The sequence below is a fragment of the Chenopodium quinoa genome, unplaced genomic scaffold (genome assembly GCF_001683475.1).
Source record: "Chenopodium quinoa cultivar QQ74 unplaced genomic scaffold, ASM168347v1, whole genome shotgun sequence".
NCBI lineage: Eukaryota > Viridiplantae > Streptophyta > Magnoliopsida > Caryophyllales > Amaranthaceae > Chenopodium > Chenopodium quinoa.
In genome coordinates this window covers 3,089,539-3,161,627 of record NW_018742390.1, presented here as the reverse complement: position 1 = coordinate 3,161,627, position 72,089 = coordinate 3,089,539, and the positions used below count along the sequence as shown (strand labels likewise).

The following is a 72,089-nucleotide window of genomic DNA, read 5'->3' as shown; positions in this document are numbered from 1 at the left end:
CAACGAACCACCTCACGCGCCACCAAGGTGGCCGGCCGTACGGAAGAGGGGAAGAGAGAGAAAGTCGTGAGTTAGAGAGAGGAATTAGGGTCTTTGGGATTGGTTGCCTTGATGTCAAAATACACTGTGTGTGAATTATGACTGCTTGCCAGCAACCCTAGGCAAGGATCTTATTTATAGATCTCATCTCTACATAAGAGCCCATGTCAAAAGCCCAAAACCTAATTCTCATCTAACTATGCTAGCCCAATCCATTTCATGATTAGTTAGTTGCTCATGAGGCCCATTAATGGGCCTCTTACTTGCTTAATCCAATACCCTTGTTGTGTGACCTCATAGGATCCATTATAGTAGGCTGTGGACTATTTGACTAGAAAAAAGATCATTAATCATAGTCTAACAACAAATAATGACGACCCAAAAGAACGAACTTATTATCTCCATAATAGTGATCCTTGATATATCTAGTAATTGCACTTATCGAAGACACAATTCCTTCAATCTCCCACTTGTCTGAGACAAGCGCGCAATATTCAAATTCCTTAAGTCAATGTGTGTCGATTTGATAATATGATTGCATTTCATGTCGTGATCATATTAGTCTACAAATCTTTTCTTGAAAACTGAGTGAGAATTACAAAACAAATGGTTACTATGTAATCCATTTGAGCACGGCCATGCATTTTCTGAATTCTCCCTCTTCAAGGGGCCAAGACACATTCCTAATTAAATAGGTAGACTCTATCCAATCTTGCGGCAACCAAGGCTCCCACTCAAATCATGAGGTAACCAGGAAACACCCTTTATAATCTCCAGTTACGGGAAGACGTTTGAATGTACACAGTTACATCAATCATTGAATGAAATCAATGTTCCACTCATGTCAAAGGAATCCACTAATATATCCGGAAGTTCTATACTTGAACTTCAAAGTAGGTCTATAGTTCGATCATGCATCATTCATGCATACCCATGTGATTGACCGAGCTTCACTACGCTTCTATAACCCATGAAACTGCACTATCCAATCAATCTTACATGCTAGTCCAATTTATGAAATCATTTATGTCCACTTTAATGATTCCGAACTAGGAACTTAAATAATGTATGAATTTAGTTCACTTGTGGGGTTTCATTCACTAGGTTATTTAAATAAATTTAACCTGATGAGCCCATCAATCCATAATTATTTTGGACATTTTATTTAATCTTGAAACCACGATTAAATAAGGTTGAAACTTTGTTTCAATTGATAAACATAATTCTGCAAATGGTTTAATAATTTCTATCATATAGAACTTTGAACCTATTTAGCAAACTCAAAACACATTAGGACTCAATGAAGCATAAAATAACATTTATTCCACGTTTTTTTTGAATCTTCGATGCTTTAGTCATTACTAACATTGAATGGTGTTTTGATAATGGCAAAATTAAATAACATTTATTTAATTCTAGCCAATTACAAGGTAAGGTGAAATATAGCTTTTACTTGTAAAGTTGCAACTTTTGCTTCTAAACTCGTAGATTCTACTTGTGAAGTAGCAACATTTGCTTCTAAACTTGTAGATTTATTTCTCCTTTAGCCATACTTCTTCATTTAGTTCAACCTCATTCTCAATAATAGAGAACTAAACAAGACATCATTCTCAATAAGAAGTAGTAATGTGCTAAATCAATTTCTATAATATACTTCTTAAATTGGAACATTTCCATTCTTTTACCTTCCAACTATATGAGGTAGTTTCTAATCAATTGGAGTTGGTCCATTTAATTTGAAACATTTGTTGTTCATAACAACTTTTAGCATATAAGTAGTTCTAGGTTTGAGAGGTAGCAACTTGTTTGCATTTCTTGGCCCATAACTTCTTAATGCAATCCTCATATATTCCTAAACCTTTCCCATTTGAGCCACTTAGAACACTTCTCTTAGGTTCAAAATGATGCTTTGCTTAACTACTTTAAGCACTTTTCATGATTTTGCTAATTCTATTCAATCATTATTTATAATAGAGTTTAATCAACTATTTAACTCTTATATAAAGTGAATGAAGAATAGCGTCATTTGATCAACTTTTGATCATAGAGATTTCCAATCACTTTCTTTATTCAATCATATTGAAGATAAGAGATTTATTGGACTTTTATACTTGTATTTTAGAGGGTTTGTACCTCCCATATCATTATATTCCTTGAAACACTTTTCAAAATGAAGATCTGTTGGCATTTTACTCAAACATTTTGAATAAAACCAACCTTAGACATGTGACATGGATTTCTAAAACTTGCCTTTTAGAACCATCTCAGCAAAATTGGAATATAGTTTTATGGATTATCTTTTAACCTTTTGAGAACATTTCTCAACTTTATTTTCAATCGGAGAGATTATATATAATAATAAAATTAGAACGACATGTTACTTATAAGTAAATGCAAAATTCAATTATGTTTAATAAAATTTAAAGTACCATAAGCGAATTAAATATTGGTAACTTTAAAGCATTTATTCAATTTTAATTTGATCCCTATTGAATAAAATGATTCCAAGATCCTTTGTTTGTGCAATAATTGACCGGACTTTAGCCCTACCATCAACCATTACATTTTCAAGGTGAGTAAACTCATTACCGATTACAACTCTTTGTAACTCTTGGTTGAATAATTAATCATCACATGTTTAATTATTACCCTTAGCTTCAAGGTTCTAAACTCTTTAGGTAACCTTGTTGAGTATAACCAATCAAAATTGTAAAATTTGTTTTACCCCCACTCCCCTAAGATATAATATGACACCCAGCTTTAGCATGACCCATCATAAATATCGAAGGTTTCATTGGGTTTTTGATTGGAAAAGCTACCTCAATATTACTGGGACCTAGAATCATTATGTTGTGATTAATAGTGAACTCTAGCGCATCATCACAAAACATCAATAAAATCTAACATGCATAATAAACTGAATGCATAAACAAGACATAGCATGACCCCCTAATCCTAAGAAAACCAATAAAGTAAATGCTCCCACTTGAATCATCATGGATCTCATCCACCTTGCTCCTTTGGGCCTTCACTTCATGGGTTTCTTGGATTAACTGCAACCTGTAATTTTACTCTATTCTATCTACTACTTAAATAAAATGAAATAAAATTACAAAAATACTTCATCGGTACGTAGACCGTACTTAGATTACAAAAATACATCACGATGCGCAAATCGTATTTAGCAATCTACTAGGCCATACTAGTCATTATATAGCAGTAAATAATATCATATATTATAAAGTGCCACATAATAAATCACTCATCATGCTTTCCTAAAATACAACATCGAATGATCATAATTAAGGAAACATGACATCTAAATATCTCATATTTTAATTAATGCAATTAGATAATATCGTATATTATTCATGACCATCAATAAAATATCATATATTTTAAAATTAGTCATGAGATAGAATCAAATCTTATTTTAATCTTAAAAGATAAATCATATTTATCCTCAAAGATTATCCTAACAATGTTAGGAAATTCTATCCTAATTACTAGCCAATCACAAAATTTTAAATCAATTATATCCAAAATTAATTATGGGATAATCACATGATTTAAATCAATTATTATCCTTTTGGAATATGCTCAAAATATCCTAACAAATCTTATCCAAAATTAACCACTTTAACTATGAATAATTACCAATTTAATTGGCTTTATATATGGATAATATCAAATATAACAACTTTTGATATTTGATTTTATCCTAAAATAAAAGATTTTATCCAAATAAAACCGAATTTATCTTTCAAAATTAAAGATCATATTTTCAAAATATTTTATCTTATCCAAAATAAATCATATTTATCTTGCAATATTTTTAAAATAAAATAATTTTTTTTTGAAAAACGTGCACCAGTCACCGTGGTGTGGCCAGCCAAAGCCGGCCACGGTGGCTGTACACCGTGAGGTGTACGCTGCTCTGCGGCGGTGCATAGCAGCAGCAGTGCCGCGCAACCCTTGCACGGTGCTACTGTTGCTGCCTTTGCTGACCCATCCTTTTGCCCCACCTCGCCCCTCCCTCCGGACCACCAACAGCAGCAGCCGCCGTGGCTGCGCCACCCAGCCGCGGTTGCCGCTGCTAAAAACCCTTTTTTTTATTTAAATAAAACAAAACATATTTTGTAAAATTAAATTAATGTTAAAGTGGTCCAATTAATTTCAAAATTAAATCACATTCAATCTTGAAATTAGGGTTTTTCATGAAATTAATCCCCAATTTAATTTAACACTTAAATTAAATAATTTGATCATGAAAAATTCATAATTTATCATGAAATCAAATGGATTAAAATCATTAATTACATAGTAAACGAATTAAATCAAAACCAAAACACAAAATTCATAATTTAGGGTTAGGGTTAGGGTTTCGAAATTTTCGGAAAAAATAGGGTGGGGGTTCGAAATTTTCGAGTGATTAGGGGCAAAATTCAGAATTCAAACATTATAGGTCTCAAACATTCAAAATTCAGATCTCTTCACGGCTATTTTGAGCATTATTAAGTCATATTTAATCAATTCCAAGAGTGAAATCACATTTAATATAATAATTGACCCATAATTAAATTATTCTCCCTCCTAATTGAATTAAAATTGTGGACTATCAAAGAATTATAGTCAATATGCGTAAATGCAATAGGCTAATTGATACCACTGTAGGGAATTATAGATACTACAGTGGAAAAACATGAATCATATTCATACAGTACCTAATCCCAAGATCTAATGCATAACACATAAAGAACATATAATCTGACCTTTGAAGCGTGATTCCACGTGCGATCGAGCAAGAACATTGGGAGATAAAGAACCTCAAGCGTGATTCCTCTACTTGGTCCACGGGCACAGATTAAGACCTCCACTAATGGTAGTTAGTTGCAATTGAACCCTTCAATTGACCTTCTATGGAGAAGTGCGAGCAACGAACCACCATGAACCACCACGAACCACCACACGCGCCACCAAGGTGGTCGGTCGTACGGACGAGGGGAGGAGAGAGAAAGCCGTGAGTTAGAGAGAGGAATTAGGGTCTTTGGGATTGGTTGCGTTGATATCAAAATACACTGTGTGTGAATTATGACTGCTTGCCAGCAACCCTAGGCAAGGATCTTATTTATAGATCTCATCTCTAAATAAGAGCCCATGTCAAAAGCCCAAAACCTAATTCTCATCTAACTATGCTAGCCCAATCAATTTCATGATTAGTTAGTTGCTGATGAGGCCCATTAATGGGCCTCTTACTTGCTTAACCCAATACCCTTGTTGTGTGACCTCATAGGATCCATTCTAGTAGGCTTTGGACTATTTGACTAGCAAAAAGATCATTAATCATAGTCTAGCAACAGATAATGACGACCCAAAAGAACGAACTTATTATCTCCATAATAGTGATCCTTGATATATCTAGTAATTGCACTTATCGAAGACACAATTCCTTCACTAAGGTTTCTATGTTGGTTGATTTAAGTGAACTTGATTAATCATCACAACATTCGAAATCCTAAACATGCATCTAACATATAATTCATATACATAAACATATATATTTATCGAAAAACATAAATATAGATGCATTTGGCAACTAGCATGACCCCTTGAGATCTTCAAATCTTCAAAAGGTCCTTATTTGCAACTTCATGGCTACGTCTTCCAAGAACCTCCATCTTCAAGACTTGACTATAATTAAATACAACTACTAGTATCTACGATTAGGACTAATCTAAATATTAAGGTACAAAAATACTCAATGGTACGCAGACCGTATTTAGATTTACAAAAATAAATCACGGATCGCAGTCCGTATTTTCTATCCTAATCGGGCCCCACTAGTTCCATTTCATTAAACCTGTGAGAGAATATACATTCCATTCATCCATTCAGTATCTGTGAATGGCCCATGCATTTTACAACGATAAACAAGTAACAATGCATGAACACGCGTGAACTAGTAACTAATCTAGGTGGTAAATCCAATTAACACGCCTAATTAAAACTAGTCAAAGTTGTTTTAACCGGTTATGTAAATAAGCGCAATTAACATTTAAAGCTCCCACTAAATTCCGCATCCAACTCAATTAATTTAATTAATTAAGTCGGTAAAACCCAAAGTTTATCAAAATAAATTTTTCCAATGCCGCTCAAAACCGAGGCCTAGCCTCCAAAATTTATTAAAGTAATTAAAACCAAATTAGATAAATAAAATAATTTAAACGACAATTTAAGCAAAAAATTATGTAGTCCAAAATGTCTAAGTGCCTAGCAATAAGACATAGAGTGCTCACATTTCGCACAATCGTTTGATGCTCAATGAACGTGGGAGTGGGCTCGATGTCGCTAAGCATTACACCGCCCACATCAGCGAACTTTCACACATCAATAACGTGGCCCTTGATGGCCATGTTGTACAAACTCATTGCACTACATTGCTTCGCAAGCAACGTCTACGCATATTCCCTTTTACACGACGCATGCACCAAGTCCAAGTACACCATGCTCGTGCCATCACACCCGCGCCATAGCATCCCCATGCACCACACAACACAACACGCACACACGCACACACAAGGCAGCGTGCTGCCGCTGTGATGCTGCTGCTGTGCTGCTACTTGCGGTCGTTGCACCCGCCACGACTTGGCTACACGCACACACATGGAAGCCCCTTGGAAGCCACATGTGGGCTGCTATGCAGCCCGGCTAGCCAAGGGTGCTTATGCCTTGATTTGCGTGCCATAGCCTCGGGACTTTGATCCTAAATTTTCCGTCACATTTTTAATTAATTCTAAATTAATTTTATAACTAATTTATTGAGCAAAATGAAAAATTTCAACAAGTCTAAATTAAAATAAAATTTTCAAAGTGCAACTAACCAAAATAATTCCCAAGAACCATTCTTGAATTAAAATGGTTTAACTTGGTGCAACAAAAATAAGAGGGCAATTACTCACTATTAATTTAATTATTTTAAATTAATCTTGAATTTTTGACAAAATAAGAGGGAGTTGGAAAAAAATGAACATAAGTTCAATAAAGATTCCAACTTTAATACTTGTGAATCCTTGAAAAATTATATCTTCCAATGTGAAGATAAACAATTTTCTATCACAAAGTTTCAAACTTTATGATTCCAATCAACCCAAAAATGATTAAATCAACAAAGTTTAACAAAAATTCATGGAATTTAGTAACTTAAAGTTTCAATCACTTACATAATTAAAGATTGAATCTTTGGTACTTGGAAGCCTCAAAGAACAACAATTTCACACTTAATGCAATTAGTTTGCAATTATGTGAAAAACAAAACCAAGCTTTCAAGCACAAATTACCACCAAGTAAACATGCCTAATGAGGTTTAAAATTGCATATAAAATATGTATTGAACCAATTACATAACCACAATAAATATGAAATTAATTTTCAAGGTTATAAAGACTTAAAATTTTCGTAAAAACAAAAAATCCCTCAAAAAGTGCATTTCTGGTCGTTTTTTGGCTAAAAACCGTCCCTGGAAGAATAAAACATTTCCTTAACACATTTTCCACCCAAAATTCACGATTTTTGGGTTGAAATCTGGGTTCGGGGCAGATGATAGCATTAATTCGAGGTTAAAATAAATTAAACAAGCTACTAATCTAATTAGCACTTCAAGACCAGAAAAATTAAGCCATAAAAAACACCTTTAAAAATATTATGATTTTAAAATTAAACGAGCGAGGCTCTGATACCGCTGTTGGGGTTTGGTAAGTCCAACTTACCGTCGAAACAACCCCGACCCAAAGTACCACTCGCAATTAATAAAACCATAAAGCATAACAAATAAACATAAAAGGATAATATCGAAATTTCCCTTTGTAGCGTGCTTCGCCCTCAAAGTTGGGCTCTTACTTGAAATCTTTAAGCTCCGAAAATACGCAAGCCTCCTACGGAAGTCCACCCGCAAAAACTTCTAGCGACTTTTAGGTCCGTTACCTCGAGGTTAGCGAGGTCCGACCAAAACCCGAGTATTATATGAGTTTAAGAATTTTAGCTAATGCAATGCTCTATTGAACTACTACTCAAACACTCTTCCCAAAAACCTAAGATGGGTATTTATAGGCAAGAGGGAGAGTGAGAATTTCTATCCCATCAATGTGGGAGTCATGAAATTCCACAATTTATATTAAAGCTAAATTAAAATAAATAAACAAACTAATAATAAATCTACAAGTGGCACTATCATATGTAAAGGGTGGTGAGGACCACATGGAGAGTAGGGGACCATACTTGCTCCCCACTAAATACTCTCCTTGTGCCACATGTCCATCACCCCACTTGCTTCCATATGCTCCCACTTGCTTCCCCTAGTACTCGGCCCTATGGCCCAGCCACAGCCCAGCCGAGAGCCTAGCCCCTTACGTGCGCTGCTAGCTGCTGCTAGCACGCATGGCTTGCGGCTGCTAGCATGCGTTGCTTGCGGTTGCTAGCTATGGTGCGCTAGCACGCACCAGCCGGCCATGCATGACTCGGCTTGGTGCGCTTGCTAGCCACCTATGCTAAGACATTTTTGCCCCTAGCACTCGGATTCTCGGGGTACTCCGATGCTAGGGGTATTTTTGGAAATATTGGAGATTTTTTATTATTTGCGCGTCTTGTCATTTACTATTTTTGACTCTAATTCTGACGTTCGGTTTCGACACTCTAAGCTCGAATTTCTGACGTCTATATATATTCGGGCGCCGAATTAATTTCTTCCGAATTAATTCGTCGAGTCAGTTCGTTTACTGCTAAGGGTGTGACCCGAAGGGTTCAGTCAAGATTAAGCTGTAATATTAATTATGCATTAATATTACTGATCGGAAGCGGCCTCCACCTATGCATTCCGATCACTTGACCTTACCGAATATATTAGCTTTCTAATAATTCTGAACCCACTAACGGAATAGTACACTTGTTTGTAGGACACCATTCCTTTCATGCATGACACAACAATTGACATACAGTGAATTGTCATACAAGAAACCAAGATTCTGAAAACCTTAACTCTCTCTCTCTACTCATCTCTCTCTCTCTCTCCTCCCTCTCCTCCCTGTTCGTACGGCCCTCCTCCTTGGGTGGCGCGTGTGGTGGCGCGTGGGTGGTGTTATGGTGTGTTCGTGGCTCAAATCTCCATTCTCTGTAGATGGTTGATTGAAGTGTTCAGTCACAACTAACTAGCATTAGTGGAGGTTTAATCCGTGCTCGTGGACTTAGTAGAGGAATCACACGTGGGGTTCTTGTTCTCCTTATTGTTCTTGCTCTATCACTTGTAGAATCACGCTTTAAAGGTATAATGCTTACTTCTTTATGTGTTATGCATGAGATCCTTGGTTTAGGTTCTTTATGAATGTCATTCATGTCTATTCCGCAATTTAGTACCTATAATCTCCTACAGTGGTATCAGTTAGCCTCTTCCAATTACATATAATGAGTATTAATTCTTTGATAATCCAGAATTATAATTTAATTAGGAGGGAGAATAATTTAATTATGGGTCAATTATTATATTAAATGTGATTTAACAATATAGAATCATTAAATAATTTGCTCCATATTAGCCTTAATTTGATCTTAAAATTACCTTAATTAATTCGAAAAATTCGAACCCCCACCCTAATATTTCAAAAATTTCAAAATCATAAACCCTAATTTTGGTTTTGATTCATGTTAAAATTATGAATTTTTCATGATCAAATTATTTAATTTAAAAGTTAAATTTAATTGGGGAATAAATTCATGGAGAACCCTAATTTTGAAATTGAATATGATTTAATTTTAAAATTAGAAGGACCACATTAATTTAATTTTAATAAAATATTTTGTTTTAAATAAAAAAAAGGGGGGTTTTAGGTGCGGCAGCCGCGGCTGAGTGGCGTAGCCACGGCGACTGTCGCACCGGTAGTGGTCCAGGAGGAAGGGCGGGCCGGGCAGGGTCGATCTGGAGCAGCGCAGCAGTGCACCACCATGTTGCGTGTGCTGCTACTACTGTTCTTGCATCGCTGCCGGGCAGCGTACACGGCAAGGTGTACGGCCACCTTGACCGGCTTTGGCTGGGCACACCACGGTGGCTGGCGCGGATTTCAAAAAAATTTTATTTTATTTTATTTTGGATAAAAATCAGTTTTCAAAATTAATTATTAAAAGATAAGTTTTGATTTTGAAAAGATAATTGACAAAGTTAAAGTTGTTAATTTTGTTAATATTGGATAATTATGGAACAAAATATTCTATTTGGATAATAATTGATTAAATAATGTGATTATCCCATAATTATTTTAGGATATAAATTGTTTTAAAATATGTGATTGGAAAGTAATTAGGATAGAATCTCCTAAATTAATTAGGATAATCATGGAAAATAAATATGATTTATCTTCCATAATTTAAATAAGATTTGATTCTATCTCATACCTAAATTAAAATATATGATATTTTATAATTGGTTATGAATAATATTTGATATTATCTGATTACAGTTTTTAATTAAAATATGAGATATTTAGGAGCCATGTTTCCTTAATTATTAACATTCGATGTTGTAGTATAGGAAAGCATGATGAGTGATTTATTATCTGACATTTTATAATATATGGTGTTATTTATTTCTATATAGACTAGTATGGCCCATAGATTCTAAATACGATCTGCTCATCGTGATGTATTTTTGTAATCTAAATACGGTCTGTGTACCGTGAAGTATTTTTATAATTTATTTATTTTATTTAAGTTGTAGATAGAATTGAATAGTAATACAGGTTGCAATTAATCCAAGAAATCCATAGAGTAAAAGCCCAAAGGAGCAAGATGGATGAGATCCATGAAGGTTCAAGTGGGAGATTTTTGCTTTATTAGTTTTCTTAGGATTAAGGAACCATATTATGTCATGTTTAATTTATGCATTAGTAGATTATGCATGTTAGATTTTATATATTGACAGGGTAAAGTCGTATCCCCTAATCAAAAGTAATTCCTAAATCCTCTAACTAATGTAGATAGGGAAGTAGGGTCGAATCCACAGAGAAACGGGTCTTTCTATTCCAAATTAACTAATATAATCTAGATTATGAGGTAACTAATATATATATTTGAATAATAAACTAAACTACGGAGATTAAGAATAGGGAAAAAACAATGAATAAAAGGATCTAGGGCATAGGTTCACCAATAAATAATATTTCAAGGTAGAACATAATAATCAATCATTAATGCATACATTAATCAGATCATAAAGGGCTTTCGCTACGTATTATAATCACACAATTAATTTACCGATATTAAATCTCATCTTTCGAATCTCGACTTAACCATTTATAAATTAACCTGCCTATTGAAACCAGACCTAAACATAAATTCACATCTGTCGAACCTCGAATCAATATTATCAAACTCATGCATAAAAGATCAGGCCTAATCTAGTCACAGAGCATTAAATCAATCAATGGGAAATTAATCTAGGATTGACAATCAACAATAATGAATTACCCCCTTCATATTATTTATGAATCCCCTCAAACCCTACAAAGGAGACTACTCAAACATAATAGAAATTAAACTAATCAAAGAAATAAAACAAGACATGATCAAAAGAATAAAGTAAACAACTAAGATTAAGAGAAGAGAAATCGTTACCAAAATAAATCTGGAATTAAGAATCAATTTAAGAACAAATTATAAGAGAGAGAAACTAATCTAGAAGCTAAGTAGAGAGAGAAAATCTAAGAAAATAATTAAGAGAGTAAAAGAAGGTAAAAATAAAGATGCTAAACTCGTTTTACGGAAATGTATTTATACTCTGTACGAATCCTAAACTAAAACAAACTTAAACGTCAAAATTAGCTCCTAATAATAACACGCGCCTGATCGGGCGAGGCACCGCCCGATCGGGCGCGCCTTTTTGCTCATCAGTACGCTTCTCGCGCCCGGCCAGACGTGTCTTCGCGCGCCGACCTTTGCTTCCCTCGCCCGGCCGGGCGCGCCTTTGGGCGCCAGCCTTTTTGGCCAGGCGGCTCTCTAGGGCCACTAATTGGACTACGATTGGACTCCAATTCTTCAGGCCAATTTGGGTTTCCTCTTTGGGTCTTGAATACTCGGTCAAAATGCCCCGATATAAGATACACCAAGCCCTAAATCACCGGTTCGATGGCTCTAACCGGCCCTGGGCTATAAAATCTGGTTGTGCTTCTCCAGTGCTCTTGATTGCTCCATAATATCTCGGGAAAATGCTCTAAAAGTGCAATTCCCTGCAAAAGTCAACCAAATCTACGAAAACACTAGAAAACACCAATTAGTAATAAAAGTGGCTCTAAAGAGCCAAAAACAATACTAATTATGACCAAGGGACGGGGGTAAAATACTATATAAAATACACATCAAACTCCCCCAAGCCAAACCTTTGCTTGTCCCTAACCAAAAATCTCATCAATGAATAAATAAATATGCTTCACCTCAAAAAGTAAAAATCAAGCAATAACGATTCAGGGTAAATCAAACAAACATGCTTCAAAATCAACCAATCAAATCAATCTAATTACCTTTCTTCCCTAACAATTGTCAAATAGAGCAAACCACAAGAGCATATAGAATTCAAGACTAGTGCTCACACACTCAACTCTCATTTATGTGGCGAGTAAAAGATGTACTCGATCGCTCTCTAACCAAACCCCTTTAATTGAACAATGCCCTCCTAACTCACACTCTCGTGTGTATAAAACAATGAACGCTCAACCTACTAGTCGACTCGAAATATGTCAAATCATAACTTGCATTGATAAACAACACTTTCACATTCATACGACTCTATGCACAAAGGTCAGAAGGTCTTTAAAGCTTGTAATGTAAGGCTAGGGTAAAGGGTAGGAATCATTTGGGAATAAATGAGAGAAAATCTATGCTTAAAGGGAGAAAATCCTAATAAAACCCATGATCAAAATAAATAATGATCAACATCTCCTACATAACCAACTCTAACATCAATCCACCAAATATACTCCAATCATAATAAACAATCCCAACTCTTACAATTTCACTAAAAAGATATAATAATGAAGAAGTGGAGTGAATAAACAAACTTTATTTTCAAACTTGAATTTTTCATTGAAGCTCAATTTTTTTTTCTTTTGATCAACTTCCAACTAGAACATTTGAACAATGAAAATTTATTTTTTTTTTGATTTTTTTCTCTATGTAAGTTCCTTATTTTTTCACACTTTTTCTTCTTGAACTTCTCTCTTATTTTTTTTCATAACATCATGCTTTATTTTTTTTCAAGAAAATGTAACTCTCAAACTCATCAAAAATAAACATGATAAAAAACAAAACAACTTCTCAAATCCACCTAAATTATGCAAATAATAAGCATACTACAAACTCCCTCACCTCACTCACTAATAGCTCCACCAAGCCAAGCTTGGGACTAGTAACCAATGGGGAAAAATAGGCTTGTAATGTGGCTAATAAACAACAAAAAGTAAAGGCAACAACATGGGTAGCAAGAAGGGAACAAATGTATCTACAATCATCTGGAGGCTACCTAAAAGAATGAACGCCTTCGTCCTCCTCAATGTGCATAATATTGAATCATATAAACATTACTTATAGTTGCAAACCAATACTCAAATTCATTGACTTACCAGGAACTAACACACATTCCTAACCAAATCAACTAGTCAAGCACTATATTCACAACTAGTTGGGCAAAATTGACGCATGTTAAAGTTTCAAGGCAATAAAATATCAAATCATGATCAACTAATCCACAATATTGATCATCATATGCCAAGAATCAAAACAATTTTCTCAAGTATGGGGCACAGGGAAGCATGATTTATAATTCATTGGAACGTATTTTTGGATTTTTTTATTTTTCAATATTTATTGTATTTTTCATATATAAGAAAGCAATAAAACTAACCTAGAAAGAAATAAATCTAAACTAAGAAAACTCACCAAAAAAATGAAAAGAGAAAAAGAAAGATACCAAATCAAAAATCTCCCCCAAGCCAGAATCAGACAATGTCCTCATTGGCTCGGGAACTAGCCCAGCATAGCTAGTCCTGATCATCCTCATCCATGGAGCCGAACCCTGCACCTCCACTGCCACCTGCACCAAAAGAGCTACCACCAAAATAATCAGCGTGAAAACTCCCCCCCCCCAATCGGTCCCCCGAAAGAAATGTCCTGGCCGTACCCATGGAAGGCAGAGTAGTCAGTGTAAATGCCATGGGCAGTGGGATCCCTATCGTATCCCTGGGGTGGAGGCTGAAACCAGTCAGGGTAAATAACATCATCGGGAATGTTGCCCCGACGAGCATAATCATCGTACATAGGGTAGAGAGCTCTATCCTGGTTCCACTCCAGGTACCCTAACCTCTGGTCTATGGAGCCTACCATCCTCCTAAGGTCAGTGTGGGAAGGTCAGTGTGGGAATGCTCAATACGTACTAAGGCCTGACCTATACTCTGAAGGTCCCAAACTGGGTCAGAGTCAACATGGGGGACAGAGTGAGACGTGCGAGGTGGAGAAAACGGCACCTCGGGCTGAGGCTGAGGCTGAGGCTGGGGTGGTGGAACTGGTGGTGGTACTGGTGGTGCTTGCCCCATAGCGTTGGCAACCAAAAGGTCATACGTGTAGGATGGTTGCCCTGGGGAAAAGGCGGTCAAGTCAGGACTAGGTAGGGGAAAGATGGGCAAAGGCTGCTTAGTCCCAGTCCTAATACACCAGTGGGGTGTCTGCTCAGTATCCGGTCGTACCCACCCCAACTCCTCAAAATACCTAGCAGTCATATAGGTATCTGGTCCATAGTTGGTCAGTTGGTGTGGTCCACCCTCAACAAAACCTACCTTTTTCATTGTATTCTAGTGATAAGGCCTCCTATACGAATTGGGGTGCGAGATTGGGTACTGGTTGTGGCATGTCTGATCAAATGGTTAATAATGTACCTACCTATGTTCAATTTCCCAAACCCATACACATAGTGTCTTATAACATCTTGTTTGTTAGTTTGGGCGTTATGGGGCTCGTTCCTACCTAAAAAACACAAACTCGCAAATCTTTGCCAAATTTTTGGGATAGGGTGATGAATAGATTTGGTACTAGAATGTTGGGGGTCGGGAGTAGGCAAACCAGTCAGAGCATAATAAATGTCACCCATTTTATATTCAGCATGCCATTGGTGTGGTAATTCAGAATTTAATTCAAACATATTACAAAATTCCACATAAGTTAAACTATTATTCTTATTGTTCAACCTAAAAATTAAATTCGGTCCATTTCTAATATTTACAACTTTTAAAGAAGACAAGAATTCACAAGTTAATTCACAGTATGTAGGATAATGCATATCAACGAATTTTCTCATGCCTATGTCATTTACAAATCGTTTCACAAAGTCATACAAACCATACGATTCTAAAGTAGGACGGTGTAACCACCGTCAAGAAATTACCTCGCGCCCGACTAGGTGTTCTAGTCGCTCCTTTTACTCCTGGCTAGCAGTACGGTTCGTCGGCCAGTATGGGAGTTGCAAATCCAGGTTATACTCCTCCCTCGAGCTAGAACTCCTACCGAAAATAGATCGAGCCCTCTTTGAAGCCATGGTAAAAATGGGTATGTAAATTTATTTGAATGGAATTCGAAAATTTTGATATAGAAATGTAGAGGATGAAGAGAGGATTAATAATATGTAAAAAGTTTTGGATTTGGGTGAGAAATGAAGAGAGAATATTAGAGAGAAGGTAGAGAGAATTTGAGTTTTAGAGAGAGAAAATTATGGAGGGAAAAGATTGAAATGAGAAAAACCGAAGAAAGAAGAAGAAGAAGAAGGAGGGGTCGGGTGCGTCGCGCCCGGTCGGGCGGGTGCTCGCCCGGTCGGGCGATCTGATTTATAATTTATACTTTACTCTCGCGCCCGGTCGGGCGGCATTCGCCCAGTCGGGCGAACTGATGTACCCGATTTCATTTACTCTCGCGCCCGATCGGGCGATCTGATGAAAGAATTTTCGTCTCTTCTCGCGCCTGATCGGGCGGCATTCGCCTGATTGAGTGGATGAATATGTCCGTATACGACGAGTTTCACGCCCGGTCGGGCAAAATACACTCGATTTTAACACATCTCTCACGCCCGGTCGGGCGATTGTCGTCCGGTCAGGCCCGAGGCTCATTGACGAAATCTCTACTTTCTTCTTTTCTTCAAATTTTGGCTAACTCCTTTCTTTCAAACCTGTATAAACACTCATAAAACCCATTAAATTCCCTCATCTCTCCTCTCATAAGAAAAAGAAAGAGATACTGGTGTAAAAAGCATTAAAATACGGGTTGCCTCCCGCAAAGCGCTGGTTTATCTAGGTCTCGCACGACCTTCTTACCAAGTACAATAACTAGGACCTTTGGCCTAGCGCTTGGTTGGGCGATTTCTCACCCGGTCGAGCGGTTTTTAGGCTACGACGCGGCTTCTGACATAACCTGTGGGACGCTAATTCACCTTATCTGGTGGATCCTCCTTGACTTGGATTGGGGACTCTTCAATGATATGCACTAAAGATCCTTCTTTGATCGAGGGTTTCTTCATATTGTCATCGCATTTAACACTCGCAACTCGATCGGGCGGAACACTTACCGTAGGCTCAATTTGCACAACTTGCTTGATTAATTCCACCTTTTCATCCTCAAAACCAAGACCGACAGTGTAGAGGGCTCTTTCTATTGCATCAACTTCCTTCTGCGATTTGTCTATCTCATCTGAAAGGGATGCAACACAAGATACCGCCTCCAAGGGATCTTTTTCAAGAGCTTGGGGCTTGTTAGAATAATTCTCAACCACATTAACACTAAAGCATTTCTCCTCTGTCATTGGGCTTTTAGGGGTATTATTAAGATTAAAAACAATTTTACCGTCCCCTACTGATAGTGTTAATTTACCACTTCTCACATCTATAATTGCTCTTGCAGTGTTAAGGAATGGTCTACCCAAAATAATCGGGGTTTGCATATCCTCAGCCATATCAAGAACAACAAAATCAACAGGTATATAAAATTTACCTACTCTAACGGGAATATCCTCTAGAACACTTAAGGGGTATTTGAAAGAATGGTCGGCCATTTGTAGAGTAATATTGGTAGCTTTTAATTTACCCATATTCAATTTGGAACACAGTGATAATGGCATGACACAAATGCTAGCACCCAAATCACACAATGCATTATCAATCATTAGATTGCCAATATAACAAGGAATAGAAAAGCTAATCGGATCTTTTAATTTAGGTGGAGATTTATTTTTACGACACTACACTCTACAGTGAAAGCTACTGTCTCTACCTCACTAATAGACCTTTTTATTGTCAATATTTATTTCATAAATTTTGCATATGAAGGAATTTGTGTGATTAATTCAGTGAAGGGAACTGTTACCTTCAAATCTTTTACCATCTCCAGGAACTTACCAAACTGCTTATACAAATTTGTCTTCAGTTGACGATTAGGGAAGGGAAGTTTGATAATTGGCTTTGGAGCATTATTACTCTTATCTGGAGTGGCCACCTTCTATGGGGTCGTAACCTGCAATGCAGAATTAGATATATTAGTACTATGCTTTAGCCTTGCAGGGCTATTAGCTACATTGTCTGGTTTAACGAAATCAAGATTAGTATTATTTATTGAAACAGGTTCATCAACTCTGGGCATAGGGGGCCTTCATAGTTTGAACCACTCCTTAGAGTAATTGCATAGGCTTGATCCATAGGCCTGGTCGGCTGTGCTGGCAGAGCTCCCTGTTGGCGAGATTGTAGAGTAGCGGAAAGTTGTGCAATTTGATTATCTATAATTTTATTATGTGCTAGAATTGAATCAATTTGAGCATCTCTACTCTCCATGTGCTTCTTCATATTAACCAGCATCGCTCTAATTTCTACCAAAGCAGGGTCGGAAGATGAGGAGGATTGTTGTGAGTGGTTCTTCTGGCCAGCATTGGGATGGTAATATTTCTGCTGTTGTTGTTGTGGCGCCTGTGGTTCTTGTGGTGGTGGATTTAGAACATTAGTACTCCGGTAGGAAAGGTACGGAAGATTCCGGTACCCAGGATTGTAGGTGTTGGGGTATGGGTTATTCGGCCTATAAGCTTGAAAGGCATTAACTTGCTCCACGGAACTCCTGCAATCTTGTTCCCAATGACCTATAATTCCACAATTTTCACATAAAGCCTCATTAGCATTATTATTAATTGCAAAAACATTAGCTATATTGGCAGTGCTAAGATTATCTAATTTCTGGCAGATAGATGTTAATTGAGCTAGCAAAAAGGATAAAAAGTCAACACTATACTTCTCCTTGTTAGCAAAGCCTCTAGGATTCCCATATTGGAAATTATGTATCGCCATATCTTCAATAACCTGACCTGCATCATCAACGTTAAGATTCATAAATCTCCCACTAGCTGCAGAATCTAAAATTATTCTAGATGAATTTCCAATGCCATTGTAAAAGGCTTGGATTAACTGCCATTGTGCCAAATTATGGTGGGGACATTCTCTTTGTCGGTCCTTGAACCTTTCCCAAGCCTCATATAAAGTTTCAGCGGCTTCTTGAGAAAAGTTCTGAATCGCACTCCGTAGTACGACAGTTCTCTTTGCAGGATAATACTTGTTATAAAAGTTCAAAACAAGAGTTTCCCATTCAGTTATACCAAGTGCAGTTCTATTTAAACCATTAAACCACAATTTAGCTTTTCCAGTTAAAGAGAAAGGAAAGAGAATCTCCCTAATTTGGTCTTGTGTGACCCCGGCTTGCCTGATGGTATTACAATATTGATAATAGTCTGCAATGAGAAGACTTGGATCTTCACCCTTAGCTCCACTAAATTGCTTCCTCTCTATCATCGTTATAAATTTAGGTTTAATTTTAAATTGTACCCCATCAAGAGCCGGAGTGGGAGTGAGATGTGGAAAATCTGTAAGCTTTGGTTGTGAATAATCACTAAGCTTCTTTGGAGTTGTCATCTCTGATTCTGGATTTGATGATACCTCTGAATCGCTAGAACCAGTTGGAGGATCGCGGTGATTATTATTATCACCAGAGTCCGCCAGAATTTTCTTGTAGAGGTTTTTCTGTCTATGGAAGGATCGTTCGATCTCAGGATCGAATGGGATGTACCTTGATCTGGAACACCTGGGCATAAACAAAAAAAACTAAAAGAAAATATGAGACTTGCCTCAAAGAACTAACGTTCTCTGAGACATAAAGAAATAACCTAGACTACAAAAAAATAATCAGAAATTAAAATAAAACCGTTTCCCCAGCAACGGCGCGAAATTTTGACAGGGTAAAGTCGTATCCCCTAATTAAAAGTAATTCCTAAATCCTCTAACTAATGTAGATAGGGAAGTAGGGTCGAATCCATAGAGAAACAGGTCTTTCTATTCCTAATTAACTATTATAATCTAGATTATGAGGTAACCAATATATATATTTGAATAATAAACTAAACCACGGAGATTAAGAATAGGGAGAAAACAATGAATAAAAGGATATAGGGAATAGGTTCACCAATAAATAATATTCCAGGGTAGAACATAATAATCAATCATCAATGCATACATTAATCATATCATAAAGAGCTTTCGCTACGTATTATAATCACACAATTAATTTACCGGTATTAAATCTCATCTTTCGAATCTCGACTTAACCATTTATAAATTAACCTGCCTATTGAAACTAGACCTAAATATCAATTCTCATCTGTCGAATCTCGAATCAATATTGTCAAACTCATGCATAAAAGATCAGGCCTAATCTAGTCACAGAGCATGAAATCAATCAATAGAAAGTTAATCTAGGATTGACAATCAACAACAATGAATTACTCGTTCATATTATTTATGGATCCCCTAGAACCCTAGAAAGGAAACTACTCAAACATAATAGAAATTAAACTAATCAAAGAAATAAAACAAGACATGATCAAAAGAATAAAGTAAACAACTAAGATTAAGAGAAGAGAAATCGTTACCAAGATAAATCTGGAATTATGAATCAAATTAAGAACAAAGTATAATAGAGAGAAACTAATCTAGAAGCTAAGTAAAGAGAGAAAATCTAAGAAAATAATTAAGAGAGTAAAAGAAGGTAAAAAGAAAGATGCTAAACTCGTTTTACGGAGATGTATTTATACTCCGTACGAATCCTAAACTAAAACAAACTTAAATGTCAAAATTAGCTACTAATAATAACACGCGCCCGATCGGGCGCGCCTTTTTGCTCATCAGTACACTTCTCGTGCCCGGCCTGGCGTGTCTTCACGCGCCGACCTTTGCTTCCCTCGCCCGGCCGGGTGCGCCTCCGGGCGCTAGCCTTTTTGGCCGGGCGGCTCTCTAGGGCCACTAATTGGACTACGATTGGACTCCAATTCTTCGGGCCAATCTGGGTTTCCTCTTCGGGTCATGAATACTCGGTCCAAATGCCCCGGTATAAGATACACCGAGCCCTAAATCAACGGTTCGATGGCTCTAACCGGCCCTGGGCTATAAAATCTGTGCTTCTCCAGTGCTCGTGATTTCTCCGTAATATCTCGGGAAAATGCTCAAAAAGTGCAAATCCCTACAACAGTCAACCAAATCTACGAAAATACTAGAAAACACCAATTAGTAATAAAAGTGGCTCTAAAGAGCCAAAAACACTACTAATTATGACCAAGAGACGGGGGTAAAATACTATATAAAATAGAGACATCATTTATGTCGCTTGATGATGCGTTAGAGTTCACTAAATAATCACAACATAATAAATCTAAGTCTCGGTAATATTGAGGTAGCTTTTCCAATCAAAAACCTGATGAAATCTTCGATATTTATGATGTGTCATGCCAAAGCAGGGTGTCATATTATATCTTAGGGGAGTGGGGGTAAAAAAAATTTTACAATTTTGATTGGTTATACTCAACAAGGTTACCTAAAGAGTTTGGAACCTTGAAGCTAAGGGTAATAATTAAACATTTGATGGGTAATTATTCAACAAAGAATTACAAAGAGTTGTAATCAGTAAAGAGTTTACTCACCTTGAAAATGTAATGGTTGATGGTAGGGCCAAAGTCCGGTTAATTATTGCACAAATAAAGGGTCTTGGAATTATTTTATTCAATAGGGATCAATTAAAATTGAATAAATGCTTTAAAGTTATCAGTTTTAAAATCGCTTATGGTACTTTAAATTTATTAAACATAATTATTGAATTTTGCCTCGTCTGTTTTTGTTTGTAGATGAATAATTTATACGACAACACTGTTTTACCAATGAAACATAATTTAAGGCTGAATCTTAGAAACTTCAGGGAATAGGAAAATGAGTTGAGAAAAGTTCTCATAAGTCATAGGCTTAAATCTCGTTTATATATACCTGTTGAGAGCGAGTACACTAAGGGTTATGAAGCTGAAATGCATGCTGAAATTGTTTCAGATGCAGAGCAAATCAGAAGACTCATTTTAGAATCTATTCCAAGTTGTTGGAAAAGAAGATTCATGCACTATGAGCTAACCAACTTGCATAAATGTCTTCGTGCTATCTGTCGAGGTGGCATTGGGGCATTAAGAAGTGGAGGCTTCAAAGATCATAATGTAAGAAAGGTCGTTAATTCGATCCCTCAGATTTACTCTACTTGGACTGACAGCATTAAGTATGAGGTGTAAAATGTTCATTGTAAGATAATGGCTAAGAAACTCATGTCTGGTCAGTTAGTAAGAGCCCATGTCAATGAACTGATTGAAAGGTTCAATTAGATGGATGTCTTTGGGAAACCAATTGATGATGATGCACATGATATTATCTTGTTCTCACTCCACGATGGTTTTGATATAGTCAAGCTCACTTATAATGATGAGGGCTCGTCGGTTACATTGATCAACCTTTTACTTAACCATGCTGAGGAGTTCCTGAAAAAGGAGAGGAAGCGAATGCTTCTTTTGTGGTAGTTCGCCATGCCATACACCAGGGTGTCCCCATCATAAACCAGTGAAAACAGTAGGTTAGGAGTTACTTGATGTTTTTGTTGTAGATATTAATCTTACTTCATCTTCCACTTGGGTATTCGATACTGGTTGTGGTGCTCACATCGTTAGTAACGTGCAGGGCTTGAGAGAAAGTAAGAAGTCAACAAAAGGGGAAGTAACGCTTCGAGTAGGAAATGGAGCATAAGTTGCTGCACTTGCTATTGGAAGTTATCACTTGAGACTTCCCTCTGGACTTATTTTGGTGCTTAATAACTGTTATTATGTACCAACAATTACTAAAAACATTATTTCAATTCCTGTTTGAAATAAGCTAAGAGACAAATGTTGTTTTATTTCTAAAGAAAATATTTTATATGCTAACGCAAAATTAATTAATGGTTTGTATATCTTAGAGTATACAACTCATGTCTACAACATTGATCATAAAAAGCAAAGAACAGATGGTTCAAACCCAACTTACCTATGGCATTGTACGCTTGGTCACATCAACCAAAGCGCATCCAGAAATTACATAAGGATGGAGTCCTTTCTTCTTTTGATTATGAATCATTTGAAAACTATGAGTCATGCTTGCTTGGAAAAATGACTAAGTCACCCTTCACGGGTATAGGTGAAAGAGCTAGTGACCTTTTGGGACTCATACATACAGATGTGTGTGGACCAATGAGTACAAAAGCAAGGGGTGGATTTAATTACTTCATTACTTTTACTGATGATTTAAGTAGATATGGTTATATTTACTTAATGAAGAACAAGTCGGAAGCTTTTGAAAAGTTCAAAGAATTCCATAATGAAGTACAAACCCAACTTGGGAAAACAATTAAAGCATTACGATCTGATCGTGGTGGTGAATATTTGACCCAAGAATTTGATGAACATCTGATTAGTTGTGCAATACTTTCACAATTAACCCCTCCAGGAACACCCCAACTAAATGGTGTGTCAGAAAGGAGGAATAAGACTTTACTAGATACGGTTCAGTTCATGATGAGCTTTAATGATCTTCACATATCATTTTGGGGATATGCATTAGAAGCAGCTGCAAGAGTACTAAATAGAAGCCCGTCCAAAGCAGTTGAGAAGACACCATATGAGTTATGGACTAGAAAAGTTCCAAAGTTGTCTTATCTCAAGATTTGGAGATGTGAAGCCTATGTAAAACGTTTACAAGGCGATAAACTATACCCTAAATCAGATAAATGTTTCTTTGTGGGTTATCCTAAAGAAACAAAGCGGTATTACTTCTACAATCGCGAAGATAACAAAGTGTTTGTTGCTCACGATGGTGTCTTTCTAGAAAAGGAATTCCTCTCTAGAAAGCCAAGTGGGAGTACATTAGTTCTCGAAGGAAATCAAGACAAGCAAAAAATGGATGTGGATAACACCACATCAGAGGCAAAGGCGCATGAGTCGATTAATCATGCGTCGGAGCAAGCTAATTTGACTAGCGAGACTCCTATCGTCCCACTTGAATCTAATTCATGCAAAATCTTCAAGGAGTTGGAGAGAATATTTTTATTGTTGCTCCTACCCCACGTAGGTCTTCTAGAATCAGAAACAAATAGTTTGTTGAGGTTCTGATAACTGAGGATTCTGAAATCTTCTTATTGGAGAATGAGGAACCTACAACCTACAAACAAGCTTTGGCGAGCCCCAACTCAGATAAATGGCTTGAGGCCGTGAAGTCCAAAATGGAATCGATGTCTGAAAATGAAGTGTGGACCCTAGTTGACTGGCCTAATGGGGTAAAACCTATTGGTTGCAAATTGGTTTACAAGATTAAGACATACATGGATGGAAATTCCTACATTTATAAAGCAAGACTGGTTGCAAAAGGGTACAGACAGATTCATGGTATTGACTATGATGAAGCCTTTTCCCCTGTAGCTATGCTTAAGTGCATTCGGATCCTTCTAGCGATTGTTGCATTTTTTTATTACGAAATTTGGCAGATGGATGTCAAAACGGCCTTCTTGAACTTGACGGAGGAAGTGTTTATGATACAACCTACGGGTTTTAAAGATCCGGAAAATCTTAGAAAGGTATGCAAACTTCAAAAATCCATTTATGGATTGAAGCAAGCATCCAGGAGTTGGAATCTTCGTTTTGATAAAGCAATCAAACAGTTTGATTTTGTCAAAAGTGAAGAGGAACCTTGTGTATACAAGAAGTCTAGTGTGAGCATCATTGTTAATTTAGTCTTGTATGTAGATGACATACTACTCATGGGGAATGACATACCAATGCTTGAGTCAGTCAAGGAATGGTTGAAGAGTTGTTTCTCCATGAAAGACTTAGGTGAGGCTGAATACATATTGGGAATAAAGACCCATCGAGACAGATATCGAAGGATGATTGAATTGAGTCAAGAGACATATATTGATAAGGTTCTTGATAGGTATTCCATGAAAGAATCTAAGAGAGGATTTCTCCCCATGTCTCATGGCACTACACTATGTAAATCTCAGTGCCCTAGTACGCCAGAAGGGATGAGACGTATGGTTGATAAACCTTATGCTTCAGTAATAAGATCAATCATGTATGCCATGATATGTACAAGGCCAGATGTTGTATATGCTCTACGTATGTGTAGCAGGTTTCAGGAAAATCCAGGAGAAGCACACTGGACAGCTGCCAAGAATAACCTTAAGTACTTGAGAAGGACTAAAGGAATGTTTCTAGTATATGGTGGCGAAGATGAGTTGGTTGTCAAAGGTTATACAGATGCGAGTTCCAAACAGATAGAGATGATTTCAGATCACAATCTGGATACATTTTCTGTCTAAATGGAGGAGCAGTGAGCTGGAAGAGTTCGAAGCAAAGCACTGTCGCAGACTCTACAACAGAATCAGAGTATTTAGCTCCTGTTGAAGCAGCTAAGGAAGCAGTTTGGATTAAGAAGTTCCTAGCTAAGCTGGATATCATACCCAGTGCTCAAAAGGGAATCGAGTTGTATTGTGATAATAATGGCACCATTGCTCAATCAAAGGATCCTAGGTCACACTTCAAATCCAAACATGTAGAGAGGAAGTATCACCTCATTCGAGAGATCTTTAACAGGGGAGATGTCAAGATGTGCAAAATTCATATGGATGAGAATATTAATGATGCACTTACTAAACCCCTTCCACTTCCAAAGCATGAGAAACATGCTAATGAATCTGGATTGAGGCAAATGATTTAATTAGAAGTTGTATTTGTTTTTGGAGAAAAATTAGATACATATGTAATACATTCATTTGCAGAATCATGTTTAATCAGAAATTTTATTATTCCTTTTATTTAATTATGCTTTCGATGTTAAATAAAATGTCCAAAATAATTATGGATTGATGGGCTCATCAGGTTGATGACCTGGTGAATGAAACTGATGAGTGTCATTTATGGCACTCATTTGGCTTCTTTTGGGATGAATTTCATGCTATTTTATAGCTCTTTTCTTTTGTTTCCCTTAGTTTTGCTCTTTATTTCTTTAGTTTGTGCTTTCCTTAGTTAGTTTTCTTTCTTTGCGCATTTCTTGTTTTATTTGGTCTTTTTCCCTTTTATTTGCTTGTTTTTGTGTATTTCTAGGTTATGATCGTGTTCTGAGGATTCCCGAGCCTTCCTCTCATATTTCTCATCATTTCGGACGCCTCTTGCTTGTCATTTGGAGCTCAAGTTTGAAGAAATGCAAGGAGCAAGCTCATGAGATTGGTGCATGCATGCGGTGGGGCATCATCTTTGGCATGAACCCACCAAAATGGCCCTTTCAAGACAGCCTACCTTCGTGTTCATCATGAACACAAAGACTAGCACACGAGGATGAGCTAGGACGAAGAAGAGGGGGGCTCCCCTGTTGCCAGGTGCGGGCGCGCACAAGGGTGGTGCGGCCGCGCACCTGGGTGGCGCGGGCGTGCCTAGTACGGGTGGAGGCGCGCCTGCTAGGGCCCCTGTTCCGTACCCTTTTTACATATTGATGGCAATCCCTATTCATTGTAGTCCAATAATATCCTTCTCGCATTATCTTATGGACTAACATTTTGCCATTTATATGAGTGCCACAGATTCCTTCGTGGACTATCCTCATTGCTCTTTGTGTATCCTTTTTTCCTACACATAAGAGAGCTCGACCCTTAGGTACCCTTTTATATATGTAGATCGTTGTCTATGAGTACATATTGGGCCAATAGTCTTAATGCTCGTTTTTCTTTTTTGTTAGCATGGAGAGGGTATTCTCCTTTGGTGAGATAATTGAGTATATCTGTGTACCACAGTTCTTCTTCTTCTTCTTCTTCTTCTTCTTCTTCTTCTTCTTCTTCTTCTTCTTCTTCTTCTTCTTCTTCTTCTTCTTCTTCTTCTTCTTCTTCTTCTTCTTCTTCTTCTTCTTCTTCTTCTTCTTCTTCTTCTTCTTCTTCTTCTTCTTCTTCTTCTTCTTCTTCTTCTTTCTTCTTCTTCTTTCTTCTTCTTCTTCTTCTTCTTCTTCTTCTTTCTTCTTCTTCTTCTTCTTCTTCTTCTTCTTCTTCTTCTTCTTCTTCTTCTTCTTCTTCTTCTTCTTCTTCTTCTTCTTCTTCTTCTTCTTCTTCTTTCTTCTTCTTCTTCTTCTTCTTCTTCTTCTTCTTCTTCTTCTTCTTCTTCTTCTTCTTTTCTTCTTCTTCTTCTTCTTCTTCTTGGACTACTTCGTCATCTTCTATAGCCTGGATGTATGCTGGTTTGTGCATTTTTTCTATAGTTAGAGGCATTTGCTCGATTTCCGTGGGAATCCTAACCATCGAGGCTAGTCTTGCAAAGGCATCAGCAAATTGATTTTCTTCTCTAGGTAGATATGTGCATTCTACCTTCTCTAACTAATCAGTATGAGTTTCCAGATAGGTTTGGTAAGGGGCTAGACTTTCACTCCTTACTTTCCACCTTTTGGATATTTGATTGATGATTAATGAAGAGTCTCCGACTATCCGTAACTTTTTTACTCCTAATGCCAAAGTTGTTTCAAGGCCTACCACGCATGCTTCGTATTCAGCAGCGTTGTTGGTAACGTCGAAATCAAGCTTTATGGAAATTGGGACGTGCTCTTCTTTAGGTGATACTAGTAATACTTTAACTCCACATCCCTTTTGGTTTAAGGCCCCGTCGAAGTACAAGGTCTAAGTATCATCTTCAGTGACCATTAAGTCTTCACCTGGAAATTCATTGTCTTGTATCGGCGTCGAGTCTTCTATTGGAATGTTCGCTAGAAAGTCTGACACCACAGATCCTTTGATAGCTTTTTGTGGCATAAACCTTACATCAAACTGGGCTAAATTGACTATCCATCTCGATATGCGTCAATTGAGTGTAGATTTTTCGAATAGATATTTGAGTGGATCTAATCGAGAGACTACAAAGACGGTATGCACTAGCATGTGATGTCTTAACTTGGTTATGGCCCACACAAAGGCGAGGCATAATTTCTCAAGTGGCGTGTAATGTGCTTCATATTCGAGCATTTTCTTGCTTAGATATTAGATCGCGTTTTCTTTGCATTCTACTTCTTGTGCTAGCATAGCTCCCATTATCTTTTTGGTAACTGTTAAGTACAACCTAAGAGGTATTCCAGGAAGTGTTGGTGCTAATACGGGAGGATTTGCGAGATAAGCTTTGATCTTTTCAAAGGCTTTTTGACACTCATCATCCCATATCACTGGTGCATTCTTCTTAAGCTTTTTGAAGATTGGTTCACATATCGTCGTCAATTTTGATATGAACCTACTTATGTATTGCAACCGGCCAATAAATCCTCGAATCTGTTTCTCGGTTTTGGGCGGTGACATTGACATGATTGCTTTGATCTTGGTTGGGTCTATCTCTATTCCTCTAGAGATTATGACATAACCCAAAAGCTTGCCTGAGGTGACTCCAAAAGCACACTTAGATGGGTTCAACCTCATATTGTATTTTCTTCACCTTTAGAAAAATTTCCTTAAGGCTACTTGATAGCCTGGACTGTCTTTTGATTTCACAATCATGTCGTTGACATATACTTCGACTTCTTTATGCATCATGTCATGGAGTAAGGCAGTTTCTGCACGTTGGTAAGTGGCACCCGCGTTTTTCAACCCGAATGGCATTACCGTGTAGCAATAAGTGCCCTATGGTGTTATAAAAGTTGTTTTCTCCATGTCTTCTTCTGCCATGAGAATCTGATTATAACCTGCATTTCCATCCATGAACGAGAGAAGTGCGTGATTTTCCGTGTTATCTACCAGAATATCGATGTGTGGTAAAGGGAAATCGTCCTTTGGACTTGCCTTATTTAGATCTAGATAGTCGACACACATTCTTACCCTTCCATCTTTTTTCGGAACTGGGACAACGTTGGCAACCCATTCGGGGTATTTAGATACCCTGATAAAACCTGCAGTTATTTGTTTTTGGACCTCTTCTTTTATTTTAAGAGCTACGTCGGGTTTCGTTCGACGTAACTTTTGTTTTACAAGTTTTATTACTGGAATTAGTGGTATAGTGTGTTGAGCAATTTCTCTATTAATGCCTGACATATCTTCGTATGACCAAGCAAATACATAGATAAATTATTTAAGTAAGTTAATTAAATCGGTTCTTTCTTGTTCGTTAAGTGTTAGTCTGATTTTAACTTCTCTTTTATTGATTGAATCATTTAAGATATCAACCGTCTTAGTTTCTTCAATTACCGGTGTTTTCTTTTCGAGTGTTTCCATTGCTTTAATAAGTTCTTTTTCTTTTTCATTGCTAGTTAAGCAATGCTCGTCATCTTGGGTTAGAGAAGAACACAAGAGATAAGGAGAAGAAGATATATTATTGTACTCTGAGATCATTACATCAAAGAGTGATATGTCCTCAGGGACTTGATCACTAACTATTTTAGGAGAAGAGATAGAGGGGGAAGGTGCTATTACTAAAGACCTAGATGACTTTATAGGGGAGACTCCGACTCATACTCTGACTCAGAAGACTCTTCAAACATTGGTCATTGCCCTGTCGTGATAGATATCTTTCTTCCACTTGGAGTAGTCACCTTGACGGTCTTGCGCCACCCTTGTAGTGATCCTTCCCCTGGAGTGATTACCTTCGAGGGATCGAAGATTTCGCTTTGTACGGCTGTTTGAATGAGCGAGGAGTTATCCTCTTTGTAATTTGGCTCATTCTTTTCTCACCCAAATAATAATCCCATGACGTTAAAGTCAAAGCATGGGGGTGCTTTCTCCTTATGGACAGGAGTTGGGATTTCATCTGTGAAATAACAATCCAAGAAAATCTCAAATCCCGGTTGCCTTATGTCGTTTACAACAAATGGCTCGGGAAATTCATGGCATGGATAGTCCTCTCCTTCCTTTATAAATTGACCATTAAGTGTAAGAGGGTACTGATCCATTGGGATTGCTTTCTTTTGAGTGCGAGCGTCTCTATGTGCCTTTGATTTTTCTTGGGCTCTCTTGAGATCTTTCCGAGTCGGTTCGAAACCAAGTCCGAAAGTGTCTAACTTAGGGAGGCCAGGTGACTCCATCGGTTTTTCTATTCCCTTCTTCTTTCCTAAGGTCATCCAAGGAAAATGTCCTTGTTTCTTCAGAATAGCATTCACAATCATGTTGGAATGGGGGTCATGGCAAAGAGGGGTCCTTTCATCCTCCTGGATTAAGGAGACCTCTTCGTTAAAGCCCCATAAATCTTCATCATCCTTGTCGTGCTCCATGTTAATTATTGAGTTTTCTATGGATTTGATCCTCATAGGTGAAGCATCGATGGTGATAGGAATTCCCCTAACTATGGCTTTTACTTGTTGGTGGAGAGATGAGGGGATTGCCTTTAGGTCATGAAGCCAAGGGCGTCCCAACAGTAGATTGAATGAAGCTTTAATGTCTGCCACTTGTAAAGTAGTAGCATGTTCTATTGCTCCCGCCGTTACATTCATGGTAATTTTACCAAGAGCTTATCGACGAGTGTTGTCGTAGGCTCTTATTCCTTGCGTAGACGGAGTTAAATCTTCATCCCTTATGCCTAGCATCCTCGCAGTTCTAAGTGGACAGACGCTGATGGCCAATCTATTGTCTACAAGAGTCATAGGTACGTTCATTCTCTTGCAAACTACCGTGAGGTTTAATGCCTTGTAATGTTTATCACCTACTGGAGGTAAATCCTTTTCAGAAAAGGTGATCAAATTAATTGGACTAGGAAGATCACTCGTGAGGAAGTTAGCCAACCCCTCAGGAGTGGTGTCAGAATCTATCCCTATTTTGTCCAAAGCATTCATTATAGCCAACCTATGTTCTCATTCCCAATAATTCGAATACATAAAATCTTGATTGATAAACAACCAAAATTCATATACTTAAAAAAACAATCAAAAATTAAAAAAAAATATCCCCATTAACTGCTACTCACAAAGGGAAGAGAGAAATGAGTAGCACTTGGAAAACAATAGAAATCATAAGGTTGTTGAACAACTCTAAAAGATTAGGTGAATAAATTCAAGAATTTTCTCCAAAATGATAGCATTGTTACCCATAATGACTCCTTGAAATAAAATAATTATCCTCATATCCCAAGTGAAAGAATAAATACTCATAACTCCTAAATAACATATGTCAATATTCTCAAGGTTGAACATGTGACAATGTATTTAAGGTCCAACATAACAAGAGTCCTCAATATTCCAACAAGATCATAACTTCTCAAAACTCCAACCATATATTAAAATATATATGCTCAATTCTCCATCCCAAATTAAATAAATTTAATCATAAGAAATGATAAGTCACTAAGCTTAAAATGTCAAACTTCAATTGATCCGCATTGAGTATCCCTCGACTCATATAATAACTTTCATCATTACTCATCTCTAATCAATTCCTATGCTCACCTCTCTTGGGCTCTTGTTCAATTTCGTTTCCAATTCAAACTCATACTCAAAGACAAAACATATTCCTCAGAATAGATAATATCCCAAATGATTTCATCCTTAAGCTCCTTAACCATATGCATTAAAATCAATCTCTTTATCCTTATAATTTGGTGTCTCCATACACAAGTGTACAAAACTCAAATTACTCATTTTTAATATCTAGAGAACGTTTCTTAACAACAAATTATCCCAAAAACAATACTCACATTCATGTGATGATGTGCATCCAAAATTTCTTCGAAAATACATCTCAAATAAGACCATTGAAGCGAACCATCCTAACATAAGCAATTGAACTCTCGAAATCCTTAACATTCCTCAAAATTCTCATCATAGAAACTCACAGGGTATAGGTTTAGGGATCCTACAAGTAAACGGGATTAACTACCAATAGCAAACCCTTCCCATAACCATATAATACAGTTCTTGCAGAAAATTAAGTTCGATGTTCAATCAAACAATCTTGATAGCTCACATATAATGATTCACATATTACATGTTGTCATCAATAAACATTTAGTCATACAACATGCTTGAACACCTCTGAAAAAAAAATATATATATACACATAGGAAAGAAATTAAATTCTAGCCTATATGCCCTTTCTTCTCCTACCCAAGCTCACCAACATGCTTATAAAAGCTTTTAACACGTATTTCTTACCTGAATCCTTGCTTTCCTGCAACATGAACAAACTAAAAATATTTTGACTCCTTTTTTTTTTTTTTTTTTTTTTAAAGAAATTCAAAAATAAGCTTTGAAAAAGACCAAAAAAAGTTTGGCTTTCTAAAAAAAATTGGACATCCTTAATAAAAAAAATTCAGATGTTCTTCATAAAAAAAAAAAAAAAAAAAAAAAAAAAAAAAAAAAATTGGTCATTCCTAAAATAAAAACAAAAATAAAATTCAAAACAATTTAGTTTAAAACCGTTGAATTAAATAAGCACTTGGCCAAGTTTTAAAAAAAACACTTTAAAATACATTTTATTTTATTTTTTTACTTTAGTGGTAATAAAATCTCAACCTGGCTTTGATACCACTTTGTAACACCCTAGAAATTCCTTTCTTTCAAAATACATGTTTTGCCCTGTTTAAAAATTTAAATAGGAATATCTAAGATATTACCGCCACCGTGAAAACGGCTCAGGCAACCATCGAAGACATACAACGGAAGACTAACTTCAAAACCGTTCAAAACAAGTCAACTTGAAAAGTTAACCAACGAAAGTAAAGTCAAAACCAAAGTCAAACAAAGTAAAATAAAACCATCCTACAACTTGGAACCATTGTAGGCCCTTATTAAAACCAAACCGACTTTAAAACTCTTACGTTAGTCATGCATGATAATAATATCATAAATAATTAAAGCGTTAAACACATCATATACTTATAGAAACTAACATGATTCGCTCTTCACCCATGCCCATTCATGAATATGCTTTATCACCTGAAAACCTCCTCTCTACTTGTCCCCACTAATCTCCATTAGAAAATGGGTCGTCGTAGGGCCAAAGTAAAGACATGGCCAAACACACACAATCAGCAAAGCTGAGTACATAAGCGTAATTAAACACACTAACATGCTTTCACCTATCAACACACACTTACCTCATTGCACCTGTTTACAAGCACACACAACAATCAACAAGACACAATGACTAGACACTAATTAATTCATTTAGCGTTGATTACGCATCGAACGGGGTTCCTCCTCCTAACCTCCCCCAAATAAATTGAGGTTAACTAACACGGGAGCTAACCGTGCCAGCGACAAAACCACTTAAAGGTGGCGGAATTCCTGCGCATAATAATAAATAAAAAGGAATGTACAACGTCCTGTACTCCATTAGAAGTTATGGTTAAATATAAAACTCCATAACTCCCCCCATTGTTCATACTCAAGGTATATACGTTCCAAGAGTTTTGGTGCGTAATCTCTTTCACTTTACGTTATTTACATGTTATTGGACTTTGTGATGACTCTCAAAGCATAATAAATCAATCAACAATAATTATTCAATCGACCAAACATACCAATTTAATTCTTGAATAATTAGTGAGCACATATTATTTACCCTTTTTAATTCTACCTCTGTGTCAAAGACACCTTAAACGCATAATGCGCCAAAAATCCTATCCCTCGGTGTTAAAAACACCTTAAGTGCACAAAGGCACCAACATACAATTTATTCCTTGTGTACATAGACACTTATATAACTCCTTCCTCATGCTTAAAGCATCAATAAAAATTATTTGAACCATAATAAAATTCCTTTTCAATATTCCAAACATAATTAAACATGTATTTTAATTAATCATGCCTTCTAACATACCATAAATAAAAATGTGGTTCAAACACAACATGCCCAAAATATAATTTTCCAATCCATAACCATCACAAATAATTCATGCTTCATAATTCAATCACAAACACCATAAATTCACAATTCCATACATAAACCTTAGCATGATACTACTTGTAATTGATTGAAATCCAACCTAAGCTAGCATGATTCTACATCATCAAAATATGCTAAGTACGCGTATGTACCTCGAATAAGCTCTTAAAATAACCGAGTACTCTACAACAATTCTCGAACCAAGTCTCCTACATAAAGGGACAATAATACTATATTAATTACCCTTGTATACACAATTTCCAGCAACTTAAACTCACTTTAAATAACTTATAATAATCTGAAAATTATTTAAAAACCCCTAAAAACTCTTTTTTAATGGATAATCACACCCTTTTATTAAAAATCACAATTATACTACTTTAAATAAAATTCCAACATTTTAAACTAATAAAAAATCCTTTAAAACTTCATCAAAATACATCTTTGTACTTAAATTATCTATAGAAACATTAAATTATCTCTTACCCCTTTTAAAATCAAAGATAAAATTTAAAGCATAAAAAAAAACTTCGTTAAAAATAAAAAAACTGCTCGAAAATCGTATTTAAATGCTGAATTTGGCCACGAAAGAGTAGTGCTCACTACCAAAGGTAGTAAGTCTTTCTTAAAACATTATTTCCACTCAAAAAACGCTACTTTTTTATCAAAATCGGAGGAGTTTAGAATCTGATCGGGATTAAAACGGGATTAATATTAACCAACGAAAATCTAATAATTAAAACATGAATTTACGTGTTCAAAATAATTTGGAATTAAGTTAAACTAATAAGTAGTTATAATCACCAAAATTTCAAAACATCATTACTATAAAAGCCCTAAATCAATTATTCATTAAAACCCTAAAATCATGATTTTCAATAATTAAAAACCCTAGATTATAAAATTTACAAAATCTGAAAATTATAAAGTTTAATCATCAAAATACAATTTGATACTAATTAAATTCATTTCAAACAATAAAATCAAAACCCATAAATCAAAAATTATAATTACACAAATTAATAAAACAAAGGAGAGAGAAAATAAGACTAACCTTTTTGTGTCGGAAATTTTTGGGGATTCATGGGGTATTTATAGAGTAGAGAGTGTAGGGTTAAATTTGGGCTTATAAAAATGTGGGCTTGAGTTATGGGATAGGGCTTAAGTTATGGGTTTTGGAATGGGTTATTCCAATAAGAGTATGTAGGAATAATTTACATTGCCCAATAATTAATAAACGTTTGGCCCAAAACATATTTTACTTTTATAAAACTTTATATTTAAAATTCTTTAACCCTTTAAAATATTTAATTATAATACTTGAGCCCTTGACAATACATTTTATTAATACTTAAATACTTTATAAAAATACATAAAAAATACGGGGTATTACAATTAAATCCTTAAATTTAAAACAGTTTTCGATGGTGTGACCCCCTGATTGATGATACTGACAGTAATATATATCTGTCCTTTTCAATGATTCAAATGGTCTCGGTTCGAGAGGTTTGATCTCGCCACTCTCGGAGAGCATTTCGAACATTTGTACATATAGGATCCCAATTGGAGTGTAGAGTCTATTACTCGTCTTAGGCTTTGCCTCATAAGTCTTTCCCATGGGTGTGAATTCTCTCTTAGGTTCATCTTTCGGGAGTGTAACCTCGTCATATTTCTTCTGAAGTTCCTTTATAGCCTTAAAAGTTTCACGTAGCAAATGCGATTCTTCCATCATAGACAATGTGAGTGATTGTATGTCCTCTTTACTTGCTGGTTCTGGAAGGCTATCCATGGTGTCGAAAAAGATCTCCTCCTCTTCTTCGATGGCATGGATTTCTTTAATAGGTTTGATGAGAGACGAGGGGTCAACCTCGTTTTCCTCATCAGAGATAGCCAAGGCATGAGCGAGAGGCGCATTATCAATAATTAGCTTCTTAATGGCAAGGGGCAATGGCAGCTTGTTGTTGTCGATTAAGTCTTGGATAGCTTCCTTAAGCTTCCAACAGTTTTCGGTGGAATGGCCTCTACCTTGGTGATACTTGCAGTGTGCATTGGGGTTCCAATTAGCCGACCTCTTTTTGACTGGTGGGTCTCCAAATGGTCCAATAGGAGTTATAAGACCTTTTGCATTTAATCGATCAAATGCGGTGTCATAACTCATGCCAATAGGAGTAAAGTTCCTCCTAAATGGTTTCTTTTGTCCTTGATTATTCATAGCAAGGACTTCCCCTAGGTTAAAAGTGCGAACGTTGTTTGAGTGGGTGGTTTTAGAAGAAGAAGGATTGTTGTTCTTCTTTCCTTTCCAGCCACTGTTGGAGTTATTGTTGGCAGCTTTCAACTTAGCTAGGTCGTCTTCAATATTGATCCCAATGTCGCAGACATCCTTGAATGTATGGAGATTATTTTGATACTTGAGATGCTTGGAATATTTTTCTTGAAGGTTTTTGATGAATAACCTTACAGACTCTTTTTCACTCGGTACCTCGATCATCTTAGCTGAGGTTTCTCTCTATTTGTTAAAGAAAGAGGTGAAGCCTTCGTTCTCTTTCTGCTTGAGGATTTCAAGTTCCCTATGGTCAGTCTCAACTTGAATGTTGCATTTGTATCTAACAACGAAAGCGTTTGTTATGGACTCCCAGGTGGAGGTCTTTTCTTTCTCGAGAGAAAAGAACCATTGTTGGCAAACGGTCTCGAGAGATAGTGAGAACAGAGAGGGGAAAAACTTCTTATCGATACCCTTAATGCTCATTATCGTCTCGAAGGCTCTTAAATGAAAATAAGGGTTATTGGTTGCTTTGAATTTTGGGATGTCGTTGGCATTGAACTTCTGCGGAAGAAGATCTTTGTCCACCGAGACCCCTTGTGAACTAATCCCTTGAAACTTGTAGTCGCTAGATAGCTTGCTTAGACTCTCTTGCATGAGGTCCATCTATTGTTGCTTCACGGGATCATCAATCTTAAGTGTTAGGAGCTTCAGTGTCTCAGTCACGGTAACCAGTTGGTTCCTAAGCTCATTGACTTCTTCTTGTGTTGCCATTATTGTCCTAGCTTTCCTCTTACGAGCTATGGGTTTGTCGAAAAGTTGGACTTGTACGAAAAGGTTGTCTTTGATTAACCGTCCTCCCTTTCTTGACCACACGCTGTAATTTAAACCATTTTGCGTTTTAATTACTTGACTTTAATCGACTTGACTTTATGGTTTTTAAAGAGGGAAAATGAAAGAAAAAAAAAGGGTGCATATTTTTTAGACAAAAATAATGTACATATTTTTTAGAACTAAGTATGGTTTTTAAATTGGAGGATTAATGTATATATTTTTTAGAACTAAGTATGGTTTTTAAATTGGAGGATTAATATCCGACTTACCCCCCTAAAAAAAATGACGGAAAAAACGCGCATACAAGACTCTCTTAAACATGGTCAAGGTGTGTATTGGTGTGTGCGTTGAGTGTAAGTGACATGTTTGGACTCTTGTGTAAGACCATGGGACATAGTGCCTAGACTTAATTAATGACTTAACAAGGTATTATTGACAGCGAAATTTAACCGAATTAATTAGCAAACTGGTTAATTAGACACTAGGTGATGACTCGGTCAATAATCCGAATTGTCGTCAAAACGACAGGACTGGCGCCTCAATTTGTAGTGTAGCGCCAGATGACAGAGTTGTCGCAAGGCGCCACACTCCACAGAGTGGCGCTACAGTTCAGATTTTGGCGCCATTGCTGGAGGTTCAATCTGCGAGTGTTTTCGGCGTTATTAATCAATAGGGTATGCCTAAAGTCGTACTAGGTCAATTCTGATTAAAATATTAGACTTTATTTACTCAATTAATTAATCGATTAATTAATTAGGCAAAGTTCTTTTAGTCATTAATTTATTTAATCTCAACAAAAGTCAAACAAACGGTTAAGAGAGCATAGTATATGCTCAACAAATAATGCACAATTAGTCAAGTAGGCACAATATGATGCAATTAGTTTGCAACCTAACCATGGCTCTAATTCTCTAAAGTTCGGGATATGGGTTAGTCAATAGAGGGTCCATGGTTAATTGTCCGGATGCACTGTGCGGAAGCCTAACCGTGAAGGGTTGGCGCGAGTGGATGGGACACCGCGAGTTTTAGGAAAAAACTCGCTTCCATGGTTTGGTGAATTCAACAATCTCGGATGTACCCTTTGTTGCTCAGAGCGTTCAATCAGGTAGATGGAGCATGAATTCCCAGAGGGTTATGTCCATATGTAGAACACATATGGGTTTCAGAAAAGTGAGAAAAGTCAATCAGGAAGTAGGATCGAGCAAACAATGCGAAAAACTTGTCGAAATTAGAATGCATATTTCTGGCTCGGTATTGGAAGAATTTGGCGCCAGCAAACAGAGATTGGCGACAGATTTTAGCTGTAGCGCCTGGCGACAGAACTGTCGTCTGGCGCTACAGTTAAAAGTATGGCGCTAATATTCTGCTAGCTGACGCTAATTCCTACATGCCTCAGCAACTTTCTGTGCTCGATAAAATTTTCCAGTTTTCGCGCAGTGTTATTTCGGTCCTAGTTGTGAAAGATATTCCTTAAATTTCCAACGTGTAAAATCCTATGTTTTAACTCATTACGGATGGTCTTTCCAATGAGATCTTTTTTATGCATATGACAATAATGTTAATCAAAATTACGCACATGAAATACTTAGAACGTTTCGAGTCTCATCCACTCATTCTAAATCATTGCAAAAATAAATTTTAGGAATTAAAATAGAAATCCTCCCCAGTGGAGTCCCCAAAAACTGTAGGGAATATTTCAAGCGTTAATCCCTAGCTTGAACCCCACTATGATTATACACTAAAGTACGGTGGCGTCCAAAGGGAAAGAAGATAGAGCAAAAGAGTCGCCAACAAGTTTTTTAAGGAACTTGTAAACCGTTCACGAGGTGAAGGATACACCCCTGAACGATCCAAGAGATCGTCAACTCCATAAGGTCTTGAACCATATAGGGTTCGGGGATGAAGGTACAAATCTAACCTAAAAGAGATTGAACCTGCCCTAATAATAGGCCTCTACTTTATTCTGATCGTATTCATGTGCGCTTTCTGACTAACATGCAATCAATAGAATTAACCCTAAACCTGTTTATCTATGTTGGTTGAATATTAATGCACAAATAAACTATTATTGGCGATCACTTGAATTATAATCATATTAACCCTAAATAAGATCATTAAATATCTTATTAAGCGTGATTACAAGTACCAATTCCCTTTACGTATACATAAAAGGCGTGATAATGCAATAACAATAAATATCAAGCAACATAATAATAATTATAATAATAATAATATAAATAACAATGAAAATAATCATAATCATGTTAAAGCATAGCAAGATCCTAGGCATGATACTAACAAGATTAATAACGAACCCTAGCATGTCACTAAACATTAAAAATCATATATTTAGCCCTAACATGATACTAACAAAAATAAATATTAGGAAGAACATAAAAGGCATCATAACAATCATACTTAGTATTAGATTTACCCTAGACATGATACTAGGAATATCATAATAACAACCTAAGCATGATTTCTACATCATATCAATAAAAACTATTAAAGCACTTACTTGGATGCCTCGTACCTCTTTCTAATAACAAAATACACACGTTCGTAACTTCAAGGAAAAATAATAAACAACAATTAAATTAAATAATGGAAAGAGAGATTTTGGACCAAACCCTCAGAAATTAAACCTTTCACGTTTAGGGCGAAGGCAACTTCGAATATGGCTAGGTGTTTCTAAGTCTAATGAATGCGAAATTTTTATATTTGATAGAAGGCTAGTTTAGAAAAGAGAGAGAGTAATCAAGAAAATCTTGATGAGAGTTGTTGAGGATTGGTGAATGAAAACGGAGTTTTTAGGAGAATATTTATAGAGAAAATCAGCCAAAAAGATAAAACATCAAAAACAGAGTTTTGACGCAAAAAGCCAGATTAGCGCCAAACGCTCACCTTAGCGTCAGGCGCTATAGCTGGCCTTTGGCGCTGACTAAGAAATCGCGCGTTTTCTTTAAATCAGATAGAAATTGCCGTACAGGAGGATAAAATCTTATTTTCCTCAAAAAAACGTTCTTTGATTCTGATTAAAAGTCTAATAAGTCAACAAAAGTCAATTAATTAATGCTAATCGAATTAGGAATGAAAAGAACTTTCTAGAAGAATCTAGAAGACTAAAACCATTCCTAATTGCATTAGGAATGATAAATCTATATTAGGCCCTCCTCTAGATCATTGGGCCACATATAAGGCTCAAACTAGGCCCAGTTCAGTAATTTGGCCATAACTTCCTCAATATTTATCGAAATTGGGCTCATAATATATCGTTGGAAAGCTCTTTTCAAGCCTTATCCAACTACACTATTATTGGAACCATATCATGTACCAACCAAACTGGATTGGCTGTTTTCTTAAAATAGGTTTTCAAAAACAAAGAGAAGAGAAAAGAAATTAAAACTATCCGCAACACTAAAATTTCCACACTTTCACTTAATTCGATTATGATTCGACGTGAAAGGTACTCATCACTGGGTTTGGTTTTGGGGAGACACAAATGGGTGTCTACACCAACCCATCTTTGACATCTCTCCACCGGACGGACACCCCTAATGTGTGGCATGTCCCCAAGAGCTTCTGTCGCCCCTTCTTTGACTCCGATGAGGAACAAGAAGACGAAAAAGATGAGGAAGAACAACATCAACAACAACAACATCATCATCAACATCAACAACAACAACATCATCATCGACAACAACAACAACAATAAGGGCAAGTGCAACAACCCTAATTTTCTTGCTCCGACTTGGAGGACCTAGGCAACCAAATGAGTGGGTTGAAAATCCTCTTAGAGGGCATGTATGACCAAGATTTTGAGGCCCTGTACTCCCAAATGCGAGGTATTTCCGATATGCAACAAGGTATGTTCATTCAACAACAACAACTCTATGATCCGGAGGTTAACCGAGGAAGCATCACTCCCCTGGTTAACTATCATTACTTTCCTACCCAGCAAGGTCCATTACCTTCGCATAGGCATCCTTATTGGCAAGGGCCTTTAGAACCCGGTATCAAGCCTCGTTCTTACCCGAACGAGCGTGGTAACTACGATTACCGTGCTCCTTGAGGGTGTGACTATAGGGGTGACCCTAATTACCCCTATGTGCACCCTAACCATCCATTTGAGCTTACCTTGCCCGAGCAATTCACACCTCTTGCCCCTTGGCAACAAGATAACTTCAAGGGGCATTATGGTTGGGTCGAGGGATTCACCGGAGGTTAGGCTCCTTACTCACCCCCAACCTTCGATGACTACATGGGCAAAAATGATTCTAATAAGGCCGGGCCAAGTGGTGGTGGTAATGATGAGTCTTAGTTCCCTCTCTTTTGTGCCTCTTACCTCCATCCCTTATGTTTATGTGCTTGATTTGTATTGTTGGGATGTTGAGATGTATTCATGTTTAGCTTGGGGGAGCTTCTTTGTATCTCGGTTGTCAATATTTGTTGTTGTTTCTTACCTTGTATTTTATTTGCCTCTTGCATGATGGTTTTCTTATCTTGGTCTCTAGTCTTGTTGATACTTGTTGCTAGTCCCATGAGTTTATTTTGCCATTGTTGTTGTGATGTTTTCCTTTTGATGATGTTGATTGATTCTTTCTCCCTTATATCCAAAACTCTTGAATCCAAATCCCTTTGAATCCAAATCTTGTAGTCTAGTGCCTTTTAGTTAGTTAGTTGTTTAGTTGTTTACTTAGTTTTTCTTTACTTTCCGTTTTAGTTTTTTTAGCCTAGTTTTGCTCAGTTGTTTAGTGTTTTTGTTAGCTTCGTTTAGTTTTACTTTTAAGTATCTTTTTCTTTTGTTTTGAAGTACTAACCTTTTTCTTTGTTTATAGCTTCTTTTAATTTTCTTGTTCTCACATGGCTTTTTGATGATGCTTACAATTTTAGAGCGCAACGAAGATGGTTCTTTCTTTCGCCTTTGTTTATTATGCTAAGCATGAATAGCCCGGTGGGACCTTTCTAATTTTTCTCTCTATTTTCTTTGGATGCATAGATTAGGTTTAGTTTAGGGGAAGTTGAACGGTTCGAGGATGATTGCTTGTTAACACGTAATGTGTTTGAGATCGTTGACGATGTTGTCATTCGATCACTTGTATGTCGATTAGGATATATGTGTTTAACTTGCTTTCTAGTTCTTTCCTCGATTTTTCCTATTCTTCCTTTATCTATGGCTTTCCTTTTCTTTTCTTTTCATTTTATTATTTTTTTCCTTTATTTTTATTTGTTCTCGTCTTGGTATGTGGTATGCTTTTGAGGCTTGTTTTTCAGCCTTTTTTTTGTTTTCCTTATGAATTGGACTTTGTACATTAGACTTTATCTTTTGAATAAGTTTCTTCCTAGGTAGCAAAGGTATGCACGGTTTGAGACTATGCTTGGTTGACTCTAGGATAGGTGTATGCTAGGGTAGTTGGTTTGAACTAGGAGGATCATGAAGTCGGATTCTACTTGTTTGTGGCATGTTGGTAGTTGCTCCCTATAGTCGATTTGACACCACTAGTGAGTTTTTGCTACATCCATGTGAGGTTCATTGTTTTTCAAGCCTTCAACCTATTTTGTATGAGCGGCGTGGATCCTGGACTATTGCGGACCTAATCTATAAAGCTTGATTTATGATTCTTCAACCCGAGACCGAGCTTTCTAGGAAGGACAAAGGCATCTTTTTGGGGTGGTATTTTTCATTTTTAGGATAGTTTGTTTCATTTTTTTGTTTTTAGGATTACATTTGCCTTCTTGCAACCATTTGAGCATGTTACCTACTTTTCAAGCCACATCTTTAGATCTTTGGCCTTTTGTTTCATTTTCTTTCTTTTCTTGTTTTTTGTGAAGCAATTTATCATTCTTGATGGATTTTGTGGTGAAAGAATTGGGATATGTGGTTCCCTTGATGCAAGCTTGTGTTATATCTGCTTTGTGAATAATGGAAAATGTGTATGAGTAAAAGCCGTCCTTAATTATAAAAGACATGGACAAATAAGTGCAGATATTGAAAAAGACGTCCGTAGTTGGAAAGAGGCAAGGACAAAGTATAGCAAACAAAACAAAACTAAATAAAAATTTGAAAAAGTGAAAAACATTCAAAAATATTTTGTTGTATTCTTTGCTGTATTCTTTTCTCCTTCTAAGCATTGAGGACAATGCTTCATTTAAGCTTGGGGGAGAAGCGTTTATGCTTTTTGTACATATTCTTGTGAGTTTAGCTTTGAATAAGCTTGGGGGTGTTGTCGTTTTTGTTTGGTGATTTCTTGATCGTGATGTTGAGGATTGATCACCCTTTTGCTTCACTATTTAGGAAAACCGCCAAATTTTAAATTTTAGCCTACCTTCATCCTTTATGCCTTACGTTACAACCTTTGGGAAAGTCCTTTCGACCTAGAAGTTGAGTCACTATTCGAGGGAGGGAATCATGGGTCATTGCCTAAGGAAAGGGGATGCATAGTCAAGATTGTCGAGTAACCTAAATAAATCTCTTTTTCCGGTTCCTTCGAGGAATCATTGGGATGCTCACTAAGGGGAGATTTGAGACTAGTGGGGAGAACGCGGTAAGATCGATTGGGATGAACGTGGATTGTGATGTCTAGTTCCTATGCTAAGCATACCTTATGTTTCAATCAACCTTGGATATCTTGGAACGTTCATACCTTGATTGCTTAAGAAAGATTTTCATTCATCTGCAATGTAGTCTCTTTGTAAGTCCATTTTGCAAAGGTTTTGTTTTCCCTTTTTCTTTTCTTTTTTATGGTTTTGCCTCTTGGATGTTGGGGGAGAGTTATGGGTAAACTCTTAGGATACTCTTACTAGAGCATTACTCGTCCTCTAGGGCGGTCTAGGGGTTTAAAATGGCTTGTTGTACCTAAAAACAACCGTGATTCCTACGACAATGAGTCTTAGTGTATATTCTAATCTTGAGTCTTTATTTTTCTTTTCTTTTTGAATAAGTCTTTCATCCTTATTCTTTCTTGCTTTGTTTTGCTCGAGGACGAGCAAAAATTTAGCTTGGGGGAATTTGATGAGTGTCATTTATGGCACTCATTTGGCTTCTTTTAGGATGAATTTCATGCTATTTTATAGCTCTTTTCTTTAGTTTCCCTTAGTTTTTCTCTTTATTTCCTTAGTTAGTGCTTTCCTTAGTTAGTTTTCTTTCTTTGCGCATTTCTTTGTTTATTTGGTCTTTTTCCCTTATTTTTGTGTATTTCCAGGTTATGATCGTGTCCCGAGGATTCCTGAGCCATCCTCTTATATTTCTCATCATTTCGGACGCCTCTTGCTTGTCATTTGGAGCTCAAGTTTGAAGGAATGCAAGGAGAAAGCTCATGAGATCGGTGCATGCATGCGGTGGGGGCATCATATTTGGCATGAACCCACCAAAATGTCCCTTTTAAGACTGCCTACCTTAGTTTTAATCATCATCACAAAGACGAGCGCACGAGGATGAGCTAGGACGAAGAAGAGGGGGGCTCCCCTGCTGCCAGGTGCGGGCACGCACGAGGGTGGTGCGGCCACGCACCTGGGTGGCGTAGGCGCGCCTAGGGCGGGTGCAGGCGCGCCTGCCAGGGCCCCTGTTCCGTACCCTTTTTACCGCGGCCGCGTCTCTCCTTTTATGCGACCGCGCCTTCCGGGGTTTCTTTTGGGACGATCTAACTAACACTTCTTTCGTATCTTTTCTATATATAGTTTTTCCTTCTATTCTTAGGGGGGAGAAGAGAATTAGAATTAGTTTTAAATCAAAATTAGAGAGATTTTTTTTAGAGAGAGAAATTCTAGATTTTTAGAGAGAGAATTTCATGGTGGATTGTTGATGATTGAAGATTTCTCCATTTCCTTTGATTTTTGATCAAGTTTGTAAGGATTCCTTTTCTTAGATGCAATCTTTAGTTTGATCTGTAGTTTGATTTGAATTGTTTGTTGAATGTTCAAGTTTGATTGAAGTTTGATTGATTTGTGTTTGATTTTAGCTTGTTTGATTTGATCATGATGAATTTGTTGCTTAGTGTTGTTTTTATTTTGATTTCATTGGCTAGTGAGTAGATTGGTTGCTAGGGTAATGGTCAAGCATGTATGAGTAATGGATTAAAGTTAATTGGGGAAAATTGATGGAGTTGACTATGTTATTAAATTGGTTGATGATCATGTGCATGTGTGTGATTAATTAAAGAGTAGCTAACTTTGATTGTTGCACTAGATTGCATTGTAAGTTCGCATTGATACGGACCACTGATTTGTGGCTTGCATTTAACGATTGAGGTGTCTTGTGACGTTCCTAGCTAGAGTTTATCGTAGTTGACGCTAGTTAGACCTCTAGGAAAATAGCTTGATATGCTCTTTTGGTTGCATGATTGGTCTTCTCTCACATTGCTTGACTTAGTCACTTTGACCTCCCAATTAGTTGAATCTGTTACGATTACATGTGGATCCTAGCCCTAGCGTTTACATACTTGATTTCAATTCGTTGTTTAGTCATCCTTGTTCTAGTTTGTATACCTACACCCTATCATTTCGGAGTATCTTGATTTAGGCAATAGATAATCGCCCACCGTTCCTTAGTGGTTCGACCCTCAACTTGCCATTATACTTGTGTAAGGGTGTGTTGAGAGATTACAAATTTTGTTTAACCTTGGGTAGGGGTTAGTTTCAATGACCTAGTCTCGACCCTCGTCAGAAACCCCACAGGTGAACAAAATCCATATATTAATTAAGTTCCTAGTTCAGAATCATTAAACTGGACATAAATGATTTCTTAAATTGGACTAGCATGTATGATTGATTGGATAGTGCAGTTTCATGGGCTATAGGAGCATAGTGATGATGCTCGGTCAATCACATGGATATGCATGAATGATGCATGATCGAACTATAAACCTACTTTGAAGTTCAAGTATAGAACTTCCGGATATATTAGTGGATTCCTTTGACATGAGTGGAATATTGATTTCATTCAATGGATGTTATGGTTGTGGTACACTCAAACGTTTGCCCGTAACTGGAGATTATAAAGGGTGTTTCCCGGTTATTTTAGTAGTTGGGTGGGAGCTTTGATTGCCACAAGATTAGATTGAGTCTACCTATTAAACAAGAATGTGTCTTGGCCCCTTGAAGAGGGAGAATTCAAAAAAATGCATTGTCGTGCTCAAATGAATTACATAGTAATCATTTGTTCTGTGAATCTCACTCAGTTTTTCAAGAAAAGATTTGTAGACTAATATGATCATGACATGAGATGCAATCATATTATCAAATCGACACACATTGACTTAAGGAATTTGAATATTGCGACTTGTCTCAAACAAGGGGAAGATTGAAGGAGTTATGTCTTCGATCAATGCAATTACTAGATCTATCAAGGATCACGGTTATGGAGATAATTAGTTAATTCTATAGGGTCGTCAATGTTTGGTGATAGATATGACAATTAATCTTTGGGCTAGCTTAATAGCCCAAAGCCTTATAGAGTGGATCCTAAAGGGTCACACATAAGAGTATTGGGTTAAACAAGTTAGAGGCCCATTATTGGGCCTCATGAGTTTATAACATACCATGTTGATAGTTGGGCTTGGATATTAAGAAAGTCTAATGGGTTTTGGACTTGACATGGTTTTATTTCTAGATATGATCCATAAATATAAACCATTCCTGGGGTTGCATGACACACCTATTAAAATACAGTGAATTGTCACACAAGCAACCAAGCTTCCCAAAACCCTAACTCTCTCTCTCTTTACTCGGCTCTTGATATGTCCAATTTATATAGTGTTTTACCCCCGTCCTGTGGTCATAATTAGTAGTGTTTTTGGCTCTTTAGGGCCACTTTTATTACTAATTTGTGTTTTCTAGTGTTTTCGTAGTTTTAGTTGAGTTTTACAGGAAATTGCACTTTTGGAGCATTTTCACGGGTTTTCATGGATCAACTACGGAAGCTAGAAGGACACGACCGTTCTTGAAGCCTAGGATCGGCGAGAGCCGGTGATTAAGGGCTCGGTATGTGATACCGGGGCTATTGGATCAAGTAATCAAGACCCGATGAGGAAATTCGGATTGGGCCGAGGAATCGAGCCCAATCGAAATCCAAGCCTCGAAGAAGAAGTCGGGCCCGATCGGGCAAGCATACGCCCAATCGGGCGAGCGCACGCAATGCAGCCTCAAGGAAGGAGCCGCGCCCAATCGGGTGAGCGTAGGCTCGATCGGGCGCAGCATACCAAGCAAGGGGCATAGTAAAAAGGCGGGCCCGATTGGGCGGCCCTTCGCCCGATCGGGCACGTGTTTTTCTTAGTAGCTAATTAGTCTTGTTTTAGTTTTTGTTTTAGGAGTGTTTAAGTACGAATTATGTACGTAATTTTTTATTACCTTCTCTTTTAGATTTTCTCTCTCTACTTAGGATATTTTCTCTCTCTTAAATTCTCTCTCAACTTTGTACTTAATTACTTTCATTAATCCAGATTTCTTTTGGTAACAATTTCTTCTCTTTTAATTTCATTTATTTTATTTACTTCTTTGATTATGTCTTGCTTTATTTATTTGATTAGTTTAGTTATGATGATGCTTGAGTAGTTTTATTTCTAGGGTTTATGGGGATCTAATAAATATTATGAAGGGGTAAATTTGTGATTGTTGATTATCAATGCTTGGTTAATTTCCTATTGATTGATTTAATGCTATGCAATTAGGTTTGGCCAGATTTAATTGTATGAGTTTAACAATATTAATTCGAGATTCGACAGATGAGAATTGATGTTTAGGCTTAGTTTCAATAGGCGGACTAATTTATAAATGGTTAAGTCGAGATTCGACAAATGAGATTTAATACCGATAAAATAACTTTGTGATTATATTACGTAGCGAAAGCCCTTTATAATCTGATTAATCAATGCTTGATGATTGCTTATTATGATTTGCCCTGGAATATTGTTTATTAGTGAACCTATACCCTAGGTCTTTTAATATTTAATTTCTCCCTATTTTATTTCCTCCGATCTTATTCTTCGTAGTATAGTCTTTATTTACAACAATATTGGTTACCTTGATAAGTTAGATTATAATAATTAATTAGGAATAGAAAGACTTGTTTCCCTGTGGATTCGACCCTACTTCCCTATCTGCATTAGTTAGAGGACTTAGGTAATACTTTTGATTAGGGGATACGACTTTACCATGTCAGCTCTCTCCTCCCTGTCCGTACGGCCCTCCTCCTTGGGTGGGACGTGGGTGGTGTTGTGGTGTGTTCGTGGCTCAAATCTCCGTAGAAGATTGATTGAAGTGTTCGGTCACAATTAACTAGCATCAGTGGAGGTTTAATCCGTGCTCGTGGACTTAGTAGAGGAATCACACGTGGGGTTCTTGTTCTCCTTATTGTTCTTGCTCGATCACTTGTGGAATCACGCTTCTAAGGTATAATTCTTACTTCTTTATGTGTTATGCATGAGATCCTTGGTTTAGGTGCTTTATGAATGTGATTCATGTCTATTCCGCAATTTAGTACTTATAATCTTCTATAGGAGGTTGGATAATTGTGGAGCTAGTGGAGTGGTGGTTGTTGTGGGGCATGTTGGGCGAATTTGGAGGTGGTGCGATGGTTGATTTATGCGGCAGCAGCTGATTGGTATAGGGTTGTTGGTGTGGCTGAGCGAAGTAGGGGAGTTAAGAGGGGTTGTGATTGGTAAGTGCGGTTTAATGGTGTTGAAGTGTGCTGATGGTTAATTCGGTGTGGATGGTGAAGGTTGTTTCCTAATGATGGTGGAGCGGTGTTGCTGCTTGATTGTTATAGCGAATCCGGGAAGACGCCATTGGCTGGGTATGGTTGTTTCGGCGAGTGGTTAGGGTAGGAAGAAGAAATGATTTTTTTTTTATTCTTTAATTTTTAAAAAAATTATATATAAAACCCAATTAAAAGGTGACCGTGTCAAATTACCTTTTAAAACAGGCTACCAATTCAATCAACCGGTCATTCAATGAAAAAGGTTCATTTTGGAAAAGATGGGGTTACAAGGTGGGATTATTTCTGGAATTCAAATAGGTGGGATTATTTTGAGCAGATGCGCGAAAGGTGGGATTATTCTTTTCAATTTTTCCTACATGTAATGTGCAATTTTGGAATATTTTATATCTCACAAATAATACCCCAAAGTTGCACATAATATTTAACGGAGATAGTATATGAAAGTATTGAGATACAAATTAGAAAAGAATGAAATTTTAATCAATCAAATTTCTTACGTGATTACATGCATAGATAAAGTATTTATATATAATTTTAAGCTATATTAGTTGTTATACTTCCATTTTGTTATGCTCCTTATGTTAGAATTAGGATTGAAACCAACTAAAGCATTTAAAGAAAACAATGTACACATTTTACAATACATTTTATGACAGATGCAGATTTTCGGATCACCATGTTTTCTCGCTCAAAAAACTGAGTTTTATTCGATAACTAATTAGGAACTGGTCCCTTAATAAATAAAAGTTTTGGGGTGTGGATTGGAAGAATTTAAGTGATGAGCTATCAATAGAAGGGGAGGCGGTTCATTCTATCTCAAACTCTTCCTCGTATTTATTCAATATAATTAATTCAAAAGAAAATATATTGTTACAGTATAGCTCCAATTCTTGATATAACGATGTAAGAAGAATAGGATTCTAAAAGGTGATTGCCCTTCTAAACTCCTGTTTTCGAAGGTTAAGGGTCGTCGAATGAAGAACTTTATCTCTTCCTTGTTGGATGACCAAGGCCTTTTACAAAGTGGTCAGAGGTTCAAAGAATTGTTGTCCATTCGCTGGGAAACTTTTAAGTGTGATGCTATTCCAAATTATGATCTGAAGATTGATATTGTCCTGCATATCTTCCTTCGCTTACTTCTGCTCGGGTTAATAAATTGGAATGACCTTTTAACACTGTGGAAATACAGAATGCTATGTTTGATTTAGGGAATTGTAAATCCACTAGTCTGGATGGTGTTAAGGTAGAGTTTTTTAAACTACATTGGCATACGGTTGGGGATTATGTTGTTTTAGCGGTTCAAAGTTTCTTTCACACTAGTTTAATTCTAAGGGAATGCAATCAATCACTCGTGATCCTGATTCTAAAGATTACTTCACTGACGCAGGTCACCCACCTTTGTCCCATTAGCCTCTGCAATACGATCTACAAATGTGCTTCTAATAGCTTTGTTGCAAGGATTCGCCCATACTTACCTTTTCTTATAGGTGATTCTCAACATGCTTTCGTCCAAGGAAAGGTTATGTCAGATAATATCCTTATGTCCTATGAGTAGCTAGAAAAAATTAACTCTGCTAAGACTGGTTCCAATTGGGTTAATGCGCTTAAAATCGATATGAGTAAGTCATACGACATAGTTCACTGGAGTTTCCTTTCACAAGTTCTTCAGGCCCATGGATTCCCTGCTTCATGGCTTCAAATGATTCAACAATGCATCTCTACCGTCTCTTATAAATCTCTCATCAATGGCAATACTTCTGATTCTTTTAGACCTAACTATGGTCTTCGTCAGGGGGACCCTTTGTCCCCTTACCTCTTCCTTTTCTCCATAGATATATTTTTCCTGAATGCTACACTTGGGACAAGATTTACATTAGTTTTAGGTATTAAAATATCCGAGGAAAGCTCGATCATCTCCTGTTTATTCTTTGTTGACAATGCGATGGTTTTCTTTAGAGCTAGTACCTCTTCCTGCACTAATATCCTCCAGATCATCAAACGCTTCACCAAAATTTCAGGAGAGGAGTTTAACCTCCACAAGTCACTAATTAAACTTAATCCTAACATTCCTCTCTGCAATATGAATTTAAGGCAATACTGCGAATGACACAGGTTTAGGGGTTTGATCGTCATCTTGGATCCCCTATTGATTTTGTGGGGAAGAAAAAGGATTGTTTCCAATTTTTGATTGACAAAATAGTGGGTTGTATTACGACGCCCAATGATGTCCGTCTTACGGAATCAAAATTTTAATTTCATTAACTCCATTTTGGTAGCTATGGCATCTCATCTTCTTTCTTGCTTTGAAATTTCGGTTTCAGTAGCAGGGAAAATTGATTCCCTGTTACTAAAATTTTTCCAGTCCCACTCGGGAAGTCAGGGTATGCATTGGGTTGGTAAAGGGGAGATGCATCTTCCCCGGGGTATGGGTGGATTGGGAATTCGTTGTATCTCGACTTTAAATAAATCTCTTCTTATGAAGCAAATTTAGAGAATTTTAACAACCCTCAGCTGCTCATATCCAAAGTCTTTACTGCTCGTGCTCAATTCTTATCCCGTACTCCATCTCCTACTCGACGCTATTTGGCTCGGAGCTCTTTCGACCTTCGAGGTGTACTTCAAGCATGACCTACTCTCTAAAGGGTGTAGCTAGAAAGTTGGTAATGTCAACTCCATACTTGCAGGACAAGCTAATTTGAGCAATGGTACTATTCTTGAATTCTAAAAAGGGATCCTCCTATATACGACAAAGGATTGGATGATAAATTACTATATTCATCCCTAAACTTTATCCTAGGATGTTGATAAGGTACAGCAGTGTTTCCGACCCTCGGATGCTTCTACAATTCTTTCTATGGAAGATCCTGATGTAAATGAAGCTGACTTCCATTTTTGGGCGCGCACTGTTTTGGGGAATTATTCGATCAAAACGGGTTATACACTACTCATACAACAGGCTTATCGCTTCTCCTTAACTGGAAAACCCTTTGGTCCCTTCATTTACAACCAAAGTGGAAACTATTCTTATGGAAGTGACTCCATAACGGTTTAGCACTTAAAAGTGAGCTTCAACACCGAGGGGTCCCAAATTAGGAAGTGACTTGTGCAGTACACATATCGAGGATTTTAACCATCTGTTTAGGGTTTGCAAAATTGCAAGGGCAGCACGAAGGGGTGAAAGTTTGGACATCCACTCACAAGCACATGGACACCTTTCTCTCTCAGATTGGATCCACGATTATATCCTACTTTTCATTAGTCAAGATGAAATTTTGAGTTCCAACATCAGCACTTTCGTTGGTACTCTTTGGGGTCTTTGGTTATTTAGGAATAACATGGTGTTCAATCCTGATACGCCTATTACGCAACTTGTTGAGTTGCACATCTTTAACATCCTACAATCCCACACTATCTTTATGGATGCGGATGATGCTGTGCAAGCTTCCCCCTCTTCTTCTATTCATGGGGGGTTCTCCCCCACTAGGATTTCATGTAGCTCATTTGGGGATATCTCGTACAGGCTCTAACTTGTTTCAGATTCATATTTATGGAGCATGGTACACAGACACAAGACACGCAGGAGTGGGATGGTGCCTTGATAATGTAGATTCTCTCGATGAAAGGATTATTGGAGGGAGTAATTTCGGGCTTTGCACTTCACCTCTCTATTCGGAAGCCTTAGCTTGTTTGTATGCTTTACAATAGGCATCAAATCATCACATCTAGTCGCCTATAATATTTAAGGATTCTTACAATGTTGTCACTCTTTTGTGAGGCGATGGTCGGGGGGTTATATCCTACTTATGGCTGGTACAACAAATACAACATCTTGGATCCACCTTTCAAACTATGATATTTAAAAGACAGACATACATCGTGTTCATAGGGCTCACCAAATTGCATCTCCCGTCCTTATTTGCTTTAGTAGTAATATGTATTAGGTTTATTTTTCCTTTTATCCTTTATCAAATATATATATATATATATATATATATATATATATATATATATATATATATAGCTGAAGATTAAAAGATAAAAAAAAATATATTATTTTTGTATGCAATAAGTAGGATAGTTCTTTAAAAAAACATGCAATAAGTAAAAAAAACAGCACCAGGAATTGACACGTGTCATTTCTATTGTCTGTGTATTATGTTAAAGTGAAAGATAACTCAATTATTAGTAAAAAAAAAAAAAAAAAAAAAAAAAAAAAAAAAGGAAAGACAACTCAATTAGAGGTCTAAAGGAAACTGCTAATTTTGAATTGAGTTGGTGCTTCTACGTACCTTGGACTTGAACTGCTAATTTTATCTTGGACAAAATCATCAATTGTGTTAGTGATATCAGATGTCTCCGAAGGTTTAAGGTAAAATCTCTATTTTAATAAGCAATTTTACTTTGAACCAATACTAGATGCACAGTTTGTTTGAATTTTTTAAAATAATTGTTTTTATATATATATTTATGTGCTAAAATTTGGTATATATTTAGATAAAATCCTAATATCAAAAGATAATATTTTATAATTAATTAATTTAAATTGGGAAATCTCATTCGTCAATTTTACTTACGTGTCATTTAAATTATTTCATTCTAAAAGAAATTAAATAATTTTGTATTTAATTGGCTACCACTAAAATTTATTATCCTACATGGCGCGCTAAAAAAAATTAAATTCTACGTGGCTTTCTAAAAACTCGGGATATATATATATATATATTAGATTTTTTTAAAAGGGGCATAGTTAGGTAAATGACATCTTCAAGCATATTATGTGAAAGTAATTTAGGGTTATTTATAGAGCTTGTAAAAGAAACAAAACAAGGGCCAGATCTCTAATATAGGCAATGGGTTTGCAACCCTAATTAGCTTCACCTGAAGTCCTGAACCATGACAGAATAAAATCTTAGCTTCCAAATTGACGCCTTCAAAGCTCCAAGTCATGGTATATATAAAAAAATAAAAATAAAAATGTATGTATTCGAAATAAAATACTAACTACATACGTCAATCAGGTTACATCCTTTGATCCTAATGTTATGTTCCGTTACTTACATCACCCCTTGTACCTCTATTCCGATCAAGCTGAACAACATCATGTGGCATCGGCCAAAACCGCAATTGGATAGCTCTAAAGGTGAAATAAGGGAGAAGAGTGGAGAAGACAACGAAAACAATAATTATCCAATATAAAGGACTGGGAGCGCAGACCTCTACTAAAATCAGATAAGCCGATTTTGAAAAGGTAGGAGGAAGAGTACCATATATGAGCAGGAAAATGTACCACAAGGCTATACTACCCCATATGACGAAATGCTGTATCCAAGTAAAGTAGTTGATGGACAGTGCCATTTGACAATTGACAGTCCAGACTACACAACTGTACATTGTAGCTGCCAACACTGAAAAATCAACCACACGGCCATCACTCCGAAATGCATGGTGCTTCAGAGAACTAGTGGTCAAAAAGAAGATAATCATTGAGCTACAGAGACCATTGAACATCCACCCAAGTATACGTGGCCAACTGTAAAGGATGTTCTCAATTCCCTCAGCATATAAGTCAGGATTCTGCAAAAGTCAATTGGAAAGTTAGGGTAATGGGAAACTCCAATTTATGTTGCTTATTGAAGGATGTTTAATGTTTACTACCTTTAAGCAAAGCCGTGCTGAAACATCTTGATCAAATACACCAAGTGCAATCACCGGAAGTGAAGTGAAAAAGACATTATAGGTCGACAAGTACCAATCATTATACGCAGGTTGAGCAGAGAAAGAAGAATGTGTTTCGAACCAAAAAAGAGTTAGCCCAAATGTAATGTTCTTATAGAAGAAGTAACATATCTGCATTCCCAAAAAAAAAAAAAAAAAAAAAAAAAAAAAAAAAAAAAAAAAAAACAAATTAGTCTATAAACACCTATCTATAGAGGATATCCACAAAATAACCATTTTAGTTATTTTAGGCTTGATGGGTCAATACCATCGTTGATATACGCCTGTAACACCAGTGACCATGCAGAAGCAATAAGCGCTCAAGAAAACGAAATTGAGCAATGTTGACATCACTTGACATAGCGGCCTGCACAAATCATTGAGTGAATCATAATCTAGGTAATGTAGTTCTGCATTTTTATAATAATAGCAATGTAGCAAATGCAGAAAAAATTTAAAAATTAAAAAAGAAAGGAAGATATAATAAACTGGGAATTGTATTAGTTAGATTTCAAGAGGTAAGAGGAGATCAAACTCTTCTTTACTCGAAAAAAATAAAAATAATGCACGTAGATGAGGTAACGAGCGAGCTTCCATGAGCCCCTTGGGCTTCTTCTGGTTAAATCACAAGAAACCAATGTGGTGGCATTCTGGCTCTGAAATGACTATTGAGATGGTACTTTTAAAAAATAGGATGGTTTCTAACAGCTTGAGACTGCACCCAAATATGGTATATGATTGAAGGAAATACAATGATTTATTGAAGCAATGATGAAAACGAGTATAAGAGCTTCATCGCTTGGGAGATTGGTTGTTTTGAAGAACCATACCTTTTTTTTCATTAAGGTTAGGCCACTTGGAAATGAAGTTTGGCTTCAAGAGCTTTTCAATGATAGATCATGCCCAAATGACAAAATGGAAGAGATTTACATGCTTTAAAATTATTTGTAAGGGCTGTCCAAGAATTGACCGAACTGTTAGGTCAAGCAACCTCCTGCAACATTTGTTTTCCAGCTTCTCCATTACTGGTGACCAACTTAATAGGTAAACTGACCCAGTCAGATAACTTATGCTGATGGCATGCAATGTAGAGTTTCTTCACTTTTACTATAATTAATCTTACCTCATAACATATACTCCCTCCGTTTTAAATATTTGCTCCCTCCGTTTTAAATATTTGCTCCATCTCTCTTGGACACGCATGCCGATGCTAATCTTTGATCACTAATATCTTTAATAATCAATAAGTATAAATTCTAACAATTGAAAATTAATAATCTACTCATTGAGATGATTCCAACAATTACCCACAAGATTATATTTTTTCTTATGTATAAATCACAAACATTAGTCAAAGTAGGATAAATGAATAGTGCAAAAAATAGAAATGGAGTAAGTATTTAAAAACGGAGGGAGTATCTTGTATGTCTAAATTAGAAGTTAACTAAGGTATCTTCATGTTATGTAGCCACACCAATAATACGGATCGATTGTCCTGTAGGATACAGAGTATGATGCAAAAAGGCTTGTTAGCTTTAGAGCCGTGTTTTTCTTCCTTGCCTTTGGGTGCTTTGAACCTTTGGGTTCTTAGTGGATTAATGATGATTTCATAAGTTCTTGGTGGATTAAGAATGATTAATACGCTTGGGAGTTTAACGAAAGATTAATCCTTTGTGGATTAATAATGATTTGATTGTGTTAATATTTTAAATTTTGATTATTTTTCTTAGTAAAAGTTTTGTTTGCTTCAAAATCTGAATTAATTGTCCGTAAAGATGAGATCATGAGGAGCATGAAGCGCACTTGCCTGCGTGACCATATCATCTTCCCTAGTATAGAAACACTCGTACTCAGAGAAGGGTGATTTAAACGATGGAAAACCCTATAGGTTCAGACGTAAGTGAGACTAGCCTCGTGAACAGAAACTGGCTGGGTGGCACTGCTAGGTGTACAGACTGTACACCCTTAACACACAAGTTGCTAATCTTTCCTCTAGTCTGCTTCATGGGTATAGAAACACAGATTTCTAAAATTCAATTACCTTTTGCTAATAAAAAAGATACTCTCAAGGTCAAGGTCAATCAACAAGGTTCCAAAGCTTGCATTTGTAGGATAAATAAAATAAAATAAAAGATTCCTAAGCTTGGCTCTGTTAAATTTCGAAACAATATGAAATGGGCCTGGGCAACCCGAACAAGGAGGAGGAGAATTTGGTCCACAAACTAGGCTTTGGAGCTTCCACACTAAAACCAATTGGCAATAGTAGGAGTAACTCCTCTACCTTATAAACTGAAACCACCTCTCCTCTTTCTCCAATGTGGGACACTCACAAGTGGGTTACAATGGGTTTCAAAAGTCTCCCTCACTTGTGAGTGTCCTTAGAACTTAGAGCACACCAGAAGGTACAATATAATCCTCATTGGGAATGAACATCCAATGGAGGCCCCTTAACCATTGACAAATACCCATTTTTTGAACGGCCCAACAAACCTAGGCTCTGATACCATGTTAAATTTCAAAACAATATGAAATGGGCCTAGGCAACCCGAACAAGGAGGAGGAGAATTTAGTCCACAAACTAGGCTTTGGAGCTTCCACACTAAAACCAATTAGCAATAATAGGAGTAACTCCTCTACCTTATAAAGTGAAACCACCTTTCCTCTTTCTCCAATGTGGGACACTCACAAGTGGGTTACAATGGGTTTCAACAGGCTCATTTAAGATTTAAATTAACAAGGGGTTAAACTGTAATTGCTCCATTCACCAACACAAAGGTTTTCATAAGACATAAGCTTCACTCACCAATTATCAAGAAGAAAACGCAAACAAATAAACAAACAAATATAAATAAATAAAATGCAAGATTAATTTTCGCATGCTACCAAACAAAACTTGAGATACAAGTCAAATAAATTCATTTAAATGAAAAAAAAATTCAGAATCAGATGAAATATAACATTAGGTTCACTTGACCAATCAAAGCCTATTCACAAATGAAAAGTAATAAACTCTTCCAAGACATAAGCATGTAGATATCCCAACCCATTATATCATGTACTTATACATAAATAATAAAAAATGAGCAACCCCCTTATACACTCCACTATATATCAATGCATTAACATTATTAAGATTGCAAATAATTTATCTCCAAGAAAGATGGAAAGGGAAGGGAAAGAAAGGGAGGGGGAGGTGAACTCCATTTTCCCTCCAAATCTCTCCAATTTTGGAGGGATTATGCTTATTAAAGAGAGAGGGAAAATGGATCCCTCCCTTCCCTCGATTCTTTATTAAAAAAAGAGAGTTTGTCTTCCTCCCTTTCCTTCCCTTCTTTTCCTTCCATTTTCTTCTATCCAAAAAAGTGTTAATTATGTTGCTGACCAAGATAACAAAAGTACCACATATTTAACGATGTAATTAGAATTGATTCTCCTTTATATTTTAGAGACACATGACATGCATCCACCACAAATTCCTACAGAAACTAAGAGTTTATTTGGTAGGACCTTTTAGAATGGGTTGGAAGGAATTATAATGCATTCTATCCATTTTAATGTTTGGCTATGCATTTTAGGTACGGAATCTAAGAGGTTTCTAATTCTATCCAATCCCGCTAGAATCTCATACCCACATATTGAAATGAAAAATCATTCTAACATATAAACCAGTCAACTTCAAATTAGTATCCCTAATATGAGATTTCGAACCAATCCATCCAAACTCAACGAATCAAACGGCCCCTAGGTAGCAGCATGACCTGCATCAATTTCTAATTATCGCTGCTGGTTTTTTCACTAGTTCTGGTCTTCTAGAAAAACAAAAGGCTATAGAGCCATCCCACGAAAAAGATGCATCTACTACTCGTTGATAAATAGCTGCATTAATGTACACCCAAAACTTCAGTCCTTCATAGCCACTTTTCAATCTAAAAGCAGTCTTCTCTCTTGGGATCTAGCATATTTAGTTACTGTCCATACATTGTAAACTATTTTAATGCCAACAACCTTGAAAACAAAGACACCAGATGCTACATTTTAGACGCATATTTCCCACCTATACTTCTAAAGGGAAGAGAAAAATATGTGTCCATGAACCCATATGATAATGTATAGATCCAAATGCAGATTCTCCCGTATCACTGTTCCCATCAAAGTGTTGTTTCAGATTAATGATTGACCTCCCTATAAGCTAACAACGGACATCTACAGGGGATGTTAATACATCATTTCTCCAGGCTTATTATCAATAAGTATTAGCAGGAAATCGTTACCTGCATTCCTTCCACACCACTGATACCAACTCCAATATTAGCCTCTTGAATCATGCCAACATCATTTGCCCCATCACCGATTGCCAATGTTGTTTTACCTGTTTGTATTTTGACCAATCTTGTCACCTGTATATTTTCTACATCTTTATTAGATTATTTGGGTCAATAGCTCTTGCAATATTTGCAACTGACTGTAAAGAGAAATTAAGTTTCTTCAAGAAAGAATCTTACAAGAGCTTTCTGTTTGGGTGAAGAACGACAGCATATAACTGAATCACAGCCAGTTGCAACATCTAGAAAAGATATTTCTAGATTTTTGTCTAGAGCGTAAGCTAGAGATTTCCCATCAATTATCAATCCAAATTCAGTGCGAGTGTCTTTTGCATCTCTATTTTGTGACTTGGCAATCCTAATTTGAGACTTGGCATCACCCAATTGCTTCCTTACACTATCCAGGGAAGCCTGTAATGAGTAAAAATTATAAGCAACTAACAAGAAAAAGTTATAATAAATTTTATACACTATACCAATTGACCTTTGCAATGGCTTCCTTGTCACCACGTCTTTCCAATGAAATTATTTCCGGTGAATCCAGCGAGATCACAATTTGCTTCATACCTTGCCTTAATAGGCTACATGCATAACTGCAATGGTTTGATTTTGAAGCATAAATATGCTACACACATAATTAGACTCATCGAATAGTCTTTTAAAACATATCATTAGAAAACACGTAAGAAAATTTGTTAGAATACAATGTCACCATACCCAATATTAATTGCTGTTTCCATCTTATCACCAGTTAGGACCCATATACTGATGCCTGCCTGGGCAAGTTTCTCAATGCATTCAGGCACCTGTTGCACAAGTAAAAAAAGAGGTCAATAGTTTTTCAACAAAGGAGAAATTATACTTCAAATCTTAGCTCTCCTTCACTGGAATTATAGCAGTAGGCATTACAATAGTTTTATAATAAAATTGAAAAAAAAAAGGCTGATTGGCGATGCCAGCTAAAAACATCAAGAAGAGGGGAATCTACAGAATGGTTGGATCATATACCCCCTTTTGCAGTTTATCCTCAAGAGCTGTAGCGCCAAGTAGAATCAACTGCTTTTCAATCTTATCAGCAGCTGCGTCAACCAATGCATCTCGGTCAGCACTTACAGAAGTTTTGGCATTCTGAAACTCCTCCTCCCACTTTGCAAACTCTTCTTCATTAAGCTCGCGATATGCAACTACCAAGGTTCTTAAACCTGCCTCAGCATATTTCTTGATATGAGCCTTAACCTCTGCTTCAAATTGCCGCCCTTCTTCAGATAGTCTCTCAAACATTACACTACAAATGCAGACAATTAAATAAAAAAGAAACCTCTAGAATAAAACTTATATACTCATAATAAACCAGAAAGAAAAAAGAAAAATAAGTTCTGTCCCAACCTGTCTGCCCCTTTGCACAGAAGGAGAAGCGTTTTTTCTTCATTTCGGACGATTACAGACATTCTTTTGCGTGAGCTACTGAATTCTAGAACATGAAGAAGTTCATACACCCTGGAAATAGAAAAAGTCCTTAAGAATCAAGACAAATAGCTTATCTTCCTTCACAGAATCTGAAAACAACTTGAATTTTTAACTACAAAAAAATTCATTTCACAGAACAGAACAAGTACTGTAAGCAAGACCAATATTAATATATAGGACGAGTGTATTCTGAGCTGGAATCCATTGATCAAAATAGATTATCACCCCCAAGCTGAATTGGCCTTAAAAATAAATTCAACAAAGCAATGTAATAGTCAAACCTAGTGTTCTGCATTCCTTATTAGCAAAGGAAGAACTTAGGATCAATAATTTAATTTTGTTTACTGAACCAAAAAATATAAACAAAGGATGAATATTTCTATTTTTGTTACAATCACTATTTCCACATAAAACATGCTGCATATATTTAATGGTTATTATAATAGGTTGATATTGTGAAAATATATTTCATGAGTTTCACTAGACCTCAATGACTGTATTTTTCCTTCATGTATAAATCACAATGTGGTTAAAGAGGAATGTGTGAATAGTGTCATAATTGCAAACCTTGCAATGTTAAAAAACAGAGCAAGTATTCTAACTTCTTAACTCTAAGATTCAGTGAATCAAGTATATGTATGGTGAGCAATTATAATAATCTGATTCACCATATTGCTTCAAAGCTGATAGTCCATGGTTCACATATTTTGACTTAACAAGAATGAGCTCATTCTCCATATATTTGTACATAAACAGTGTAACTCAGGAAAGTATTTGGATGCCAACCAATGAATATAGAAGCTCACCTATCTATCATTTGTCCAGTCTCATGGTCCAACTCATGCAAAAATATGCTCGTCTGTGTCCTTCTGAAAAACTCAAAACCAAGCTCCTTTGCAGATATGACAAGCGCTGCTTCGTCAGGTGACTCAGCCTCATAGGAAATTTGACCTGTTTCCTCATGGACATCAGGAATGGCTGTATGGCAGATTGCCAACACTCTGAAAAATTTCTGTATCATATGTGAATGAGGTTCTTTGACCCACCTTCCATTCATGAGGCGTTCATCATTAATATTAAAAGCTTTGGCTGGCTTATCAGAGGTATTGTGGTCACTTCCTGCACCCAGTACCCCAGGGGGAATTAGTTTCCCTTGTCTCTTGGCTAGAGCAGCCTCTACTTCAGTCATCCCTTGTCCGTATGATATACCAGCTATGGAACATTTGACAAATTCCATAGAGTTGCATGTTAATGTACCAGTCTTATCAGATAATATAGTATGTACTTGACCAAGCTCTTCATTCAAATTTGAAGTACGTGCATGAGCAGGCCTATCAGTTTCCTCACAATACATATGCTGATCCTGATTTATGAAAATACACTGTAGGACCTTGACAATCTCAATAGATATGTACAATGAGATGGGAACCAAGTAGCCATAGAGCATGAGGTCAGTTAGCAAATGTAGAAAGGCAGCTAAAGCTGCTCTTTTCGGGTCAAAGAGGACAGTAACCTTATCTGGTCGAAGATACCACCTTCTCAACTTTCCATCATATATATCCTTTTTAGTTGTAATACCAAAGAAAACAGACCCAGTAAAAGATATCACAATAACAAAACTGAAAAGAATATAGATGACTTTATCCAATCGTTTTTCAATCCCACTTCTCTTTGATGGTGGATTGATAGCATTCTGCATTACTTTTGTGTCATGTCCAGTGAAAACCACCACACCATAAATATGATCAGTATTCCGGAGTTTAGAGTCTCTCAGAAGAAGTTGTTGCAGAGAAAGAGGATACTGCTTTCCATTATAGTACAAGGTTCCAACAAAAGAGTACAGATTTTCATTGGGATCTTCACACTTGGTTAGTGCCTTAAATTGACACAAGGAGCTTTCATCTTGCAAGCAGGATGTGACTTCCAAAGCATGCTTCAACTTCAGATTTGTTTCTCCATCAAGATTTGAGGTCTCTACATAGCAGATTCCATCCTCATAATTTGAAGAGAGGAAGAGCAAATCAGCTGGAAAATGTTCATCCTTATACACTTTAACAACATCACCAACCCTAAGTTCTTTCCACTTAGATTCAACAAAGATTTGATTGCTACCATCAAATAACTCAACCTGCCGATTATTTGCCTCTATGTCCTGGAAAAATTGAAATAATTTAAATTGATTAACCGGACAAGATTAATATAAAGGCAAAAAGTATGAAACATCGAAAGAGCTTTAATGATTTATATGTAGTATGGATCACAGATTTCACTTGCATGATATTTCCTCAGTACACTCATTATAGAAAAATAATATCTTGGAGAAAAAGACAAAATAAATTTAAATTAAAAAAATAGTATAAAAGATCTAAATGAGCCAAGGCAAGCACTAAACAATAAGAAGATGATAATATCAAATTTTAGCAACAAATTCACATTCATGCATTTTCTTTGAGTATTGAATATTTGGAAAAATTGAAAAGAATAATCCCACCTTTAACACATCTTCTCAAAACAATACCACCTTTGTGTATTCCATAAATAGTCCCACCTTAACACCTCCATATTCTTAAAAAAAGCCTTTTTACCTTCAACCTATTTTACAAGTTTTTTTTTTTTTTTTAATCTTTTTTTTGCACCTCACCCTCAACATCCAACCACCATGACCACCCATCACCACTGAACTAACTACCTTCCCACCATCGCCACCAAAATGACCAACTGAGATGCAACCCTAGCCCCCCCTCATCACCTGAGCCACACCTTTGCCAAATCCCACAACTCTCCTAAACATCAAGCTCAGAGGTTTGAATTGGAAACCTCGGTCCCACCCATCACCATTGAATTCGTTTCGGTCAATCTCCAAGGTCAAGCTCCGAGGTTTCCTCTTTGTTGTCTTTCCATGGATCGTTGCTCTGTTTTCCAAGCATTTCAACGACGGAATTTGACAATTTTTTATGATTCCCTCCAATTTCAATTTTAAGGGAAGGGGCTGCCATGTCCAATCCCCACCCCAAATCCCCTCTTAACCTCCAAATTGAAACAGAAACCTCGTTTAGGTGTGGTGTCTGGGCCCAACAGCAAAGGGAATCAGACCTTTGTCCGGCCTAAAACTTGATCAACGGCGCCGGCTACGCGACGGAGTTTCTCGGCGGCAGAGGAAGTGGAAGGGGGAACGGAAAGGGGGAATCGGTGGAGAGGATGTGGAAGAGGGAAAGAAAGGGAATCAAGGAGGGTGGATGGGTCCGGCTTGTCGGCGAGCAGCTGGGTCCGGCGAGGGAGGGGCTCCGGCAGCGTAAGGAAGAAGGAGCTAAGGATTATTTTTTTTTTGTTTATTTCTTTGTTTTTTAAAAAAAAAAAACAAAAACCAATTAACAGACGACACGTGGAAAAAGACCTTCTAAACAGGTTACCAATTTCACTACCACGTAAAAGACCATTTTGAGAATATGTGGTACAAAGGTGGGATTATTCCTGGAATACGCAAAGGTGTGATTATTTCTGGAATACGCAAAGGTGGGATTATTTTGAGAAGATGTGCCAAAGGTGGGATTATTCTTTTCAATTTATCCTATTCTAATTTACATTTACACAACAATTAAGCTTCAACAAAAATTTAACAATCTCTGTGTGAGGAGAGATGCATTTGATAAAATAAACCTCCTAAAATATAATTTAACATTACAAATTTCTCAACACATAATAACTAGTAGAAATGAAAACTAAATCTACGAGGATCACGTTATTCACTTCTTATGAAATCTTACTCCACGTCTGTAATGGAATCGTATAATGCTTATTTGAAAAATTACATCCTCTAGCAACACTCTCCTTTATATCCTTGATCTAGCTAAAAAAATATTGTGCTTGACAAATATACATTACACTCAAACATCTTTTCATACTTGAAAGAAAAGCTCAGAATTCCCTCAAAGGTTGCATGAGATATGCCCACAGCCCTATGTATAAAAAGGCTCAAGGCGCAATCAGGCGATGAAGGTCCTGCTGCGCCTAGGCTTGCCTTTGGAAACTTTGGTGTGCCTCTTTGAATAGGCCCACTATAAAACATTCAATAACACTTCTTATGTGTGCCTCTTTGAATGTGACTTGCCTAGAGAAAGAAAGGCACTCTACCCTAATCACCAAGCACCTCAGCACAAGGCGTGCCTTCCTACAGCCTCATCCTTTTACAACTGACCACAATAGCAATATCTACTTTTCAATTTTTTATTACATCTACCCAAGCCATGATGATGTCCGACTAATGAAGACCTTAAGATATTATACTATAAAAGAATGTAACCAAAAATTGCACAAGACAACCCATGGCATTGAATTAAAAGATCAACCAACTTTGTAGCCTAAGTAATTGTAAGGAACTAAATTAAATCTACATAGATGAAGTTGAATAAAAGGGAACTTGGGTTATAGAACCAAAACTAAAATATGTACCAAGAAGAAAAAAAGACACCAAATTATCTCATGTGTGTAGAATGTAGACACCATACAATCCAAATAAACAATTTGTACATGACCTTGAATGAAATATAAAGTTACACCCGAAAGATGAGGTTAGGGCAGAGGGCCAGGGAGACCATTTAGGTAAGATCTTTGTGAAATGAGAGCAACTAATAAGACCATACAATCAGTTTATGTAGAATTGTTCCTATCAAAATTTGTAGAATGTAGACACCATACAATCCAAATTAATAATTTATACGATCAGTTTATGCAGAATTGTTACTATCGTTGGTTTATTATGGCACATAGACTGATATTTTGGTGTAAATGTGTATGTACACTGCTCACCTTAGCCCATTAGAAAGGTTATTAATACCTATAAGGCCATTGGAAGATCATGAAGATAGAGACCTTTTCCAATATGAAAAATGTAAACTAAGGATGGTGGTATTCCTATTGGCATCAAATATGTTTGACAAACTTCAAACTTATTTTACCAATAGTATTTTCAAGGGAAAAAAAAAAAAAAAAGAAGGCATTCCAAATAAGGCAGACAATAACTGTCATCATTGACACAGATATGTAAGCTGCTAATCTGACTGTGTGAAGAACTCAAGTATGCTGATGGTGATTCTATATTCTGAATCTCAGAAATGTATGTTTTACCATAGCTGCATTCTCAATTGCAATATTTTTAATGTACCTTTTGGCAATCCTAGGTTTGACACAGATTTCTTTCCTAAACAATCTTATTATGTCAGTATCCAATACTGATACACAAGTAAATACAGCCCATGGTAGAGTTAGCAGAGATAGCTCTACAACATGAAAGCCAGTGATTGGTTTTCTTAATTTACAACAGGTCCTAGGATCCAAGTAAGATATATTTGGGGGTGTTTGGTATAAACATTGTAAATGAAACGGAAAGGATTCAAATAAGGAGGGGAAAGGGTAATGATAAACGTTACCTTTAATATATGTTTGGTAACCTAAAGGAATGGAAACAATTTGAGGAGATTGTGATTGAGTAAGGAAACGTATTTTGTTTCCACTAGTTTGTCAAGGGTAACAAATAGGGGGATTTTGTTACCCTCCAGAAACGGTATTTGTTACTTTTAACCCATACCAAACAACTAGAAATGGAAACACTTAATTGAATCCGATTCCTACATCTAAAATTACTATACCAAACGCCCCCTTAGTGACTTTTGAAGTTCCGAGTGAAGTTTCATTTCATGGATTTGACCAGTTTGTTCAAATTAATTTAATTTAATTGAATTGGATACTGCACTTTTTCTCCTCTTTATCACTCAAGGATTTTCAGCTTGCAACTACAATTAAGCAACCTAATTGTAGACACTATGCCAACAACATATACGCTCAACTTAGACCTCACAGTTAAGAAATTCTTACACACTAAAGCCGTATGAAGAGAATGTAGAACACTAAAATGATCATTTTATATAGTTTGGTAGTCACTAGACACATATTAGTAATTTGAAATTTAAATATACTCTCTTAGGTTGTCATGATACAAAGAGGCAGAAGAGAAGGAGGAAATTTCACCCGTTGATCCAAAGTTCACAATCACTTCCACCCTTCTCATTTATAAAACAAACTTTTCAAGACCAAATCAAGAAAATCGAAGCCCAGATTCAAGAATTTGTGTTAAAGAACAGGATAAATATTTTCTTCATTAAGTTGGTGGTGGGTCTCAAGAAACTATTCATGCAATGCCACGAAATAGTCATATTAATTTAATTTAACCAACTGATTATCAACTGGCCTTTGAGCTAGAAGCTTTGCAAATTTTGAGGGAAAACCAGAACCTACTTAACATTTTTATCATAGCTACCTTCCAAGGAATATTTTGTAAAAATAATTAGTAATCCACCAAATTTTCACATTACTCTTCATGGAAGAGTATTTTCTGCAGAAAAGATAACGGACATGTAAGGCTCTAGAATCAAGTTGAAATGAATTTGTGAACTGGGGAGCATAAGTTAATTGTCACTCACTCACGTTCTAATTGAGGGCTTTTCCTCATCGATGGTGGTAATTAACCCAAAAGATCGCACCGAATTGTGAAAGAAAATTCGCAGAAATTTTGAAGCTGGGGAAGAACATAAATCAGAGGGATGTCAGTGAGCTGTGGTGGGGTGGATGTTGCCCACCTAACATTCTCATCCCCTCACATAACCACTCCCACAAAAGAAGAAAAAAAAAAAAAAAAAATAGAAGCTTCTTCAGTGGCCTGATAAAATGACATTATTACAAACAGTTATGCCACAAAAAAATCTCTTCACATACACAATCATCTAAACTCAGAAATCATACTCCAAAAAATAGAAAAAAAAAAGTATTTATAAACCTACAACAAAGATGTCTTCAAAAAAATCATAAGGAATTAATGACTCAAAAAATGCATATTCATCCACTAGTACAGTTGTACCTGTTTCAATATCACATTCATCCTCCAATCCTCTAACCAGTTTAGAAATCCCCCCTCCTCTGCCACATCATCCATGGCGGGTATGTTTTTCTTCTCCATCCCACCCCACCCCACCCGAACACCCATTGAACCCAGACCCCCGCCGGAATAGGGTGGTCTCCTATTTGACCCACCTGACTAACGCCGACATTGCCTTTTATTGATAAAGCGAATATTTCATTGAATCACTGCTATTTAGTATTGAAGCGTAATGTAGAGATGTAAGAATTCCTCAGGTTGTTGATTTAAAAAGAAAAAGAGTGGGATGGAAATAATTGAATAATATAATTAAGGAAAATTTTTAAATTACCACCAAAAAATGTAACCATTTTCGAACTAACAACCCATTTAATTTTTTATTTTAAATTATCACCCCTTAAATTAAATAAATGCTCAAATTACCACCCATTTCAAAAATCTGGTGGATTTTCCGTCTGTGGGCCCCACCTAATGCTTATTTTGACCCTTTTGACTGATTTTTTTTCCCAAATTTTTCTCTTTAAAAACGCTCTTCTAACTTCAGTTCACATTTTTCTCTTTCAAATTTGGTAGAATTTGGTGAAAGAAATGTAAATTAAAGTAAAGAGAACGTTATTAAAGAGAAAAATCGGGGAAAAAATTAGTCAAAATAAGTGTTAGGTGGGGCCTACAGACGGAAAATCCACCAGATTTTTAATATAGGTGGTAATCTGAGCATTTATTTAATTTCAGGGGTGGTAGTTTAAAATAAATAATTAAACGGGTGGTTAGTTCGAAAATGGTTACATTTTTGGGTGGTAATTTAAAAATTAATCTATAATTAATTTCAGAATGTAAAAAGGACAGTTTTGAAGAAATAGGAGCCTTGTAAGCAGTGACATGCAACACCGTGCTTATATCGGTAATAATTCCATCTCCAGCTTTAGCAATGAATTATATGATTAACTCGATTTTATGCAGTGACATTGGCCCTTCAAGTTAGTTTAGATTAACAAACTAGGATAGCAATTTCAGAAAGAGATACCCGTATACAACATCACTAACCAAACTTCTAACCAAACAACTTATTATGAAACTCCAAACAACAAAAATCCAGCCCAAAATTTGAGAATTCACTACATAACCACAAACCCACAATTTCCATAATTTAAAATGCCGCACTTTAGGAACCAAATAACAAAAAGTATTACCTTGGTCGTAATTCCAAACCTTAAATCTTTAACCTTATGCAATCTACTTATTGGCAGAGGGACATAAAGAATGGTAGTATAGTGAACAAACCAATGCATTGCCCTGTTCGAAAGAACAAGAAATATATAAAATTGAGCTGAAATTTTATGTACACATCTTGACCGGAGAATTGCCCTCAACACAATTAAGCTGAAGGAACAAGCCAAGAGCAGGACAACCAATACCACGCATTACAGACTTGTTATGCTTTGTACATAGGGCTTAAAGTTCAAATCTACCCAAATTTTGCAATACAAGGGTACAACATGAGCAACACTTTCTAGATATAGCAACCACAAGATTCTAATTTACGTATATTGAGTATTTGGTTGGGTGTAATATATTAGGATTCTAATCTTTCTACTTTACATTCTTCCCATTTTCCTTTGTTTGGTTTGTGAAGGGATGGAAATCAGTTTCCCAAAGGTGGAAAATAACTCACTTAAAAAATAAAAATCATATTCCTTCTGTAAAGAAGGGAAAGCCACATATTCCCCTTTCCTCATTACTTCCTCAATTCTCTCCTCCCATCCATCCTAACAACTTTTCTTGTAAGAAATCAAACAAAGAAACTCAAGTTTGTTCCTTTTCCATGGAAAATTATTTGATCTTAAATGTTTTCCATCAACCCAAACCCAGCCTAATTTCAAATCCAAAATTCGTAAATGTAAACAAGGATTTAATCTTAAATATTCTTTGCTCCAAGAAAAATGAATCTCTTGTCTACTTAATCACAAATTCGTAAATTCAAACCAGGATTCATTCTTATCTCAACACATAAAGTATGTATTCCACAAACATTATAATCCCTACAAAGCTTACAATTCGAGAAAATCAACAATTGCAAAAACTATGAGAACCAACAAAAATCATATGCAAGACTATAAATCCATAAACATCAAGTCAAAAGTCAAATTAAAGAGAATGTACCTGCTTTTTTCGCCTCCAATCTTCGACAGCCTCCTTCGCCATAGTAGCTCCAACAACAACAGCCAAAGGGAAAGCAATACTAACAGCAGCATAAGGTGCCAAAGGACTAAAAGATACACAAGCAACAATAAGAAAATACAAATTCGCAACTCGACGAAATTGCTCAAACAATGATTTGGGTATGAAATTAACAGCAGTATATTTAGTAGTAGATACATAATTCCCCCTATAATTTAGCTGAATTGCTTCTGGGTTATCTGGATCATTACAATGCACCACTCTTGCATAACCCCTTTGCCCAATTTGTGAATGTTCTTCATTAAAACTTGGTTTTATACATCCAAATGAATACAATTTGCTAAGTAATACATCCCTTTTTCTGCTCCTGCCTTCCATTTTTGTTACAACCTTCCAAATCGTCAAAAAAGTAATATAATCGAAACCAAAACAAAACAACAATTTCTTTTAGTAGATCAACTAACATACCCACATAATTTTTGAAGCTTCTAACATAGTAGTCGTCTACAGACGACTTCTGTACCACAAAAGGATCTCATAAATTAACCAAAATACAAAACTGTGAAAAAGGGCTATATCTAACAATCAACATTTAGTTTTTGTTTGTTTTTTTAGAATGAAAAGGACCTAAAGTAACGTATGTGTTTTGAACGTTGAATTTGTCTGCTTCAGTAACTAAGCAAAAATCTTTGTAAAAAAAAATATAATAAATAATAATACAGGGGTTGTTGTCAAAATAGGGGAATTTAGATTAATTTGGGAAGGAGTTCGGGAATATCCCTTACTTGTGAGCAATTTATTTATTTTTATTTTTTTTTTTTTTTTGTTTTTTTTTTTGTGTGTGTGGACAGTGAGAACTACCAAAAAAAACAACAAGCTAACTTAAAAGGACCAAAAAAGAAAATTTTCGACGACGAGCTTGACCAGCTAACTAGTGTGCCGGAGAAATCCAAAGTCGGGGTACCTTCACAATCCAACAAGCTACAAACGAATCGAGCAACTGGCGTAGATCCCAAAGGAGCCACTGCACAAAAATATCATCACGTATGCATTTACCTAGCATAAGGCACATGAAAGCCGAGTTAGTGTAGATAAGAACCCGAAGGATACCCCGGTGACGAGCGCTGCGGAAACACCAATAACAAGCATGCAACTCTGCATGTAAATGGGAAATGCCCAGAGAGGCACGTGAACCTCGACCCAAAACCTCTAAAGAAACGAGCCTACGGAAAATCTTGTTGGCTTTAGATGAGTCCAACTCGCCACGAAAGAAAACCCGAGCCAAGACTACACTCACAATTAATATAATCACAAGACATAATTAACTTAATTAACAAGAATTAAGGAAAGATTAATTACCTTTGACGCGTGCTTCGCTCGTACCCTCGAGCTCTTACATGAGAAAGCCTTTAGTCTCGCACGGGCGAAACCTCCAACGGCATCCACCCGCAACTCGACCTCTACAAGGTCTATTGCTTAGAGGTTACCTAAGCTCGACCTAATACTTGAGTAATTATATGTGTTTAAAGGTTTTTGGAGATGCCTTTTCTAACACCTTAATCAAGTGAACAATCCAAATGTATGCCATGGCTATTTATAAGGAGTGCTTCCTTATGAATTCCACTTATCTTTCAATGTGGAATTTTTTTCACAAAAATTCAAGATCCCACATAGAAAGAATGTTGAATTCAATCCTTAGTTAAATAAACCAAGGAATAACAAAGAAACAAGTGTCACCTGGCTAAGTGAGGACCACTTCCTCACTTGCTCCCCAAGGCAACTCACATGCATTGTGATCTAACCACGTGGCACCCAACCTTGAGCCCCATGTTGGGTTCGGTTGGGCCGTCACCTTTTGGCCCGAGTCCGCGGCCCGTTGCCACATGGCATTGCCAACGTGGCATGCCGCTACCTTGGCGCGCCGCCATGTGGCACGCGCGTCGCCATGTGGCACACACGCCACCTTGGAGGCTTGCACGTAGCGCGCTACCACTTGGTTGCTGCCACTTGGTGGCTGCCACATGGCGCTCAATTGGTGGCTGCCATTTGGTGGTTGCCACGTGTTCTGCCACATGACGCACATCTATTCGGCGCGCTTCCCTATACTTTCGCGCAGCTAGGCATGTGAAAACGCCGCTTGACATGTTTGACTTTCTGATGTTCCCTTGGCGGAGCAATAGCTCCATTGTTGTCACAATAGAGGGTTATTGGACCCTTGATTGAGGGTACAACATCAAGTTCACCAACGAACTTACGAATCTAAATAGCCTCCTTAGCCGCTTCAGCAGCTGCCAAGTATTCGGCTTCAGTTGTAGAATTTGCAATTGTGCTCTACTTAGCACTCTTCCAACTAAACGCTCCTCCATTTAGACAGAATACATATCCAAATTGCAATTTGAAAGCGTCTCTGTGTGTCTCGAAGCTCGCGTCAGTATAACCTTCAACAACTAATTCCTCTGAACCACCACACACCAGGAATTTATCCTTGTTCCTTTTTAGGCACTTTAGGATATTCTTGGTCGCAATCCAATGGGCCTCTCTTGGGTCTGATTGGTAACGGCTCGTAGCACTCAAGGCGTACAATGCATCTTTCTTAGTACATATCATGGCATACATGATCGATCTAATAAATGAAGTATATGGAATCTGATTCATCCTTACCCGCGCATCAGGTTTCTTTGGACACTGCTTCTTGCTTAGGGTTATGCTATGTGACATGGGTAGGTGATCTCTCTTAGCCTCCTCCATGCCAAATCGAGCCAGTACCTTATCAATATAATTACTTTGGCTTAATCCAATCATCCTTTTCGATCTATCCCTATAGATCTTGATGCCTAGTATGTACTGAGTCTCTCCCAAGTCTTTCATTAAGAACACTTTCCAAGCTAGGCCTTTACAGACTCTAAAAACAAAATGTTGTTTCCAATTAGTAATATGTCATCGACATATAAGACTAGGAAGGCGATGTCACTCCCACTGACCTTCTTGTAAACACAAGATTCATCTGGATTCTTGATAAAACAAAACTTAATGATGGCTTCATTGAATAAGAGATTCCAACTCCTACGCGCTTGCTTTAGCCCTTATATGGACTTTTTAAGCATACAAAATTTCCCAACATTGTTTTGGTCGACAAAACCATCAGGTTGTATCATATTTCATAGTTATAATATCATTGAGGAAGGCGGTTTTGACGTCCATCTGCCATATTTCATAGTTATAATATGCAGCAATTGCTAGGAGGATCCAAACGGATTTAAGCATTGCGATTAGAGAAAAGGTTTCATCGTAATCAATACCTTGAACTTGTCTGTAATCTTT

General features: G+C 36.8%; 1 protein-coding gene across 2 annotated transcripts; it reads right to left on the bottom strand.

Moving 5' to 3' along the window:
- Window positions 1-53,000: 53,000 nt before the first annotated feature.
- Window positions 53,001-69,457, bottom strand: LOC110700066 (probable phospholipid-transporting ATPase 8). Of its 2 annotated transcripts, none has more exons than XM_021877570.1 (11): window positions 68,751-69,457; window positions 60,469-61,814; window positions 59,582-59,692; window positions 59,204-59,480; window positions 58,913-59,001; window positions 58,680-58,788; window positions 58,376-58,606; window positions 58,145-58,270; window positions 54,142-54,240; window positions 53,814-54,005; window positions 53,001-53,732 (listed from the first exon to the last, which is right to left on the bottom strand). In XM_021877570.1, the coding sequence occupies exons 1-11, from the start codon at window positions 69,144-69,146 to the stop codon at window positions 53,199-53,201; spliced, it is 3,510 nt and encodes a 1,169-aa protein (XP_021733262.1). In that variant the 5' UTR covers window positions 69,147-69,457; the 3' UTR covers window positions 53,001-53,198. The 2 variants fall into 2 exon arrangements, with proteins under 2 accessions (XP_021733262.1, XP_021733270.1); XM_021877578.1 differs by lacking the exon at window positions 68,751-69,457 and adding an exon at window positions 67,781-67,894.
- Window positions 69,458-72,089: the final 2,632 nt, after the last annotated feature.

Bases quoted from the DNA above. Each gene is read 5' to 3' on its own strand.
- LOC110700066 (XM_021877570.1), bottom strand. From the start codon at position 69,146: ATGGAAGGCAGGAGCAGAAAAAGGGATGTATTACTTAGCAAATTGTAT. The intron at 61,815-68,750 runs GTACATTCTCTT...CAATTTTTCCAG, and splicing joins ATTGGAGGCGAAAAAAGCAG to GACATAGAGGCAAATAATCG. The intron at 59,002-59,203 runs GTATATGATCCA...CTTGTGCAACAG, and splicing joins AGGATAAACTGCAAAAGGGG to GTGCCTGAATGCATTGAGAA.